Below are 72,089 nucleotides of genomic sequence, written 5' to 3'. Positions count from 1 at the left end.
ATTGGTTTGAGTCATATAATAATGTTATGAAATACAAACAGAGAAAATGAATACAAAAAAAACTTATCTACCACTTGAATCCCCTTTAAAGCAACCCAATTCAGATCACTCGACTGAAAAACAACTTCTCTTTGTTTTTACACTATTTTTGAAACTGGACTCATTTGTCACTTCAGTTTAATTCTGTCTCAGTCTCTCTCCGTTCACAATTTTGTTTTATTTTTATTTTTTTGGAGCACAGCCCAATTGAAGATTAGTGTATGATTGTAACACTGATGATGATGTATTATGATTTAAAGAGAGCTCATTATATTTAATTGTCTGAGGTCTTGTACCCTGATGTAATCATAGTAGTTGTTGTAATATTTTAATTGTATAATTTCTAGGGGACTGGTGTTTTGAAGAAATGGCATAGACGTGGGCGTATGTGCGTGTTTTGGGAGCGAAGGGCATCTATATTTAAATGTTCCTGACAGATTCCTCTTTTCTGTCTCTGTTACAGTTCCACAGATATGTTTCCTTCCTGAAAACAAAAGTGGTACTTCTCTCTCTGTCTCTTTTATAGACAATACAGGGAGGAGGAAGAATTGTGTAAAATTATCAGTAAGGCCCTCAGTGGTTTTGAGGTGGAGTGTCACTCACTCCCTCAGCATGCCTGACCCTTGACCTCTCCTGCATATTCCCAGACAAAAACCGCAGAAAGCTGACTGAGAACTCTGGAATCTCAAGCTGTTCTGAATTTTGAAAATATCACACAACATCAATGCAAAGACAGACAATCAGTTCATACAAACTACAATGTACAAGTCACGAATAATTCTGCCAGGCACTATAAACAAGTGAAACGCTGCTTTATGAACCAGAATTCACAACACACCACCAAATATCCAGACAGAAAATCGTTTTATAGGCGTAACAAGACAAAGAGGAACGTAAACAGTCTCAGTTTTGATTTAATGTTAACTTTGCTTAATATCTGACCCCTGTCATTGGTTAGAGCAACCACTGCATCGACAGTGATAGCAGGTACTGAGTAAAGAAAGTTTAGCATTAAATTAACTGTATTGTCTGTTTTCTACATGTCATCATTTATTACTCATACTCATACTTCACTTTATACAGGTTGGCTGCTAAGTAATTTCTAATGACGTTCACAAGGTTTCATTGTCGAACAAATTGCTTTCTGTTCATCCCCTGCTGTTTACTGACAGCCTGCTGTCAATACTCAAAACAGAAAACAAAGAGAGAGTAGGCGTATGCACACTTCAGCGCGCACAGTCATATAAACATATTACAAACACTAACAGTCAAAATTTGGACACCCTGATCGAATTTTTTTTTTTTTTCCATACTCTAAAAATGTTCAGCAAGTATGCATTAAATTGTTAAAGTGTTACAAAAGATTACTTTGTCATATAAATGCAGTTTTTAACTTTCTATTAAATCAAATAATCCATAAAAATTTGTAACGTTAAGCATATTAAATCAGCATATTAAACTGATTTCCGAACGATCATGTGACACTGAAGATTGGAGTATTGATGCTGAAAATTCAGCTTTGATCCCAGAAATAAATGACATTTTACAATATATTTACATATATTAAAACAGGTCTTTTAAACTGTAATTGTATTTCACAGTATTACTGTTTTTGCTAGTTTTTTGTGTGTGTGTAAACAAAACCTCACAACTCTGAGATATTTGTGCTTCGCAGTTTTCACTTTCTAAAATGTGGAAAACTGTTTAAAAAAAAGAAGAAGTAGGTGTGTCCAACTGTTTGACTGGTAGTGTACATAAATATGAAACAAGCAGCCTGGAAGTATGCCGGCATGCCCACGTATTACCGTACATGACACACGGCCGTAAGATTAAATCAGTGTGTGTGTGTGTGTGTGTGCAAGAGAGCGAAACAGACAGCAGAAAACAGCTCTTTCCTAGACATGAGGTCATAAGAGTGCTAAAGCAAGGTTGGCAAGGACAACAAATTGAAAACGAACCCCTCCCCCATGTTGATTCATATGTGTGTGTGTGTGTGTTGCAGGTTTTTCAGATTTCCACCTGTGGAACACTTTCACCCTCCGGGCACGTAATGCGCACAAACATCGTAAAGCACCGTAAACCCACTCATCATCAGCAGCATCCTCCCAGTGTCGAAATCGCAGCGTTTGTGCGTACAACCAGTGTGCTAAAACATCATTCACTAGCTCATATATCTGAGAATGACAAAACAGATTCATTAGATATCACATGAATTAGAGAATAGAGAATTGTTGAAGAAGAGTTTAAATAAAAAAGAAATGCCTTTCCTTCCAGTATTGATGTACTTCCTATTAAAACAGGATGTTTTGGGGCAGGAATATTGAAGGACTCTTTATTTAAAAAAGCCAATAGTGTGGTTTTTATAGGGCAAACCAGTTTGCATCACCCTGGCTTCCTCAACAAAAAGGATTTTTCCTTTAGCTTTTTGATTACTGCAATAATTCTTACACGTTTTGTTCATCACAATTTTTAAGCCTAAATACATTCTCCGGATGTAAAAAGCCAAACAGACTACACAATAGTCGCAATATCACCACCATTAAGCTTCAACAACTAATTTAACAATCTAACAACTTATTTAAAAACATTTCCTCTGAAAGTCTGAGTTAGAATAGTTTGCAAAAGCATGATTATAAACACAATAAGACTATGAATGTGGACGAGTGACTTTTGATAAAAGTGAAGACGTTAAATGTAGAAAGTGTTTTATTTGACATTATGAGTATTCATCAGTAAGTGCAGGATGAGTCATCAATCTTTTTGGTTTGTTTTCCTGGAACAGAAACGCTAAAGTGTCAGTTAAAATATGATTTCGTCAACACATATGGGTGCACTAGTATATAGATGACCTTAAAGCTAACAGACATGGCTTAAAAGTCAGAAACTCCCATTTGATTTCAAGGGTTGGTGATGATATAGTGTTGTGATTGGCAGGATTAAATAAACATGCCATGTGGAGCGTCATTTGTTGTATATGATCCAGTATGTACCACTCTTATCTGAAAGGGTCGTGATGGATGGGGCCAGCTTGATGGATCCCACGTAGATCGTGCTGGATAATGTTGGATTAGTTCTACAGTAATAAAATATTAATGAGTTTAGTAACTTCAGCCGGCTAAAACTGGATTGTGCGTTCCAAGTTTGTAAACAGCAGCTGAGAGTGAGGTAATGGGATTCAGTTGTGACTTGTGTGAGCAAGTTTTTAAATCATAGAACCAGTTTTGAGTGTTTACCTTTATTATGTTCATTTTCATTTAGTTGCTGGTGCTGACAGAAACAATCCTGTGACAGAAAAGGTCCAAACAGTCGCAGATCTATGGCCAAAAATTTAAAAACATTTACTGTAGGTTTAAATTAAATAAAACATAAGATTAGTATAGGATAAATGTTATGGTGAATTTTGTGTACATTATTAATTTTAATACATTTTATTTTCTAGCAAACATCTGTTCATAGTGTCACAACAAAAGTGTTTCAACAGCATATTCATTGTATTTTTGTATATGTATGTATAATGTGATATTAATATAGCATAAGTGTAATGGGTTTTTTTCAGTATTTTTTTGAATATATATTTTTTATTTTCTAACAAATATCTGCTTATAGTGACACTACAAAATATTTTCAACAAAGTAAAAATGCATAATATTAGTATAATATATATTTTTAATTTCACATAATAACAAATATAAAATAAACGTTTTCAATAACATAATTATTTTGCATGGGTTTTTTGGTCATCTCACGTATACTACAAAAATAAAAAAAATAAAAAACTTATGAAGGAATTTTTAATAACATTGTGTTCCAGTGAAAACATCTAAAAATCCTTAAAGCAACCAATTTATTAAAGAAGCAACACTGCATAAGCTACTAAGACTTGCTTTCAGATTGTACTGTATATGTAATACAACATAGTAAGAGGCAAAAACTAAAAAAAGAAGAAAAACTTTCCTGAAAGGACATCTTTAATTCAGTTTACGGACATCTCAGGGGAAACTGGATCAATAAGAAAATTCTTTCATATTAACATCATTAACTTTTATGGATTTTTTTTAAAGCAAAATATAAATGAAAGTTTTGCACAGTGTGCAAATGTCAGTACACAGCACTCTTTCCACCTCTGAACACCACTGAAGAAGAAACAAGATACCAAGAAACACTGCAAGATATTTCCTAGTCATCCAGCTGCGAGGCTCTCTGAGAGGGACTTGGGCCGTCCTGAGCCCTGGAGGCCCCTCACTGCAGCTGGGTAACCGCAGCGTTCCTCTGTCCCATGTGTCCAGAGAGGTGTGCTGATGTGAACTGACAGCATCCTCCTCACACACACACACACACGCTTTACACATGCCCACGGACGTCCCCGCAGCATCATCACATGACCTCGCCTCAGCGGCCCGAGGATGAAACAACATCCCACCTTGGCATCCAAGAGAACAGTGCTTATTAACACAAAAAGTGAAGAATTTGCTACTGAAAAAAAATGGAGGATACAGCTAACGTAAATAAATTCATAGAATGCTCCATCTTAAAATAATCAAATTTAATTCCCAGATGAGTTGAAAGTGGAGACCCAAACTTTTCATCATTTTAACTTTATGTGGACCCTTTTCACAGACTGTGATGACACATTTCCACACTTATGAACTTTGTAAACCTTGCAGGTTTATATTTTCATTTTGAGAAAACAACATGCATTTATAACACTATAATTTGTATTTTATTACCTTGAATTACTTAAATTACAGAAAATTAGTTCAAGCCTCTCTGTGCTGTTTCTAATACAACGATTGAGGGAGTGACAACAAATTTGACATCTTTCTCTCTTCTGACCAACTTAATCGCTCTATTTTTTCCGCTTTTGGAAAAATCACAGACACGCTACTGTAAATTTTTCTTTTACAGTTGCAAGACAAAAATGATATTTGTTGCAGTTTCCGTTCATCACTAGTTTCACAAACTATGACTGCTTTCCCTCTGAGAACCCCAGAAATGGAAAATGGCTACACTCGAATCCCAGGAAAGACGTTTATTTTCGTGGAATCTCTATTTTAAGGAAGTAAATGCTTGGGATTCCACGAAAAGCAGTTATTTTCATAACATACCTGTTTTTTCTAACTAATCCAGTTAAACTGCAGTGAATCAATCAAACATCACACCTACACAGGTATGAACACTGAACCTGCCAAACAGGCCCATACACCCACTGTTTCCTGCTTAACACACACACACACACACGCAACTTTTATGTACAATTTTTTGAGTGGCACAATATTCTGTGAAGATTTACACAAGAGGAAGTCTTTTGTTTTTACGCTTTAAAGATTTGTTGTGTTATCTTAGCAACACACTAACAGCAGCATTCTACTGAAATGTATCAAAATATGAGTGTTAGCCATTTCTTTCTTACAAAAACGACTCAGAAAAGTGAAATTATTTCTGAAAAATGCTCATTTGAGAATCATTTATTGGCACATGCTATCTGTTAATATTATGCTAGCTATCGTATTAAAACAGTTGTGTGACTTAGGTGCAACTTAAGTGTTCAAATAACACTTGGGACCATTTTTATAGGCATATTAAAGTATTTAGTATACTTTCCTGTTTACTATAAACTTAGTCTATTTAGATATGTCTATATGTGCAGACAATGTGTGTGTGTGTGTGTGTCCCTGTCCCTGTGACATTAGTACTGATTCAGCAGTTGTTTGTGAGTTTGTGAGCTGTCCAGCTTCATCACTGTAACTGTGTGTCATTATCAGTCTATGTCCTGCTTTCTCTTTGTTCTCACTCACAAATTAACAACTGCATTTCCATTTCTCAAATGTAAAATAATGTTAATACTTATTTGTATAAAAATAGAAAATTGAACACCAGCGAACTGAGTTTAATGATACTGATTAAGAATGTAATAAACTGTTTAATTGATGTACAAAAGAATAAAACATTGAGATATTTCAATGAGATATCACTAGATATAGTGTCAAAGATTAAAAAAATTGCTGTTCTGATTAGTGATTTCTTGTTCATTTGAACCTAATATGCTTTAAAGTTTCTAAATCTTTCCATGTTCAAATTTAAAATCTGGTCTTCAGTGTGGTCTTTTGGACCCCACTGTATTTTCAGTTTTTTTAAATGACTTATTATTATTAATATTAGTAGTAGTAGTAGTAGTAGTAGCAGTAGTAGTAGTAATAGTAGTAGTAGTAGTATTTCACAACACAAATAGACTCTCCTTTTATTGTGAGGTTTCACCGAGAGGTTACTTTGAATGTCAAAGAATCAAAATTTTACTTTCATAAATGAAAAACAATATTAGAATGTGCATATTTCTGAACTTGTTGTCACCTGTCCATAACAGACAGTGTGGCTCAAGTCACCCTGATTTCAACCGAGTCACATATGATTCATACTTTCGATGAAAGACTGAATTTAAAAATGAATTCCATTGACTTGTGATTTGGCTTTCAGTTCATATCCTTCTTCATCTTCGTTTCTTTTTAAGACATGTACATTAGAAATTAATAAGAACCTAATGAGGTAAAAGAATGGAAATAAGTTCAGATTCGAACCTGGGTCATTTGGATGAGCACCAAGGCTCAATGTGCCAGGAACACGATCGCTGACACCATCTGCTTGCATTTATTCAGACAAAGCAGGACTAATCTTTATATAATTATAACAAAACACCATTTTATTTTTGTTCCACCATACTTTGCTTGTAATTATTAAATATTTGTTTGTAATTAATCTCCATTACTTAGCAATCTGCAGGTGTGGCTTAACCCAAAAATGAAAAAGCATGTCATTTATTTTCCTCCCGCCCATCAGAGATTAAGCATTAAGCATTTAATCGCTGAACAATTAAATGCGGCATACATGAGCTTACTGTGATTGTTTCTGCAAACCCTCCTAATGAGTATCTGTTGTAAACGGCACGTATAGTCCCCACTCGTCTCAACCCAACCCCATGCAGCCTTTGGCTTTGTCTTGACTTTGTGTACATCACCATCAGATCATTTGTGACTTGACTTGAGCAGCAGGACTTGAGTGTGACATGTGACTTGGCCAATCATGGCTCGGTCGCACCTCGTGTGTCAAACTGAGCTGTCCTTGGTGGAGACGAGACCAACGCACATGATGATGTGACAGCAGAGGCACATGGATGCTTTACCACACAATGCACAACAACGTACAATGGCATTAAAGTGAATAAAATCCTGCATCAGAAAGTAAAGACCAGTTAGAATATGCAAATACGATGAACCGAATACATATTTGATTTGAAAAATATAACACAATTGTCATGGGCACATTCTAGTCAATGGAAGATTTTCAAAATTAAAATTAAAATAAGTCAGAAATTCAAAATATACCCAATAATCAGAGTGACAGAGATTGAAATGGCCAGATGGATACTTGACCCCAAAATCAGCATTATGATCTGAGGATACAGCTTGAAGTCTGTATGTCTGAAGACCCTACAAGCAGTGGTCTAATGAAGGACTGAACATCAATCAAATTCTCTGCTAAGTCTCGTAGATGTCAGGAAGTGTGTGTGTGCGCGTGTGTGTGATTAAAGGCTGAAAGGCCATTGTCTTGTCAGTAATAGGTGTGTCATTTTTAAAATTCCTGAGTCAGTAGAATGGTGACCTCATTATAACACCACACACACATGTGAACGCACACACTTCACAATCACTGGCACTCTCATATACACATGCACACAAATTGTACAAATCTAACTTGCCTGACTTTTTTTATTAATTGGAATTGATTTGAAGGGCCATTATTGAGTGTTTTTCCCTCAAACCATATAAAACACATCGCATGTTGTCCATGCACTTTAATTAAATCAATTAAATCAAATAAACTCTCAATCGGAGGTTCTATAAACCACCCACTATCACACACACACTCGAAGCAGAGCAGAGCCATGCCAGACAGCCACGCCAGCATTAGTCTGGAGCGTGCAGTGAGTGTGCAAGACACACCGAGCCGGAGAAAGGGACTGATAAATTACATTAAACCATGACACATAAATAATAATTGTCACATGCAGAGAAAAAAACACAATCCATCAACTTTCTAAAAGGTGCGGTTTTAAATGAGTCTTCCAAGCCTAAATTTCACCATTTTAGAAAGAATATTAAAAATAACATAGAAAACGTGACAGAAATATGCAGGGAAATTGCAAAATAAGATAACTTGACCGCGTTTCATCTGCGAGCTCTGAAGCTCGTAATTTATTGTATACAAAAATTATTATATACAGTGCCTTCTCCTACTGCACCAAATTTCCTTTTTCTTTGTGATATTTAGCGCAAGTTAATCAGGAAGTGAAGATTTTGTTCACTTCAACTCACTGAATGGAAACGTGCTTTATTCGCAAATGTTTTATGCAATACTCCAATTTTGCGCATAAGTTTAATTCATAACTTTGGATGGAAACATAGCTAATAAGCATTTGATTTCACTGCCATAAAGCTTCTTGACAGTCACTGTCAAGATTGATTGTCACTGCTAAGGATGGAAATGAAGATGATTGAATAAAGGCTTGAATTTGGGTCTGTTCCTCATAATTGGATTCTGAAGATTTGGCCAATTTGGCATCTTAGTTTTGATAAATTATCTTTTTTAATTGGGGAGGTTGAGTTCTGGGAGGTTTCAGGTAGTCTTTTCTTAATATATTTAATATTGTGTTTCAAAAAAAGAGCCTAAATTAAACAACACTGGTATTTTAATTTTTTCCCCCATTAGAGTCAACCTGCAAAATAGATGTATGACACAAAGACTAAGCCGGTATTAATCCATCTGATTTATTATCCTCCCATTCTCTGCTGTATTGTTTCATCTGGTGTTGTCCTTGGAGAATCTATCCGGTAATTTCCACCCTGAGGGCACCTTGAGGTGGAATGGAAACGTGTCTATTTTTGCACACTCCGTAATGTCTCACCCATGTTGGTTCACGTCCTAAAGTTGTTTCCTTACCTCCCTAGGGCGTGCGCGTGGGTGCTGCTCTTCAGCGATCCCACCCACACCACTCTGTTTATCTGACCAAAATAGCCTTTCTAGACTGGAAAAACCCCATCTAAGACACAACATAAACAGTTCCTTAGGAGGAGGGAGGAAATATCCATGCTGAAAATGCCACTGTCTGGCCCGACATGAGGTGAGAATCCAAACTTAAGAAAAGGCAGCGAGGGGTCACAAACACATCCAACAGATGATCCAGAGGTCATCAGAAAGTTTCTGACTGCAAATGTAATTAGTGACGTTTGCGAAGGAAATCTTCACTATATTGCTAATGCTTAGGATTAAAGATTTAAACAACCCCCAAAGCCTCAGTATTAAGAGCTTGTGTGCAATCACAAGTCTTATTGAACAAAGGTGTGATATTGTTTTTTAAAGCAATTGACATATAATTTTGACTACAATTTTATCGATGATAAAAAAAGAGAAAAAATACATTTGCTTTGAAGAAGGGTCCCGAGTCCATATCTAGATAAATAAAATAACTAAGATAAATAAAACTGAAATTAAAATATAGCATGATTATTAAATCACCAAGGCTGAAGAAATTAAATACAGTACTAAATTTTAATATTGTCATTTTATAGTACTGTAAAATAAAAAAACAAAATTAAAATGTAATACTGTAATTATTATTTTTCGTAAATACAATTTTTTATTTTAGAGTTAAAAAACCTATTATTGTTATTACTATTATTAGTCATTTTTATAAATCAAAGTTTAGCCAAACTGTGCAGCAGCATGAACAAAGTCATAATATTAGCACTGTAATGTTAGAGTAACACTGTAAAATTAAAATTTATTTTAATGTGAAATGGTTAAATTTCTTATTTAGTTTATTTATTATTAATAATAAGAATAATGACTGCTGTTATTATATTTGCCTTAAATACATGTTTTAATTTTAATGTGAAATAGCAATATTTTGATTAATATTTTATTAATAATAATCATCTAATTATTATTACCATATATATATATATATATACACACATTTAAAAATACATATTGTTTTATTGTGCAGCCTTTTTTCTTTTTTTCTATATTAATTTTATCACATTTATATTTATCAAAAAAGTCACAAATACATTTTTTCCCTAAAAACTGGATGGACTGTTTTGCATTAGTAAACTACTAGTCAACCACCATAATCGCCCAGAACACCCTAGCAACCACCCAGAACAGCTGTAAGCATAATTATGAATAAACATAAGGCACCATCTATAAGCTGCAGGAATCACTGATTATCATCTATAATTAATAATCGTCATCATAATCACCACACTGCCCCAGAAATGATGTTATGACTGGGATAAAAAGCTGCCATACCTATAATCCTTTCACCTTTTCACCAAGAAAACAAACTGTGTTAATTAACACCCGCTTCCTCTGATTCAATGTGACAAGAATAATATGATTATTGTGTTCCTATTATCACGTTCTGGTTTTACGGTGATGCTTGATGTGAGATTTGTGCTTGCGTTTGTACTGATACTTCACTGCAGATTTGCTTTCATAAGATTTTACATTCACTAACTAGATATTTAAAATATTTTTACAGATGAACCTTTTTAAAGATCCTCTAAAGAACCCGTTTCACTATAAAGAACCTTTTTTTGCAGTGGAAAGATTCCATTAAAGGTTCTTCATGAAACTATCGATCCCAACAGAGAACCCTTATGTTTTTAGGGTGTAGCACAAACAATGCAATGCAAATTATGCACTGAAGTTTAATACTGTTCTAATCCCTAACTCTAAGTATGAGCAATAATAATTATGACTTTTGCCTTGATGATGCAAATAAAACTAATAAGCTATTTACTGAATGTCACCTACTTAAACTCTTAGTCACAAGGTAAAGAAGCAGCTGCCTTGAAAAGTAATGCATGCAATGAATAATATAAACAAAAGCACATCGATCTAAAAGCTTTCAAATACTGCAATACGCTCTTATTTTTCCATCTTGACGACGTATTACTTTACACGTAAATCGTAGAAGACTCCAAGGAACAAAAGGCCACTGTGTGCGCACCCAGTCCAACTCTCTACAGGCCAGCAGTGATAATTAGACACGGACCCAGAGACAGTTAACAGATATTCACACACACAAACATTTACCAAACTGGCTGACCCAGCTCTGCTTCATATAGTAAAAAAAAAAAGCCTAAAACACGCCCGGTTCCCGTCAAAACTATTGAGACAGAGGTGGTGGGGATTGCGAAAATGACTGAGTCACGACATCGCCAAACTAACATTACTGCTCGAGCCAAACGCACCAAGCCTTCAAGGACCTCAATCAGGGAAGACGCCGTATCATTTAAGCGAATGGAAGCAAGGTTGTGTCCGTTCAGCAACATAACAGTACAACACATTAAACAGACTGTTTGTGTCCCTCATAGCCTTGCTTTCATATGTGAACCATTAAATATGGCGTCAACCCTGAATATGTATTCTTAGAGAAGAAAAAAAACGAAAGGGTGCCATTTTTACATTTTTGTTTTACATGCATCAAATGGAAATCTTTGGCTATTGCATGGTGTCTAACATTGTTTCTCTACATGCCTCTACAGTGCATGCATTTTCTCGACATGCAAATTAAGCTAATTTAAGAAAACAAAATGCATTCATTGTCTACGTTAAGGGTTTCAGTAATCAAAATAATAAAATATCAAACATAATAATGTAACAGCACGGCCAGGCTCTCCACCCAGCCAACTATCACGATCTGCATCACCTGAATTCTAACCACGCGCACCTGCACCTCATCATCACCCTCATCAAGAGCACTATAAAGGCACTCACCACAGTCACTTCGCCGTCCGATCTCGTTGATGCTACGTGGACTCCAATCAGCCAAGTCGATACTCGATGAGTATATCCTTACTTACCTTCCTGTTATACTTACCTTCTGCTCTCCGTTCTGCTGTCCTGTTCTGTGTAGATTGCCTTCCACTGTGGTCAGCCTCCGGTCCTCAACGTCTGCCCAGCTCCGAGCGCCTGAAAATCACAAGGGTTGCATTCAGTGCCTCAGCTACTGCCATCACCTACCAATATAAGAAGAGCACTCACCCCTCAACACCAGCGGCACTGTTCTCTGCACTAAGCTTGTCAATAAAGTCACTGGGTTGTTCACTTACCTTTTGTGTCTGACGTCGTCCCTTAACAAATAAAGTGCCTCTTATCAATTGAGACAACATTTATAATATTATAGGCCTATTGCTTTAAAATAAAATAAAACACAATATTGTCTAAAATCATTTATTATATGAGAAAAAAAGTTTTTCCATTTTGTGCATTTTATTCAAAATGTTGGGGTCCGTAAGATTTTTGAAAAAGTCTCTTAAGCTCATGGCTGCATTTATTTAAACAAAATAAAGTAAAACAACAATACTGTGAACTATTTTTACAATTTAAAATAACTGTTTTCTATTTGAATATATTTTAAAATATCATTTATTCCTGTGATGCAAATCTAATTTTCAGCATCATTACGCCAGTCTTCAGTATCCTTCAGAAACCATTCTCATATGTTGATTTACTGCACAGGAAACATTTCTGCTTAATAATGCTTTTTTTACTTTTTGCTGCTTAACATTTTTGTGGAAACTGTGATTCATTCATTTCTTTGATGAACGGAAACGTCAATGAAAAATAACTCTTTTGTAACATTTTAAATATCTTACTGTCACTTTTGATCAGTTTAACACATCCTTTCTGAATAACAGTTTTTTGTTGTTTTTTTTGTAACAGCGTAAAGCTTAAAATAGTTTAATTTTGAGAAGCGTGATCTCACCGTATCTGAACAGCCCATTAATGAAATAAACATCTTGTTTGATACTTCAGGTCGAGAGAGGTGACAGCTAAATTTAAAGCACACAGAAAACAGAGGAAAGATTGGTTTAGACTACATCCTCAGTTTGGGAAAAATAAAATCTACTAGGTTTCTACCACAGGCTCCCCAGAGACTAAAATTGCAAGTTCCAACAAGACAATAGTATCCAACTGGTTAGAAGTAATTACAAGGGTTAACAAAAAGATGGAAGAAATTACCATTTTAAAGGTTGTAAACATCACCCAGCATGCTGTCAGAATTGCTATGTACCCTTCATTAAGGAGGTGGTGGTGACACGCAGACTGACGTAGTGAAGAGTCGGAGGTTTTTTGTGCTGTCTGTCATTCTCTATAAGGCGTATTGCCAGCACTTGTCAGATGCTGTAGGCACATTGTTGGTCACAAACATGGCATGACTGTGCTCCAAACAATTGCTCACTGTCACTGTTGGTTTGTCTTCCAGTCTCAAGGATAAATTATGGAGGGATGAGTCTTGCATCGACTTTAGAAGGAGCACGCAGTGGTCGCTCTCAAACCCGTGTTTGTTAAAGGAAGCGTTCACCCAAAAATAATAATTTGCTGAAAATATATTCACCCTCAGGCCATCCAAGATGTAGATGAGTTTGTTTCTTCATTGGAACAGATTTGGATAAATTTAGCATTACATCACTTGTTCACCAGTGGATCCTCTGCAGTGAATGGGTGCCGTCAGAATGAGAGTCCAAACAGCTGATAAAAACATCACAATAATCTCACCTGTCACCTGTCTCCTCAGAGGGACGCCTAAGTTTACTTCACTATACTAGAAATAAATCCTAATCTAATAATGACCAACTATATATCATTGGAAGGGTCTAAGACGTCAAAGTAGATATTTTACCACTGCTTTTGTTACAAATTATGTAGGAACAGTGACAAAGACTATAGAGTACCCAAGACATGTCACTAGTATTGTTTTGAAAGGGGAAAAATGCAATGCTTAATTGCTTAATATGGCCGCTCTATCGAACAAAGCCGGCCTTCTAAGCAAAAGAGCCAATCGCTAATCGGTAAAGTCAGCACATCACTGCAGCTGCCGTTAGAATTCCCGTTTGCTATAGAAACAGTCAGCGTTCTGAGACATGCACACTGGCTGATCTAGCCTGAAAAATAAGCATTTTATAACATATTTGAGCAAAAGAAACAACATTTATGACACAGTTTTATTTGGTGATTTCAAATATGCAATTTAATAGTTAGCTTAGTGAACAGTTTTGGAGAATGTGATGTTTCCCCATTCAAAGAGATAGGAGCTGCACTTTGGATGCCTGAGAGGCGTTTCAAAGAAGTCCGCCGAATAACATGACTTGCCTTAAAGAGACTTTGACAGTGATAGATTCATTTCTGACAAGAGCGCACCTCAAAAATCTGAAGCACTTTTTCACTGGAGGGAGCATTACTATGGACTCATATTTTGACCAGAAACAACAGTTTAAAGTCAAAAATGCCTTAACAGCTGATTCGTTTCATGTAGCTCTTTGCTTCACAATATATTAATTGATGGACTGGAGTGGTGTGGATTATTGTGATGTTTTAATCAGCTGCTTGGACTCTCATTCTGACGGCACCCATTCACTGCAGAGGACACATTGGTGAGCAAATGTTTTAATGCTACATTTCTCCAAATATGTTCCGATGAAGAAAGAAACTCATCTACATCTACAGGATCCTCCATTAAAAATCTTATCTTAATGGATGTTGAGAGTCTCTGCCAATCTCAGAGGAACATCTTAAAATAATGTCAAGGGAAAGGAGAATTCATTTGAGTAGTGTTATTTTTAAGCACACATCACAGGGTTCTTAAGGATCTCAAGTATAAAAACAGTAAAGTAAGTCTCAAAACATGAGCTTTAAAGCTCCATCAGGTGCACCGAACAAGAAAAAGCTTTCAAAATACCCACATGCTTTAAATCCCCTTGACATTTCCAGAAGTCATCAGATGTTCCACTCTCTTTCCCAAAAGCTCTCGACAAAATCACCGGGCTGAACAGTGTCTTGAGTAAACGCACATGTTGTTTGCTGCATTTGCTCTCAATGCAGTTTTTTGGCAGGCCTCTCACATGGTTTGAATATAAATAATTTACACCTCAGGATCCAATCAGACTTATTTTTTTCCACACATTTTCCCAACGCCAACACATTCCTGAGTCACTCGCACACATGGCTCTATTTTCCAAAATCTGACACCCTGATGTTCTCAGACCCCGCAGCCCGATGAAGAGAGTCAGAGTCAAAATCTTCTCATGATTAAAGGGTGTACAGCTGGTGGTGAGTCACTAAATTGGTCATATGTGATTGTATTTTGGATTGACCACATTTTTCAGTGTCTCTTCATAAAGAGCAGAATGTATTAGTTAAGACATATTTACATAAAAGCACACCCACCACATCGCTCTTCTGTCTGATCAGTGAGAAAAGATGGACATACCAACAGAAAGAAAGATCGATTGCTACCTCAGCTATATTCATAGTGAGAAACAAGTGAAAAAATTAAAAACTAAATAAATAACTAAACTACATATGAACAACAAAGACAAAAAAATTCTAAAAGTTTATGTTTTGAAAACTAAATAGTCTAACTTCATTAAAAATCTTTTGCAATATTGTAGTTTTATATTTTACAAGTAATGCTAATTGACACACACACACACACATACACACACACACACACACATATATATATATGTGTGTGTGTGTGTGTTTGCATTATAATTGAATACAATTATATTTATTGTGTTTTTACATGATATTTTATTACAAGTAATGATACATTTCAGTATGAAATATTAATGAAGTTGATATTACAAGCAATGTTAAATATGCCATATTTACATATATTTAAAGGAAAAAATACAGACACCTAAAGTAAAAGTAGCCACTTATGTGTTTTATAATTAATTATCAAACATACCTAAACATCTGTGCTTCTGCTTTAAAAAGATTTGTAACGGTTTGTGAAATGTGCCACTTTCTCACCTACATGCGCACAAATTCAAAGACACACATACAGGTAATGCTCTGGGTATATTGGAGGGCTAAAGTGCAAGCACACATGAACGGACTAAGCAGTCCAGCTCTGGGGAGGGCCAGTGACTCAGTGCGACTCACATACATTTGCAGACTGAAACAGGAGAATGTTTCTTTTATATGCTCAAATATTCAGACAGTCTTTGAACTGATGAAAGCCGCACAGACAGCATAAACAAAAACACACATTAAAAAATCTAATTCTCTGACTCCTCTGGGAAACCCCGAGGCAGCACAGGCCAAATCCTGCGACACGGCACTGTGTCCGACATGAGAATACTAGTTAACGTTTTAAAGATGATTTCATTGCTGCTAAGGGAAACTTTGAGGGGGGGAATCCTGCTCATCCCCCCGCCCACGTCCTCACCTGGGGGGGATTAAGGGAATTTGGGGAGGTTTGTGGTCTGGGACTTCCAGGCCTGAACATTTACGCAGAGCAGAGCACTGCAGCTCTCCCCCTACACTTCACTGGTAGATAAGCTTGGTTAACCATGCAGCTAGTTGCTCTTTTTACGCAGTTCTAAGATCAGCTTAACTAGCTCAAGCTGCAATTACTTTGCTATAACCGAAAGAACGCAACACTCAGTCAGTTCTGTAATGAAGCCCATGCATGATTCGTGATCAGGATGAGGTCATCGCCATCGCATGGGTCTGATTCCACTGTTAAACCTGAAGGCTCATAAAGCTCTGTTTCCAGTGGCAATAATGCAAAACAAACAATCCCAAGGGAAACGTTTACAACATGCAGCCTCTCGCTCACATCTTGTGGTTGTAAATTGCGATAATTTTTTGCTTCCTTGGGGTAGCGTTGTAAGGTGAGGAATAATGGAAAACTGAGCACTCAGGAAACGGCAGGAAAGCACAGAGAGCAGAATACTCATCATTTTTAACACCCATAAAAGTGAGGAGTTGATGACTAAGCTTTATATAGATTGAATTTTGATTAATCGTGAAAAAGTGTGATCCACTCCACACGGCAGCTTATTCGTGTCAAGAACCGCTCAGCTAGGCATGTAATGTAACAAACCACAGTTAGTTTGGTTTTTAAGTGTTGATTAGAGGATAAAATAAAATGGAAACCTCGAGTGCAATAAGTCACTGGATTGAATAAAATAAAATAAAATAAAATAAAATAAAATAAAATAAAATAAAATAAAATAAAATAAAATAAAATAAAATAAAATAAAATGAAAAAATTAAATTAAACAATTCTTCCTCTTTTGTTCAAGGCAAGAACTGAATCATGTTCTGATTCATTATTCTGAAAAGGAAGTTTACAAGCTTCACAGCTATTGCAGTATATTTATATGTGTGTTTGGCTTAATCGGCTTATGGCACTTTGTTTCTAGACAGACTGGTGCATTTATTGAATAAAAGCCTGATGCTGAGGGAAAAAAAAATATGCATAAACTGAAAAAGAATAAAATGATGTACCCCATAAAGCAATTGAAGCATGGAAAGGAAGAAGAGATCTGGAGCATGGCAGCACGTTGCCAAGACTCTACAGCTGGTGTTCGGGAGCAAGTGCGTCAGAGAGCCTATTCCCAGACGCGCATGTACATGACTGCATACGCACCCTCTTCCACACACTTCTGATCTGCCAGGAGTTAGTGTGGGATTGTTTGTACGCCTCAATGTCAGAGAATCCTGAGAATCCTGAGCCTGTTTGTATTATTTCTGATATTTCCTCCTTAATTTAGTTTTTTTTTTCTTTATTAAATCACAATCCATACGCTCATGTTCACAGGCCTTCTGCCAGTAACCACAGCAACATGAAGACACAGGTGATGTTCAAATTAGAAAGCTAGTTTACCGTTTACTGAATACTGCACAGAATACTGTATAGTAACTGCAATTTTCCTTTGGAGAAGTATGAAATGAAAATTCACCCCATGTATTTTCAAATTGCATGCATTGTGAATAGTACATTTGTGCATATGCTGCCTTTTTTTTAATGTTTTGACCCTGAAAATTTTTCATCAAAATGCCAACTGAACCTTCTGGTGATGTTCTCTCAGCTGATGTATGCAGGACTTCTCCAATCATTTATTCCACTTAAAACCAACCTGGCAAGCTTTAATTCATCAAAATTCGTCAGAAAGCTCTCGGATTTCATCAAAAAAAATTTTGTTCCGAAGATGAACAAAGGTCTTGCGGGTTTAGAGCGACATGAGGGTGAGTAATTAATGACAGAATTTTCATTTTTTTGGGTGAACTATCTAACTATCTATCTAACTATCCCTTTAATTTAGTTTATAAATATTACAATAAATATTATTTTACAATTTTTATCAGATTAAATTTATCAGATTATTTTTAGATTGTAAAAATATCCTAAATCTTGGCTGTCCGATCAAATAATTAGTTGTTAAATTACCAGCTGATATTATTTCTTGTTCATCTTATTGCACTGTAAAAATATATAAAAAAAATAGGGCACAGTGTACTGTATTACTATAAGGGAATTCTCCGTATACATTTTTCACAGGTGTTTTTACCTGTATTTCACTGCATTGCATTGTGTTTAAGAGTAAAATGTCCATAAAATGAATGGATAATGTCCTAATGTCCTTCCTGGTTTTCTGTTGTTCTTTTTTGGAAGATCATTGCATTGGAAAAACTGCATTGCATGCAGAAATATAGCGTATACTGTGCGCAGTATACATACTATATACTACAGAGTGTGCATCACACCATTTGGTCAGTTGCTTATTCCTTTCCTTTTCTCTGACACATATTTCAACAGCCTCTTTTGAGCGCTGATTTGGGAAGTATTTCTGAGGAATGCAAAAGGCATTCTCTCTCTCTTCTGGCCTTCACCACAAAGAAAAAGGAAGTGAAACACAGTCGTCTATACACAAAGGAAACAGTTAAAACCATTTCTGCACAGTCCTCAGAGCATTTCTCTTCCACAAATGACACGACAATCAATATCAGGCTTGAAATGCAATATGGTGCGACTGGAATCCATGCAGGCAAAGATGAGTTTCATCATAGCACTTACCAAAAGATCTAAGGAAATGGAGAATTGTTGTGAAGTACCTATGCTCCTGTTGAACCTATATCTACAAGGCACACAAAGAGCATGTTTCTTCGAATTAATTGAGTTGAGCACCTTAAAGTGGGACAACAAATGGCTGGAAGTATATTTTTAGGACAGAAGTCAAGTCAAGTCTGCTTTATTGTCAATTCTTCCACATGTACGGCACATACATACAGGACAGAAGCAGATTTACAGAAGCCATGAATGGAAATATAATGAAGAATCATCATGATAAAACACTTTTTTCCAGGATGTTTTATTGTTCCAAATTATGTGAGGCTAAGAAGAATTCCAACTAAAAGCCCATTGTTTTAATTAGCAATTACTTTGTTTCTTCCCTTTCCTCCTAACACAAAATATAAAAAGTATATGGCTATATGCAGTGCAAAACCACCTCTGAGTGCAAACAATGTCAATCTGTGAATACAATGTTGGCAGAAGTGCTGGAGAAGGAAGCTGTCTGATTCACGGATTGCTTAACTCATCTCTCATCCTCTATTGACGTCAATTACCACAATTTTTAAAAAACTCTCACCTGTTGAAACATTGAGCCAAATGTGCAAAGTTCACACATCTGCTGTGCAACTATTGGGAACTGTGGTCTTTTCAGAGAATGCATTGAAGAAAACATACTGAGATCATTATTTCCATGACTGAAGATCTGATGGAACGAAAACATATGTATTCATATACCTGTCCTGTGCACCTTTGAAGAGGGTTTATAGTAAGACAGATGTGCGTCAACATCCTTAAAAATACTGCACAAGAAAAACACTGACATAGATTTTTCTCAAATGTCAACGTCAGTCTGCACGTCACTTTCATTATCTGATTTATGATACATTTTCTTTTGATCAACTGTCAGCACAAGTGTCTACACACACACACACACACACACACACACATACACACACACACACACACACACACACACACACACGTAAATTAACATGAGGAAATCAAACAAAGAAAATGTAAGACTCTCGTAACTTATTGCTTTTATAACAATAGCAACAACAATACGATATTCAATAAGATAAAATATTTTATGAAAATATAAATAATCATAAAATGATTAGCAGCAAATAAATAAACTAAATAAATTATAAATAAAAAGAAATTGAAATAAAAAATTATTTAGGATTTATTAATAATAGCTAAACTGTGGTCTGATCTAAATCATAAAATCAAATAATAATAAAAATAAACAAATCATTAAGTAAACAAAAGATTTGACCTGTCAAACTTTGACAATTTAAATTAAGAAATTAAGAAGTTTCTCCTCATAAAGCGCTTAATCATTTTTCTTAAAGGTGACATGTCCTGACTTTTTCTGTGCATCTACCAACTCAGAAAACGTGAAAAAGAGCAACCCAGTGCATTTTATTTTTTTTGGTATGTCTTTCTCTGCAAGCTTGTGAAAAAAAAAAACGAGCCCCTCTGATCTCTGCACGTGACGTGGTAAGGGGATCTTATTATAATATTCCAGCCTCTTCTGCACGTTTCCACCCATGGCACCGCCATTGTGTTTTCTCAAAGCGAGAACCTTGTCCTTGGCTCCACAGATGAGCACAGAACACTGTTTAGAGTCTCAGTCTCAGAGGAGACAAGAGAGGAGTGGATTTATGATTTATTTACTGTGTTTTACGCTGCTGCCACACAGATCTTAAACATGCATTTTCTTTCAGACATAACCCACTGTTTTTGTAACTCATTTGTGTTTTTAACATAAACTTGTGTGTATTTGACAGTTTAAGCACAATAAGACACGAAAGAGAGCGTAATTTATTACTCACGTTATGTGACAGCCGCTTTCTGTGCACTTGCTTCACATGTGTGCGCTCAGAAAACCCTATATCAGAAGTTTAAACTAATATGGTTTAAAACGTTTGATTTCAGCATGAGAGACATGATAATCAAAACCAAACAGATGTTTTTTTAGCAGAGCATCTGAGGTACTAGCTGTAAAGGCACAGCTCTATTCTGGAAAAGACGGCAGGGAGCAGCAGCTCATTTGCATTTAAAGAGACATGCACAAAAACGGTTTCTGCTTCCACTCAAAATAGGCATTTTCAAAATTATATAATCACTTATCTGTGGGGTACTTTGAGCTGAGACTTCACAGACACATTTTGGGGACACCTGAGACTTATATCACATTGTAAAAAGGTGCATAATAGGTCTCCTTTAATTATTCATATACATTAATATAAACGGTCAAAGGTCTGCGTTTAGCAGCAAACAATTTGAGATTCTAACATTACTACTAATACAACAACTAATAGTATCTAATTCATGCACTTCTGGTGGTTCAGTATGTGAATTTTTGGACAATTGCTTCACTGCCGAGGGCCACAGAACTTGCTCATCTCCTGTTGCCATGGTGATGATGACCACTGCACAGAGGTGGACTGATTATAATTGGGCAATTACGCAGGTGCTCATTACAGCTTGTTAAGGCTGGCCCCGCTGATGCAGATTAACGAGACAGATGTTTGGCCGGTTTAATTAGCAGAGGAATAGAGGGCGGATTCCACTGAAAGTGAGCGCCGCTGTATCCCACTCTCTCTGAACGACAGAGCACTTCAGTGAGGACTCTGAAGGGTGCGTTAATGTCTCATGTGTGCATTCGGTCCATCCTACATGAAGCTATATGTCACTGATACTTCACTTTTAATTTTAATTTTACATCAATGACATTGAAGCAAAATGTTTAAAGCTGTGACCAATATTACCTTAAGCCAAGGTGAAATCAAAATCGAATCCATTTAGTTTTATAACCCATATACTGTATCTCACAGAAGTGAGTACACCCCTAACATTTTTGTAAATATTTTATTATATCTTTTCATGTGACAACACTGAAGAAATGACACTCTGCTACAATGTAAAGTAGTGAGTGTACAGCTTGTATACTAGTGCAAATTTGCTGTCCCCTCAAAATAACTCAACACACAGCCATTAATGTCTAAACCGCTGGCCACAAAAGTGAGTACACCCCTAAGTGAAAATGTCCAAATTGGGCCCAAAGTGTCAATATTTTGTGTGGCCACCATTATTTTCCAGCACTGCCTTAAGCCTCAAGCCTCTTGGGCATGGAGTTCACCAGAGCTTCACGGGTTGCCACTGGAGTCCTCTTCCACTCCTCCATGACGACATCACGGAGCTGGTGGATGTTAGAGACCTTGCACTCCTCCACCTTCTGTTTGAGGATGCATCAGGGTTTAGGTCTGATGACATGCTTGGCCAGTCCATCACCTTTACCCTCAGCTTCTTTAGCAAGGCAGTGGTTGTCTTGGAGGTGTGTTTGGGGTGTTTTCATGTTGGAATACTGCCCTGCGGCCCAGTCTCTGCTTCAGTATGTCACAGTACATGTTGGCATTCATGGTTCCCTCAATGAACTGTAGCTCCCCAGTGCAGGCAGCACTCATGCAGCCCCAGACCATGACACTCCCACCACCATGCTCGACTGTAGCCAAGACACACTTGTCTTTGTACTCCTCACCTGGTTGCCGCCACACACACTTGACACCATCTGAACCAAATAAGTTTATCTTGGTCTCATCAGACCACAGGACATGGTTCCAGTAGTCCATGTCCTTAGTCTGCTTGTCTTCAGCAAACTGTTTGCAGGCTTTCTTGTGCATCATCTTTAGAAGAGGTTTCCTTCTGGGACGACAGCCATCCAGACCAATTTGATGCAATTTGAGGCCTGTTGTGAGTGGAACCTGTCCTATTAAACCACTGTTGGGTCTATGCTACCGTGCTGCAGCTCAGTTTCAGGGTCTTGGCAATCTTTTTATAGCCTATGCCATCTTTATGTAGAGCAACAATTCTTTTTTTTCAGATCCTCAAAGAGTTCTTTGCCATGAGGTGCCATGTTGAACTTCCAGTGACCAGTATGAAACAGTGAGAGCGATAACACCAAATTTAACACACCTGCTCCACATTAACACTTGAGACCTTGTAACACTAACGAGTCACATGACACCGGGGAGAGAAAATTGCTAATTGGGCCCAATTTGGACATTTTCACTTAGGGGTGTACTCATTTTCGTGGCCAGCGGTTTAGACATTAATGGCTATGTGTTGAGTTATTTTGAGGGAACAGCAATTTTACACTGTTATACAAGCTGTACACTCACTACTTTACATTGTAGCTAAGTGTCATTTCTTCAGTGTTGTCACATGAAAAGATATAATAAAATATTTACAAAAATGTGAGGGGTGTACTCACTTCTGTGAGATACTGTATATATATATATATATATATATATATATATATATATATATATATATATTAGGGGTGTCAAAATTAATCGTTGCATCGCGATGCAGACAATTCTGCATCTATGCATCTATCATAATCGATTATAGCCTATGACTTCATTCGCATAAGTGCTTGTCACGTGAGTATTAAAAATGCACACTCTATATTAAAATCTGAGCGCTACAAACAAAAGTGGCGGGCTTCATTGCACAGAATATACGCTGTGAGACAAGTGCGCATTGCTTGACAGTGCTTCCACTCGCTGTTATTTTAGTCTTTTTGGAATGCAGTACTTATTAGATGCACGAAACTCACGTACTGACAGACTTTCGTGTGCTCTTTGGGTTTGTTTGTCCTGAAGCTCGCAGCTGCTGTTAAATGCACTTCCATCTACTTTTATGATACGAAATTGATGTAAACACTGTCAGTGTGTTTTCAGAACAGGACAAAACATCTGATATATGGAAAAAGATCTGTGCATTAGTGTGAATGCAGACTATTAAAGCTGCCAATGATCTCATCAGTAGGCCTAATAATCAAATGGGAATAAAAAAAGAAAAACCAATAACTATGATTATCTGTAAACTTTCCATACTTAAAGCACTCTTAGATACTGAGAGTGCTTTTTTGTTTATCACTTGTAATGGTCTTTTCCCCCCTTTATTACTTTATATCTGCTTGTATGTTTTGAAGCTATATTTACTTTTAATTCAGTCAATTATTTAAAAAAGTAGCCTGCTTATATAATTTAGTAAAAGCGCACAAAATAAATTTGATATAATCGTGATGCATTGTGATATCGAACTGAATCGTTGACATGATAATCGAAATCGAATTGAATCGAATTTTAACTCCCTCCCGCTGTTAAAAAGTAACTTTTAAAGTATTTTTAGTAATTTTAAAAAATTAAAGGAATTTTTACTCTGAGTAAATTTTAAATGAGCTACTTTTTACTTTTACTTGAGTAGATTTTTAGACTGGTACTTTTACTTGTACTTAAGTAAAATTTCATTAATGTAATGGTACTTTTACTTGAGTAGAATATTTCCATACTCTTTCCACCTCTGCATTTTGTGGACTTCTTGCTTAGAAAATGCACTTTGATGAAGAAGCTACCCTGATGGATTTGAGAAACTCAAGAGATCACACTCTCAAGAACACGTACAAAAGCGAGGTGACATTTTCTCACCTTATCCTTACAAGTAAAAGCAGACCGATTCCTTATAAGGTGAATGAACTGACTGTTCAATGTGAACAGGGAGAGTGATACAAAAAAGAGCTATTTAACCGTTTGAGTACCGGACAGTTCTGAGTGTCCTGTGGTCTGATTGACTAAAAACTCTCAGCGCTTTCGTCTCTCTTTCTCACTCTGAGAATTGTCACCTCTCTCACGAGACCACCACACACCACACACCCTGATGAGCCACACCTGCTTCTGCAGCTCCTCATCCGAATATGCAAGACAGATTGACATATTTAGTCATCGTTTGTGGTGTGAAAAGGGACATTCAGGCATAACCAAACAGTTTAGCTGGCTTATGTATAACTTTATCAGGATTACATGAGTTAGAAAACACAATTAACCACAATAATAATATAAAAATCTTTTGAATGTCCTAGATGTCCCAGCAATGAGATTAAATAAAGACTTTTACTTAAAACCCTTACTTTCCTTTTAAAAAAAAAACTCATAAGTAAATAAATGAATAATAAATCACAAATTTGTTTCAGGAGATTTAAAAGATGTCTCAGTAAAGTCTTCAACCATTCTTATATTTGACAACATACCAAAGTCTGCAATCAAAATCTCAATATAAACTCAAGCATTTCACATCAAATTTGTCAAGATGAAATTATCTGAGTTATCCACATCCATTTAGTCAACAACCTTCTAATTTTTGTCTATTCATAAGAAATAACTGATAAGTTCCCAAACAAGCAAAATATGGTCATAATGGATCCACGGACACAATACCATTAGGTTTTGTTTGTTTGTTTTTTTTTTCAATTTATTGGAAAAGGGGTTGAAAAATTTAAATCTATTTGGTAATTTTTGTGAGACATGTTCTAAGGATCATTTGTGCCCATTTTTGTGAAAATCAACCACTACTGAGGGAGGAACAGGAGTCCAAACAGTCAGATATACTATTCTTTTGAATTTTAGACACACATCTTTTTAAAAAACAACCATTGTTCCTCTGGGAGATGTAATCAAATGTTGCAATACATTACCGCGTATTTGTTATTTGATTTAAATCGCAATCTATTAAACTTGCAATGTGCTTTTTTACAACCTGACGTAAACTCTGTTGAGATGAAGTACTTAACGTTCGAGCAGCGGATGTTCTTGCACACATTAGCGTGCATGTCATGAGTAAGATCTAGTACCGTGAGGGATACTGAGAAATCAAAAATTAAGTTGTAGAAAGCACAGCAGCCTTGATGCTCACACCCTGATGTTTATCAAGGCTTCTGACAGCTTCAGACATCAGCGTGGAAGAGCAGCAGCCGGGCCAGTTCACACACAGAACGGTGTTTTCAGTTTCTCGACAAAACCCACACACGCACGCATTAACATAACCAAAGGTGACACTGCGTTTTCTTGTTGTTCACACTCACAAATAGTCGGAGAGTACAAGTATGTGTGTGCGTGAATATCAGGAAATTCACAGGGTGAGTAAAATAGACCGATCTGATTACATGGTATTCTGTGTGTACGTGCAGGAATGAATCTCACAAAACCAGACAAGAAAGTGTTAAGATTGTTTTTAACCAACCAATAAACACACCAAATAAAAGAATTAGGAAATTATATTCTGTCTGAAGAAAATTAATCTTACTGCATTTTGTCAATAAGCACATCCCAAATTCGCATTACCGTAATGCAAAAATCTTGTTCTCATTAATTTGAAATAAAACAGTGTTATATTATTTAAGTTGTACAGTTGTATTTGTTGTAATCCCTTAATTTATGCTGATTAAAATAATCAAAAAATTAAATAAATAAACATTAGGGCTTAATTTTCTTCATGCAGTTTTTTTAAACAACCTGGGTATGTTTCGCAAGAATCACCCACATGTAGGACAGGTTATGGGAAGATGCATTGTTGGAACACAAACTGAGCGATCAGACCACACTGAGATGACTAGAGCATCTGCAAACACACCGCTGGGTCACACCAGTATTACCACAGAACTCTCTCAGGGAAACACATACGAACAGGCGACGGCTGCTTTATTAGCAGATGCACAGCGCGGTAATTCTGACACTCAGTGATGAGTAACACATGAGATCAGTACTGACTACTGATCACCTAAATGCTTCTGATATCACATCGGCTTCTCAGTGAAATCATTCTCTGGAAAAGGTGAATATTTACTATAGTTTCATAAGCATGTGTTATTTTTGCATGTTTTGATTTGTCATTGCGGGGAAATAAGGCTTGTTCAGATTCAAGAAAACTAAAGCGTATACGTAACATATTATATACTATGTTTGCATTCAAGTAGACATACACAGTACCATTTTTGGAGATTCATGGGAGAATGGAGCTGACAATAAAAAAAATCTCTTTTTGAGCATCATCAGTGCCAATTTTTGTGAAGATCGAAGAAATGTTTCTCCTAGAAGGAGTAGAGAAAAACTCGGCAGTATGGGGTTGACAAATGACAAAAAACTAAAGGAATATGGGACCTTAATTTTAGGCCAAGACATTCTGAAGTATTTTGTGATTACTTTTGTCATCTGTGTTAATTTTGATGAAGATTAAAGGACAATTAAAGTGGAAAATCGTTGAATAACAACAATCGAAAAAAAGTTTTGTTGAGACTCAAAATGGCAGAAATCGAAACCACTTCTGCATGACTAAAGAATCAGATGATGAAAGAATTATACAAAATAATATCAATACCACTATTTATATATTTTTTTGTCTGTTATGAACTATGTGCATAGTACACCATTTCTCTATTTTGCATTATTTTTTAATCAGTAGATCACTGTGTTATTAGGTCATGCATATCACATTTACTCTCTAACATCTAATTTATGAATGCTCTATCTATTATTTCCATTGCGTAGTATATATATAGCCTGTGTATGTGTGTGCGTGTATCTTCTTTCAAATGCATCACCTAAAAGTGCATGCAGGCTGGCCAACCACACTTCCTCCAGACATCACTCTCTCTCTCTCTATACATCAAACAATCACACATTTACACTCACACTTCTTTGAAACCCATTTGCAGGGAAGTGAGTTAACACTAGTTTCTGGAAATGGCTTTCCCTGTTTTATAATATTGACTGATGAGTCTGCAGGGTCAGAAATCCATACAACACAATCAAACAGGTCATCTGAGCATCTCACTTACAGAACATGAAGATGATAAGTGATAAAACGAGATGTGTCAGAGGGCAGCTTGTTTTTGAGGTGTTATGTCTTCCAGTAATCATGGTCTTCTTTGGATATATATCGTATTTGCTTATTCAATTCCAGTTCCTGCTCAAACTGTGCATATTTTGTCATTATGCTGCCTACGCCGGTTAGCTGGTTTCAGAAAAGAAAAAGAACCCCAAAACCATCTAAAACCAGCCAACAGATAGGCTAGGATCAATTAAGACCAGCAAACCAGGTTTAAGCAGGATCTTTAGGCAAGTAATTCCCACAAAATTTATTTGCATGTAATCTTGAAGATGTGAGGCATTTTGTAGTTGAAATGAAACAATGCAATATTAAACCTTTGCATCCTAAAACACTAAGCAGATTATTAAAGGTGTGTTCTTGTGTTTGTAGTCAGGGCTGTGCTGGAACACACACACACACTTCTGCTAATTTCAAGAGGAAGCACTCCAAAGCTATGAAAAAAAGCCAGACTAATGGCTAATTGGGGTGGTCAAAGAGCACGTTTCTGTTTTTCTTTTCCTTTTTTTCCCCTTTTGTTCCCTTTCTCTTTGGGTGGGTGTAGGATTAGTGAAAAAAAAATCTAGTTGGAACATTGTATGATGCAACATTGTGGTCCTAAATAAAGACCAATGTGCTTCTGTCAATGTGCATGGGGATGGAAAGAATATAAAACATTCCAACAAAAGTGTGCATGCATTCATATGCATGTCTGCCCTACAATTTACAGTTACCAACAGCGTTTAAGTGAAACTTCGCCAACAGCGCACCACCGCAGAGGGAAATCACCAACACCTCAGAGAGCGAAATATATTTCAAGACACTTTACCTTGCAGTGTCAGATGCAATGGCTGCCACTCAGAAAATCCTCTACAGCTATTATTGCAATAATTCAGAAGCAATGCTGTCTGGAAACATTCAAAGCCTTTTGTCTGACGTCATTTTATTGTACCTAAAACACCTTTATCGTCAACTGAAACAAAAGTCATGCCATTATGAAGACCTTTGTTAAGATTTTCGAACATTTGGTGTGAGCCAAGCCTGGGGGTGTCTTTGTGTCACAGAAAGAGAAAATTAAGGGAACCCAAACAGTGACTGTGCTTTCAATAGTATGAATAGTCTCTCACATGAGTGTGATGTGATTTGCTTAGGTGTGTGTGGGATGTTACTCACAATAAACACTCACTGATACACTCTGATCTCACATCATCAGAAAATTGTATCACTTTTCATGACCTGTTGGTGGCTTGTAATCATTCCTGAGTGCCTGGTCAAACAATGCTTGACCTCTGACCTTTCAAAAATGGTGGAAATCAATCGCATTAATAAATAGAGACAAAAGATCTATAAACTGAACCTTTATGAAACTGGGTGGAGCAGCATTTCCTGATAATTGTTTTTTGGCAAAGCTCCCTATAATTCTCAGAATCTAAGCCAATAAATGGTGCAGTGCAGCCTGGAATTCATTCGTAACAAGTTCTGGCATGCTACAGCAATTCAGATCATTTATCACAGACGACATTTTCTTCAAAGATCAAATGAATTTTTAGAAGATGCTAAATTAAGAACAATAAAACTGAAAGAATACATAATTATCTTCAATAGATTACCTATGAACCACGACAACCAACATTAAGTTAATCAATTAATCAAACCAACATTAATTAAATGCTTTCAGTTTTCAAATACAGGCCTTCATGCAGTTAATACCATGAGCGCAGACATATTCGTACGCAAAATACATAAGCTAAAATCTGTTTCTGTGCCAGAATGCTGGCCTTTAGAACTCAAATTTTTTGACAAAAATTGTTGCTTTTATTCATATATTTATTTTGACATTGCCCTTTTTGGAAAGTAGAAAAGCTTTTGGACTTAAGGTACTCACCCTCAATTCTCTCCAAAACCACATGACGTTTTCATCGTTTCATCACCTAAAACACATACAGTGGGGCAAATAAGTATTTGATACACTTCCGATTTTTCAAGTTTTCCCACTTACAAAGAATGGAGAGATCTGTCATTTTCATCGTAGGTACACCTCAACTGTGAGAGACAGAATATAGAAAAAAAAAAAAATCACATTGTATGATTTTTAAATAATTAACTTCCATTTTATTGCATGAAATAAGTGATGAAATAAATGAGTGATCCCATTGGCTCAACGAACTTTTAATGGGTATTATTTTTAATGCCTGATTAAAATTCATGCAAAATTGCGTTTCGATTTATGTAGTTCAAACTTCGTTATAATGACCATTAATGTCTTTTAAATGACATGTTTCATCCTTACTTTTTTTTTTTTTGTTAGCTCACGTCCTAGCATAGCATACAGCTACTCCATTAGCCTGTTAGGTTAACTTATACACCACACATTTGCACTTACCGTGCATATTAACAATGCAACAGTAACGTAAGTGTAAAATGTCCAAATATTTCAGTTATTACAACTATGCAATATATATATATATATATATAAAACACGTTTTATTTTTACATATATTTCAGTTGCTTGTGCAGAACCGTGTTATTATTGTATTATATACAGTACTACATTATTGTTTTGTGTAAAACGAATATTAAATTAATTATACATAACATAGTATACCGGTCACAACACGCACTCTGGAGAAGGGAACGAAGAGGTGAGGAACTTCTTTCAAATATAAGATTTTAATGACCAAACTCAGGAATCGCTGGAGATATAGAGTGCACACTGAATGACGATACCAGACCAGACACAGGGAAAAGCAGGGCTTATAAAGAGCAGACTAAACTAGATAATTAACAACACAGGGCTGGGGACTAATTAACTGATGAAGACATGAAACGAGGACCTGGACGGGAAGACCAATTATGGGCATGGAAACACAGGGAGCACGTGGAAACACAAGACACAGGGAAACAAAGTCTGATAGTATGTCACAGCATTCTTTGCCTTCAATTATGTTTATACCATTGAGCACAGTAAGTGAATAATTCAATGAACACAGCCTTGATGAGCAAAATAAATTTCTTTAAAAAAAGCATTAAAAATCTTACTCATCCCAAACTTTTGAGCGGTAGTGTATATTGTATTATTCAAAAAGCAGTATATAGCAAGTAATGTTATATAAATGTAAAAAAAAAGAAAAAAGGAAATAACAATGAAAGATTATCTTATATAAATACATTAATATGTTGTCCCCTGATGAAATGATATCGAAACAAGACTATAAACAAGTTCCAAATAGGAGGTTAATTTGAAAATAAGAATTAAATTCCAGTGACATTTTATTCATTAATTGGCCAATTACTGTTTCCATATCACTTCTATCAGAAAACAGGTATCAAATATGGAAACATAGATCTTATGGTAATTTAAAACACATACATAATCTGTATTAATCAAAACTTTTCCTTCTTTGTGTTTGGGAAAGATTTTAGCTGATATTTTTTTGATATACCCAGCAGATTATAAACATTACCTGGAAATCCTGTCAGCAAATTTGTATTAGATGGGATAGACTTGCTCCTCCAGTTTCACTTCAAGGTGGTGTACACTGGAATGCCACCCCCAACCAAAAAAATCACATGCCTTCTGCTGGAACATGTTGTGATTCCACGAGGAGTGGAACTGGCAAACCCGAACAATGCAGATTATCAACCATCATTACAGGAGCACCATAGCACTGCAAGTGCTCCAGCTCACTAATAAGGTGCATATAGGTCCCAAAGATGCTTTGATCCACCTGTGATGCCCACCATCCACTACAACAATGGGCTCAGACTGGACAAAGGATACACAAAAAAGAGGCGATGCAATGGCTTTGGTTCACAGTTCAATAATAATATACCTGCCCACTTGACGGCAAAAGGGAACTTGCAGAGCTCTCAAGCAAGAAAGAAAATAATGTTACTGACTGCACATAGCACAGTTAACATTAAATAATGAGTTAGTGTCTTTTGTAGTAGTAGCTGTTGTACTATTTTATGTACTGTGCTATATGAGTTAATAACAATAACAACTGTAATTTATGTGATCATAATCTGATTAATAGTGGGATTATTACTGTATTATTTTCTTTGAAAACAACTTTTTTTTTGTTTTTTTAAATAATATACAATTAGTTGCAGTACATTAACTACTTGGAAGCGAAACCATATATAACATCATAATTACTTAAAGTAATTAAAAATAATAAGCATAATCATATATTACATGAACTAGGTGGTTTGATGAAACTACCAGAGCTGGGTATGGCTGCCGATGGAAAAAGCTACTGTCAAAATAAATAAATAAAGTGTTTGTGTGTGTGTGTGTGTGTGTGTGTGTGTGTGTGTGTGTGTATATATACATACTCATACATATGTATATATATAAAATCCATTTTTGGAGGTAGGTTTGTTTTATTACTAACTCTCTTCTTGTTATCCCACAATCTTCTGAATTTGTGGGGTAAACGGGTCGTACTCATCACAACTGAATTATTATTATGATTTTTATCAACTCTGCATCTACAATATTGAATGAATGATGTGCATTATTGTGTTTTTTTCTTTTTTTCCGTTTTTATTTAATGTATGAATGTAAACTAATTATATATTGTATTATAATTATACAATAATATAATATTTTGTATATGTAACTTATATAGTTTGGCTGTCAATGTTTGTATCATTCATCAGCTGGAAAAAAATCGTTCTGAAAATGATTCCAACGATATCGTTTCTCTGTGCCTTTATCGTTATAGCTGTGGTGTGGACTGTTTTTTTAACTATATCTTTATCGTTATCTTCAGTGTTGTAATAGGCTAGGTTACAGATTACAAGTTACCCTACTTAAAATGTAATAAGTAGTGTAACTTTTCAATTACTTTATTAAAGTAATGTAGTTACATTACATTACATTTGATTACTTTTCTAAATTTCTAATGTTTTCAACTGTTAATCATATTACAAACATAAACCAGGCAGGATTAAGCTTACATTAGTACTCAACAGTCAACACTGATTCCTGTCAGACTTTCGAAATCCTTCATCACTTAAGATTAAAATATTTTCATTTTAAAGGAGACATTGGATGCTAAATTCACTTTTACATGGTGTTTGCAACAATGTATCTTAACAGTATGTGGGCACAACCACCCTACAATGATAAAATTCATTCACTGCTTTTTTTTTTTTTAAATCCCCCCAAAAACCTAAACAGTCTCAATTATCAAGCCATTTTGATTTTCTGAGCAGTATGAGGTCTTATTTGCTCAAGTGCCACCCACAACCTCTGAAGTACTGTCCAGTATTAGCATAATTTCGCCCTCGGCCAGTTGTACAAAGTCCATCATTCTCTCCGCGCTCAAACAGTTGCGCCGATATCTTGTAAGCAATGCACGTTTTTTGTAGTTTTGTGATGTAGAACAACATAACAGTGTTAATTTTCTCCTGACATCAGAGCCACTGAGGACGTCGCAATAGGGTCTGGCTGCAGGCTTGCACTCTCAGACACCTGGGCTGCGTTCAGGCCCGACAAAACGATGCAAAACGTTTATTAAACGGAAACGGTGGTGTGTTGCAAATATCATTATTGCTGATCACTGTTGTTGTGGTATGATATTGTAATATTTACTATTATATAATCAGAGGAGCATAGAAAAGTTTATGAAAATGTCACTCCACAATACAATAGCAAAATATATAAATATGTATAGTATTTTAATGTTTCATCAATCAGTGTCTAGCACACCTTCTTAAGGAAAGTATATGAGCCAGAAACATTGCAATTACTACATATTTAGACACACTTAAAGAAGTTCCAGATCTATACTTGTGGTCTTATTATTTCAGTTATTTTGCCTTTAATGTAAATAAACATGTGCAAACAATATGTACTTGTGAATTTATTTTAAGGTTAATTGCATTTACTTATAAATTCACCATCATCATGTTGATATGCTATGTTACTATACAACTCTTATGACAAACGTGTCTTCTAATATCTTCAATTGTTGCATATACCGAGCTGCAGCGGACACATTTGTAAACGACTTCACTTGGACCCATTGTGCGAGCTTTCTTTAATACAGCGTGGTTTCTATACATGTTGCTGCTGATTGGGCTGACATTTTTGACACACCCACCAAACAAGAGAAAACATATCTCAAACCCTGTTGCACACCGTTTCCAGCAAACATGTCGTTCAACCCAGAAACTGTAGCAAAACGTTGGGCACCGGTCTGAGCTTGAACGTGCCCCTGCGCTTCTGCTAGTGATGTCACTTGCAGTCTTTTATTTTATTCTTTTTTTTATTGAATCACTCAACATTTTACAACATAAGCCAGGTGGTGAAGATGAGAAGAAATAAACTAAATTACAATGTAACTTACACTTTTCGCTACCTGCGACGTCACTTGCATTCGACACGAATCGTGTGTGTTTCCAACGGAGACAAGACGCTGTGGTGGTTAAACGATTAAAACTAATTTAGTACCATAACTCACAGTTATGGTACTAAACTGTGGCACAGTTAAACTATGGTTAAACTGTGGCTTCACTCGTGCTTTCTAAATATTTCCCCTCCTCATTGTCGTCCATATGCCCCCTGTCTGTCTTCACGTGCCCTCGAGTGGCAGGGCGGTGCGGCTCGGCCTTTTCCTGCCAATCTCATTTATCCCTTTGACATCCGCGTGCCTTGTACTAAAGGTCTCCGACTGCTACGAGGCTCCTCTGCACATCACCTGCAGCTATGTGGCTGTTCCTGCGCAGTCACAGAGTGCCGATTAGCAGAGCGTTCATTAGCGCGATTAGCCGCGGACACAACACACCCCACGGCACAGTAGGATAATGAGGGCCTGGGTGGTGAAAAGAGGGGGTGCTTGATTTTTAAATGCTAATAGCCATCCGTTAGCACTAACAACCTAGCTAACTCAAAAGTTTCTTTATATGACGCCGTTCTTCCATTCGTACAAGCGTAATATGCTTGTGAAGGACTTTTACATTGTTCTCCTTGCCCGTGGGGACACAAAGAGTCATTCTTACCTGACTCATGACCCCTACAGGGCTCTCACGGATCAGTGCTGATGCTAACGATAACCTTGCCCAAGAAGATGGAGAGATGTTATCCGATGGCTTGTTAAGTGCTCGACAGGGGACAGTCCTGGTTTTTGGTGTCCTCTCAAGTTGGTCACATACTATCCATGTTAAATTGAAGTAATACTGTTTGAATGCACTCTATAACAGGTCTTGTACAAGTGTCAGGATTGTTTTCCACACAATTTTGATAATTCCAGAAAGTTACAAAGCAGTAATTTCCATATGCGCATCTTAACTATATCATGTGGGTGAAAACACTGAATATGAGTAAAAATTAATCACGTTAGTACATTTTCAACAATTAAACTTGCACATACACAAAACACACTTTGTGCTAAAAATGAGCCAAAAATGCTAAATAATAAGCCTAATTACAGTTAAGAGCAAAGATTCATTTACAAAAGATCAAACAGAGAATAACACTGGAAAGTTTAACAGTTATTTTTCATGTACAGTATATTGTAAAAAATAGTAAATACAGGTTTATTTATAATATATTCTGATGTTTATTTTTGTTAAGTCGTAATTTTGTTGCAATACAATACTGTTCTGAAATATTTGCAATGGTTATTTCATATTTTTCACACTGTGATTTTGGAGACAGTTTGGCTCACACATATCATGATAATTATTTATTATGGAACTCACAACAATTTATAAACCAAAACATACAAACATTTATTATCCAGTTTTTTTTTATATTCATATTTAATTATGTTTTGAGTGATTTTGAACTAGAATGTGCCTAGATCCCTTAGAACTAGAAGTGTGTATCAAGTGTGTAATTGCACGAGCCATTTTGTGAGTCTCCGTGTGTGTTCAGAGCTTTCATTTTCATTATGCCATACAACAACATTTCACATCCATGTCTATCAAACTTCCGAAAGGACAAAAAAAGAAAGCCCCAGTCTGAGCAAATCATGCATAATATTTCAAGTCTTCTGAAGTTGTACATTTATGCATTTGGCAGATGCTTTTATCTAAAGAAACTTGCACCGAAGGTCTATTTTATCATTCATTCATGCATTCCCCAGGAATCGAACCCAGGACCTTGGCACTGTTAGTGCCATGCTCTTCTATTTAATCTATAGGACCTTTACATGATTCAGAATATAGCGCACGAGTCACTACTTTTAATTATGTTTTTTGGGACTTGACAACCATGGTTACTCAGAAGAGCTCAGAAGTGACCTTTCACGAACCACAAATATAAAAACATTAGGGGAATCGCCACAAGCATAACGTGTTTTTTATGCAGCTTCAAAGTACCTGTGAAAAGCAGCTGTTTTAGAAACCGAGAGTAGAAGCATCTGGTACAGACTTCTAGAATGAGTGTTTGGAAATCTTGCCGCCAAATTAGAACTTATGACTCTCCCTTTTACCTCTGGAACATTCCATCTGCTCTGGCATCACTGGTGTGCAGTGATGTGCTAATAGCTGGTGAACATATTTAAGTGTTCCCTCTCTTGACTGAGCCACAGGCTGCATGTTCACCAGCTTGACTGATATGACCACAGGCACACCGCTGCCACCCTCTCTCTCGTTTCATCCGCTTTTCTCTTTCACCCCATGCCGTACCTTCCCCACTGCCATAAACTACAACCTGTCAACCCAGACAAAAATGACACTTAAATTGTTTACATGAGGTATGAATGAATATTTGTGTATGAACCTCCAGTAAGTGTGATGAAAAGATAAGAGAATTATCTGTTTTTATATATATTTTTTAAGGGGAAGTACTGTTCTACAACCAGTTTCCAACTTCTCATGAGTGTCTGCCTTCAAAGAAAACAGAACTCTTCCGTGTAATTCACTTTGATCTGGACTTGGTGTGATGAAACTGACAGACATCTGACGTCAGGCGAGTGGGATCAATTGATATCGAAAGCGGTTTGATGGGAAAACATACTGGGGAATGCATATAAACATCAATGAATATGGCCTATGACCACCTTCCTGTTCTATAGCAGTAAGTAAGTGGACCAATGATAAACAAATGATGTGGCTAAAAGGTCAAATACAGGTTTAAACCTTTTTTGACCTTTAGTAATGGTGATCCAATGGCTTGTAGAAACATGTATGAAAAATCTAAACGGTTATAAAAAAAAAACAATAGTAAAGCTATTATAATTATAATATTATAATACAATCTATACTATGTGATATAGTAAATTCTCAAAAAGAATGATACCTAGAATAGGAATTGAACTTTGTGGTGGTGGAATGAAGAGAGAGGAAGCCAACTTCCTGTGTAGCCATTTTGATTTAAAGATATCAAAGAAGGAGGTGGAAGCCACTGTTCTCTGTGCACATACCACATGGTTACGGTTGGATATCTTTTTCTTGTCTTTTTTTTTCTCTAGCCTCACACTTTCACTATGACTGGCTCATTCATGAACAAACATACGAGGCCTTATTTTGAAATGAAAAAGACTTACTCATTATTATGGTAGACAATGGAATCATAATATGAGTTGCTTGGCTGTATCAATTATGATGATGCAAACAATAGGTCTATCTACTGAAACTGTACTTTTAAATTAGGTGCATTTAAGCCATGCACACCTATAAATGTAGCATATGAATTTTTTATTTCTTGACAAAAGAACCCGTGACCATGGTGTTATAGCATCATGCTTTGAGACTCCTAAAGAATGACCTCAACCCTGATCTCAACTGATGACACAAATAAAAGTCCACACACAGGTCATTGTCAGTGAATCATTGTCACTCAGAAAAACTATTCAGAGGACAAGAGAAGCACTGCTAGTGAACAGAATAATTTTTCTGAAATTTTTCTTATAATTGTATATTTTCCTGCCATTGTATGAGTGCATTCACCAAGCTCTGGTACGTTATTGCAACAACAACAACAAAAGGTCAAACAAATATGTATATATATTTGTATATACCTAGTTGTTGTTTTTTAAATTGATTTTCTATTATGGGTGAAGTATGTCTAATACAGTGGGTACGGAAAGTATTCAGACCCCCTTAAATTTTTCACTCTTTGTTATATTGCAGCCATTTGCTAAAATATTTAAGTTCATTTTTTTTCCTCATTAACACAGCACCCCATATTGACAGAAAAACACAGAATTGTTGACATTTTTGCAGATTTATTAAAAAAGAAAAACTGAAATATCACATGGTCCTAAGTATTCAGACCCTTTGCTGTGACACTCATATATTTAACTCAGGTGCTGTCCATTTCTTCTGATCACCCTTGAGATGGTTCTACACCTTCATTTGAGTCCAGCTGTGTTTGATTATACTGACTGGATTTGATTAGGAAAGCCACACACCTGTCTATATAAGACCTTACAGCTCACAGTGCATGTCAGAGCAAATGAGAATCATGAGGTCAAAGGAACTGCCTGAAGAGCTCAGAGACAGAATTGTGGCAAGGCACAGATCTGGTCAAGGTTACAAAAAAAATTCTGCTGCACTTAAGGTTCCTAAGAGCACAGTGGCCTCCATAATCCTTAAATGGATGACGTTTGGGACGACCAGAACCCTTCTTAGAGCTGGCCGTCCGGCCAAACTGAGCTGTCGGGGGAGAAGAGCCTTGGTGAGAGAGGTAAAGAAGAACCCAAAGATCACTGTGGCTGACCTCCAGAGATGCAGTCGGGAGATGGGAGAAAGTTGTAGAAAGTCAACCATCACTGCAGCCCTCCACCAGTTGGGGCTTTATGGCAGAGTGGCCCGACGGAAGCCTCTCCTCAGTGCAAGACACATGAAAGCCCGCATGGAGTTTTGCTAAAAAACACCTGAAGATTCTCTGGTCTGATGAGACCAAGATAGAACTTTTTGGCCTTAATTCTAAGCGGTATGTGTGGAGAAAACCAGGCACTGCTCATCACCTGTCCAATACAGTCCCAACAGTGAAGCATGGTGGTGGCAGCATCATGCTGTGGGGGTGTTTTTCAGCTGCAGGGACAGGACGACTGGTTGCAATCGAAGGAAAGATTAATGCGGCCAAGTACAGGGATATCCTGGACGAAAACCTTCTCCAGAGTGCTCAGGACCTCAGACTGGGCCGAAGGTTTACCTTCCAACAAGACAATGACCCCAAGCACACAGCTAAAATAACGAAGGAGTGGCTTCACAACAACTCCGTGACTGTTCTTGAATGGCCCAGCCAGAGCCCTGACTTAAACCCAATTGAGCATCTCTGGAGAGACCTAAAAATGGCTGTCCACCAACGTTTACCATCCAACCTGACAGAACTGGAGAGGATCTGCAAGGAGGAATGGCAGAGGATCCCCAAATCCAGGAGTGAAAAACTTGTTTTTCACTCCTGGATCTAATACAGCCATGAGTCTTTCCCAAAAAGACTCATGGCTGTATTAGATCAAAAGGGTGCTTCTACTAAATACTGAGCAAAGGGTCTGAATACTTAGGACCATGTCATTTCAGTTTTTCTTTTTTAATAAATTTGCAAAAATGTTAACAATTCTGTGTTTTTCTGTCAATATGGGGTGCTGTGTGTACATTAATGAGGAAAAAAAATTAACTTAAATGATTTTAGCAAATGGCTGCAATATAACAAAGATTGAAAAATTGAAGGGGGTCTGAATACTTTCCGTACCCACTGTATATGTTTTCAGTTTATCTAATATTTATTGATAGAAAATTGCAGAATCACAATCAGCTTTTTTATACTGCATCTAGACATATATTTTGGTAACAGGATTGTAAAGATTGTATACACAAGTGTTAAAAACGGTTATGCCTATAACTTAATATTTTATCTTATAATACAGACCTCCTGATGCTGGCGATTCAACAAGGCTAAGCAACCTTTTTCTCTAACCATTTGCTGAAAAAAAGCCTGTTTATTAACACATTTCAGGGATTTTTCTAAATGCAGGGATAGAGTAAGTTGAGTATTAGTCTTGACAGGAGTGTGGTATACCTGAAGATATAGGTGAAAGGTTCTGCACTGCTGCCGAATGGCGAAACATGGGTTTGCACCTGGCTTTAAGCCCAGTCGGTGATGATTCAGACTTATTAACATATTGAGGAGACAGACAGCAGTGGCTTTCTTTTAGTGATAAACAGGTGTTCGTATGTGGTCGTGTGAACGTCTTCCCACACCACAGGTGTGAAGCGGCATTGTGTCCTGACCTGGTATATACTATAACTTCCCTAAATGTCTAAATGTATGAGAGAACAGGACTGTATTGAAGTTTAGTTCACATTAACTTGTCATATTAAAACTGGGCTTTCAACCTCACACTCTTTCGACAGCATGTTGTGTACGTGCTGCCTTTCTATCTGTTTTCTCAAGTGTACTCCCCCTCCTCCACCTCTCCATGTGCAGAGGCGTTTCCTCTGGAATCAGGCCGACATGGGAGAGGTTTCCCGGTCGCTCACTAAGGAGGGACTACTGTGTAGTCTTGCAACTGGTCTTGCCCTTATATGGGACGGATATCAGTTGCCAAATCATGAGTCAGTTTATTTCTGATCAATACAGAGGTATGGTTACAGCTTATACTACTTATTTAATAGCTAAGTCTATCTGTGGGATCAGACTCTTAAAGCCCAATAAAAAGATCTACTATTACTCATGCTTTGGTTATTATATGACTCAGTAAGTAAAAGTACTCAAATGCAAAATGGCTAAAATCTGCATAATATATGATCTGAATTAATTTGGACCTTACTGGATGATGTGGTGACCCTGACACATTCATCTGGGTTAAAATTATCCAATCCCCTCTTGCCATCCTGTACTTACTTAAATCGCCAGTTTAGATGTGCCACCTAAACTAGAGGAATAAATTTAGAGCTTGACATCTAAAATCATTTCCACTTTCTTTGTGTGTAAAAGAGCTGCTTAAACATTAAGTGTAAACTTATTTAGACTTTATGACTTTATTTCGAAAAAAAAATATATAGGTACAATAAAAACTAATTAACAAAACAGGACAATATAATACAATACAAAATAATTTTAACTTATACATGTCCGAAAACGAGAAGCATAAGCGTATCCCTTCTCCACTCATCATCACATTAACTTCATAATTCTGTCATCTCAAACTTGCCTTAATTATTTACAATTCACTATATAGAAAACAAAATAAAGACAATAATCTGTAAGATATCCTAAAGACAGTTACTAGTCAAAAGCTTATACCATGAATTCTTTAACGCCGTGTTTTTCCTCAAGACCACAAGAGAGTTTCTGTTTACTTGGCCATGGGAAACTTTTCTACAAAAAAAAAATTGCCTATGTAACTATTGCGGCCAGTTCTTGCGTCTCGTCTGTGGAAACAAAAATAGGAGCCCAGCCTTCCTTCCTTCTCTCGCCTCCAGCGTTGTTTTCAATCTCAGCAGCGGTTCCCGGTAACGACGTCACCGCTCATCTGACAGCTCGAAGAGCGGAACGAACTCTCGTCCAATCAGCGGCCGCGCTTCTCCGAGCCACGCCTCCGGAAGGCTGAGTATAAAACCCTTCGAGGCGCACTTTCTCGTGAGATCGAGTGCGCACCGAGACTGAAGACTCCGCGTACGACTGTTTGTAAATAACTGTCCCGGAACGCAACTTTTTGGACATCAGCTGTCAAGGAAAACATCTGTCGACTTGGTACAGTAAAGTTGTTCAAACTATTTTGGAAGTTTCTTTTCTCTCTTTGACATCTTTTTTGACATCTTCATGTAATATTACGGAGAGAACAAGATTTGCGGACAGTAAAGTGTACAGTCAACTCAAAAGCCTCCAACCTAATTGCTATTCACATGTCAACAAAAATGGAGCAACCGTTTTATCATGACGACTCGTTTCTTTCTGCTTATGGTCATCCAGACGCTGCCCTGCACGACTACAAGCTCCTAAAGCAGAACATGAGCGTGGGCTTCGCCGAACCTTACCGGAACCTCAAGTCTCTGCGCTCCGAAAGCGACTTCTACACCGGAGACGTGGGCTCTCTGAAACTCGCCTCTCCGGAGCTCGAGAGACTCATCATCCAGAACGGTAACGGTGTCATCACATCACCCACTCCGGGGCAGTATCTGTACAGCCGGGGCATCACAGAAGAGCAGGAGGGCTTCGCGGACGGCTTCGTAAAAGCGCTGGACGAGCTCCACAAAATGAACCAGTTGCCCCCGCCGAATGTCTCCATCGGAGTCGGTGGCGTGTCATCCTGCTCGGCCGCGTCGTCGGTCTTCGGCGCTTCCCTGCCACCGGAGAGCCCCGTGTACACCACCCTGAACAGCTGCAATCCCAACACTAACCTCACACCTGCATCCAACTACCCGACAGCCACCATCAGCTACCTGCCTCACCATCATCACCACCACCAACAGTACCACCATCACCACCAAGCCACGACGCACCCTCATCACTTCCAGCACTCGCTCCATCCGCACCGGCTTGTCGCGCTCAAAGAGGAGCCACAGACCGTTCCCGATCTGCAGAGCAGCGACGGCTCTCCTCCCATGTCTCCCATCGACATGGAGGACCAGGAGCGCATCAAAACGGAGCGTAAGAGGCTCCGCAACCGGCTGGCGGCCACCAAGTGCCGGAAACGGAAGCTGGAGCGCATCTCCAGGCTGGAGGACAAAGTCAAGATTCTCAAGACGGATAACGCCGGACTGTCCAACACCGCGTCCCTACTGAGGGAACAAGTTGCCCAGCTCAAGCAGAAAGTCATGACCCATGTGAGCAGCGGGTGCCAGCTGATGCTGACGCCCAAGATCAAGTCGTTTTAGTGCGAACTGCACGGACACAGACACTGGCCAAATGGGAAACACTGGAAGCGCAGATAATGTTTGTGATGTTTTGATGCAAATGATCCTATTGCAGCACTGAGTACGAGCGTTGTATATTTCTTAAGTGTTTTCTTGTAGAAAACTAAACTTGTTTTCAAAAGCATCTTCAAGGTAGATGAATGGACAGTGAATGCACAGGGGAAACCTTTAAATTGGTTTTGTTTTTGAGTGCTGCCCAATGAAAACATTCCAGTAAGTTATTGATGTTGTGAGTCGGGTTGATCCAGACCTGTATCTCTGTTTGTTTATATATATTTTTTTTATATATATATTTAAGTAAAAGCGTTGAAAATTGTTCCACTGTTTGGGTTGTTCATTTCTGGCTCACTTTGTGCGGCTTTAAATTACGTTGAAGACGTGCCCACGTTGGCTTCTTTTTCCTGCTGACGCAAAGCCCATATATGGGCTGTTTTGGCGCACGTACGTCACTGAGGTAGACTTGCGGGAATCCCCGCCCACGCTACCGGTCAGGAAGTCCGCGAGCTTTCGGGTCTGACGTTCGAATGAATTAAGCGCGTGTGAATGAGAGAGAATTTAGCAACGCGGGGTTTTCCCCGCGCTCAGAAACCTTCCCAAAACAGTTTCAACGAAAATAAAACTAGAGATTAAAAATACGAACACGCACCGGCATTTTCCAGGTACTTTGCAAAATGTCGCAAACAGAAAAACAGATCGCAGTAAATAACATCTAGACTTTTAAACCAGAAGTGCCCGCAGTGACCTTTTTTCCCCAGTGATTCCCGGAAAATAAAGCGTAGTTTCGATTAACTGTCCAGTAGGCTACCAAAACCACACAGACCCATGCACTATAAGACCTGTATGACCTGTTTTTCTAACAGCTTTTTCTTTCACAAGTTGCCAGTTTTCTTAATTTTAGTCAGCCCCAAAAGTTCTTATATATTCGTCAAACTGAATATAAACACAGCTCATTCTACTTGGGCATAGATCGTCCAGATGGTGACTTTATTAGATATTAGGATTAAACCCATATAACTCAAGTCAGGACAAAATTCTACCCAAATAAGCACGTCTGATTCAAATACATTTACGCATTTAGCAGACGCTTTTATCCAAAGCGACTTACATTGCATTCATGTTACAGTTTTTACATTTTTATCAGCTCTAAATAGCCTAAATAAAATCAATACAATTTTACATTTTGTTTGATGTCAATTATATTTTTAACACATTAAATATATAATAAAATACGTTCAAAAGGACCTTTTCAGTAGCCTATATAAAAAGACACATATTATCAACAAAAATATGTTTTAAAAACATTTTTCCAACGTTCTCATTAGTATGAAAACGTATTTCTCTGAACAGTTATAATAATTCTTGCTTATACAGTACACACACCAGAACATTCTATTTTATCATTGTGCAAACATTGGAATGTTACTTTTGAATGTTCTCTGAACATTCTGAAACTATAACATTCGAAAAACGTTACACAAACGTTCAACTAAAACGTTCCGTGAATAAAGTATAAATAATGTTTTGAGAACGTTATTAAAGAACTATGAATGACGTTATGGAAGAACGTTTGTTCAGATGTTTTAGAGAACCTTGCCAAAACGTTCTCTTGTTACCCGGTTGATATCAATCATTTGATGTAGAAAATATAACACCATGATAACAGTTCAGCAACAAAATTCACTAGCTACTTGTTATTGAACTAGTTCCAGATTATCAAATATCATCGAGTGCTTAACGTTCAGTGTCAAATGCCTTGGTTTTTTGAGTGTTTTATCACCAGATTGCCACTAACCCTGACAGCAGCAGCACATACATTTGGGAGAGTACGTTATTTAGATCTCTGCTGTGAATACAAGCTCTGCTTAATTAACATTAAAACTTCCCTTGAAATCACTTATATAGGCCTACCTCTGAACAAGTTCCTCCTGAGCTATTTTTTCTCAAATGTAATGAAATACTGCCATCTGCCGGTCTGATTTGTCCAAATTTAAGACATGTAACGGGTGTCATTTTATTACTGCGCATGCGCACATCAATCAATTGCATCCTTTTTCTCATACTGAACATCATTTAATGTATTTGCATTACTGCAAGGGGTAGGTTTAGGGTTGAGGTAGGTGTAGACGTTAATAAAACAAATCTAATAGGTAGAAAAATAATTTATTGTTGGTTTCCAGCCGTAGCTGTATCCCTTCTAGCCACAACCGCGAATAACACGTAATTACTGTATTTGCATTACTGAAAGAGTAAGTTCAGGGTTGTGGTAGGTGTAGACGTTAATAAACCATAATTTGACAGGTAGCATTTTTCGTTGTCGAATTGAACTACCTACTGTTTTCATGGGAGGTAGCAAAATCTATTCGAGCTCTACCAAAAGCATAATGACCATAACGGAGTTATATTTATTTGAAACTGAACTAAATTAAAACCCTAAAAATACTTAATTCACTTTTCGTTTAGTTTAACTATAATACTAACTGAATATTCTAAATAAAAAAGGCATATTTAAATAAACAGATAACAAAAATGCTAAAATAAAATGACTAAAACTGTAAAATTAAATGTTCTAAAAAATATCTAATTTAAATATGAATATATTATTGATACACTTTTATAACGCAGGTCCACTATCAAAGGCTTGCCTGTTCAATAAAACTGGTTTACATACAGTTGCAAAACGCTGGATTTACAAGCAGAGATGTATTATCGCAAAATTATTTTTAGTAAAATTATTTTTACAAATAATATTTAGTAAAAACCTATGTAATATATGAGCAAGTTGTTTGCATGCGCCTTATTGAGTTGTTAAAACTTTTCTGGATGGATGAACCTATTGTCAGAGTCAAAACTACATGTTGGTAAAAATAAGAGAACTGCACCATCACACAATAACAGCCCGTTTATTTCACAGATATTGATGATCACCAGATTGTTAAACAACTTGAGACAATTCAAAATGAATCAAATGTTCACTGAGTACTAAATATGTAATACCGATTAATTAGAGCTTAAAACAAACTACAGACATTTCAGTGCATGGGAGATGCTGACTGCAACAGCTTCTTCAGACAATGAAAAGGAAAAGAAATCTGTCTAACAAGTGTATTTAAACTGCAAAGAGTTTGTTACGTTGGCTTAGACAACTTTTCAAGAACTCTCAGGCTAAGGTTAAGTGCGTCCCACTGAACGGGAGCACGATCCGGGAAATACAGCAGGACTGTTACTGCTTGGAGAAGAACTCCTTGCTCTTCTGCACATCTGGAACAATAGTGTCACTTCCAGGTTTCCATCCAGCAGGACAAACTACGGAGAACAGACAGACACCTTATTATAAACCTCTGTGGAGACTGACACTGAATAGTTTGGCATCACCCTCAGTGAACTTTTCTTGGTCATACATACGCTAACAGCAAAGGTCTGGGGTGGGTACAGTTGTTAATGTTTTTAAAAGAAGTCTCTTCTGCTCGCCAAGGCTGCATTTATTTGATAAAAAAAGTGCAATAATATTGTGAAATATTACTATTTAAAATGACAATTTTCTATTTAAATATTCTAAAATGTAATTTATTCCTGTGATCAAAGCTGAATTTTCAGCATCATTACTCCAGTCTTCAGTATCACATGATCCTTCAGAAATCATTCTATTATGCTGATTTGCTGCTCAAGAAACATTTTTGTGGAAATACATGATACATATTTTAGGATTCTATAATAAAAAGTAAAAAAAAAAAAAAAAAAAAAAGAATAATAAAAAGAAATAGAAGCAGTGACAATTATACATTATATATAATTGGAAATTACTTTACAGTCATTTGAAATTTCATGCATCCTTGCTGAATGGAAATAACAAAAAAAAAACACAAATCTTGATGACCCTAAACTGAAGGATGAGTCGATTGTTTTCTGTGGTAAATCAAACAAGATGTCACATGGAACAGCTCTGCCGTGCAAAGGCAAAAGACCGTAACTTCGATTTTTGTCGAAAATGAGTTATTGATATTTTTGGGACATTCAAGACATCCTTTATCGTGTACATAAGTATCTTGAGTCAATTTCGTTGTTTTTCCGAGAAAATAATGGGTGGTCTCAAACGTAACTTCAAGAAGCCACGGAGAAACCAAGGCAGAACACCGTATAACACCAGTAACGGCTCTTTCGCTTTGTTTGGAACGCTCAAATTGAGTTACGGCGTTCTGACTGTTTAACTGCGCATCAAAATGAAGTTACGGTGCCAACTTGGGAGTTATACGGTGTTCTGCCTTTTTTACGATTCATTAAAGTCTGCCGCATTTTAATTACAGTGTAGACAAACGAATTAGATCGCGATCTACCAAACCCTCCATATAACAAAGCACTGTAAAGACTAGACACCTTGGCAGCAATACATAATCGTAAATAACCATGCTTTAAAGATTTTTTTTTTCCTTTTTGTATGCAGATCATTCACCAGGCTGTCACTTCTAGTTGGATGCGTGTGTACTTGAATGCCGTAGCATGTAGAATGATCAATCATAAAAACAATAGCCTAACAGTTCGCAATTAAATCCATATCCTACCTTTTCTTGTAACCTGATAAAATCAATCCATAGCGCTGAACGTCATCAGAGATGTTGACTGAGCATGCACAGTCATTCTTTTAGGTTAGGCCATTTCATTCAAGTCAATATAAGCAATTATGCTATGTCTAGCATTCTTTTACGTTACTGAGCATAGCAAATAAATTGGTTGCAAAACGGTATCCACTCACGTTTAACTTTTAGTCTGCTTGTTACGGTCCAAAAAAATAAATTAATTAATAGTCACATTACTATATGCAATAGCCTATATGAGATCATGATCACTAGATTTTATACAGGTGTTACTATAAAGATTTTGTAAATGTGATCTGCTACAAAATATTGATAATGTGGAAGTTACTGTCTTTTGCCTTGGCGTGACTTCTCACTTTTTGCAGACAATGCAAGGGCAGAGTACATTAACTTCAAAATAGGGGTAAAAATAAAGTTTAAGCTCACAATTTTTCAATGTAGATAATTTTCATTACTAAAACATCTAATTGCCAAATTTCCAGTGTCCTACTTATAATTAATTTGGCTGGACAAGTAAAGCATTTTAAGTCATTTTTCTCAGTTTCACACTCTAGCGAGTTAAGGTCTTTTGCCTTTGTAGGGCAGAGCTGTTATGCGAGTATTGAGTAATTACTCCACACCTCTGCATATAGACAGTCCCTCTCGCATTACATATCCTGTGATCACTTGTGATCAGATTTCACATTTACGCACATTACTACATGATAAAGCGCAAAAAGTCACCATCTCAAATACACATGAATTTAATCGCGCTTCAAACATGATGTTTCTATATAAAAGATAGTACAAGTATGGGCTTAAAACCCTCATTTTGGAGGTACAGTATAACATTGTGTTCTGCAAGTAAACTGCTCTTCATTGGCATCAGGACACATGGGTGTTTACACTACAAATACAATGTGGTCACATGTTTTTGACTTCCTCCAAATGTGGTTTGAGTGATCGGATCACAAAACATTTTAGAGCATGTTTACACATGCTGCCCACTTAAGATAAACAGGACATTCAGAAAGAGCCCAGTCTCACTCACCTTCTCCATATTTGTCGGTGTGCTGGAAGGCCTGCACCAGTCTCAGCGTCTCATCCACTGAGCGGCCCACCGGCAGGTCATTGATGGTGATCTGCCTCAAGATGCCTTTATCGTCAATCACAAACAGACCTCTGTGGGAGCAGGACAAGAGACAGAAAAGGCAACGTTTGTAAGGCAACTTGCTCAGTGTACAATAAAATCCGTATGACTGCTCTTAAATTTGTTTTCAACATTAAATGAATGTTTTATCTGCAAATCAAGTTCAGTGAATTCATTGAATACTGTTGATTACTACTAAAAAGTCAACAAGTCCTTTAAAGTAAATAAATAATTAAAATCCCCACTTTACTTAAAAGATGAGTTTTATTTAGACAAATTTGCAACTCATATACACACTGTATATATTATTTATATTTTTTTTATTTTGCAAAAACCTATGGGGCTTGTGTCAATAAGAATTTTTAAAAGAAATTAACATTTTAATCAACGAGGATGTATTAAATTGATTAAAAGTGGCAGTGAAGACATTTATAAGGTTAAGAGTTTTGACATTATCAAAAAAAAAAAACTTTATATAATATAGCACTGTGTCAAATGCTGAAGTTTGAACCTAGAACATTAATTCAAAATCAATGACTGAACATTTGATATAGAATCCAAGGTGCAATAAAATCTGCTTAAAGTTCATTTCTTCTCATAGTTCCTGTACCCTGCCCATGCTGCAGTACACGTGGATGTTATCGAGCACCCTTGATCATTATCTCCTGCTGCAATCGTGCGCTGCCTGCAAGAGGGGGTAAGTAGTTGTAGTTTAACTGAACCAGTGCAAACACGATCACATCATCACAGACCTGTAGGCAATGCCATCATCCTCTTTCAGGACGCCGTAATCACGGCAGATGGACTTAGTCAGGTCAGCCATCAGCGGGATGTTCATGGAGCCGAGGCCACCCTGCTTCCTGGGTGTGTTGATCCTATCGGGAACAAGCCAACAGTCATATCACAACAGGAATTTAACTTATAAAGTGTATAGTCTAATAGACATGGTTATCCCTCATGGCTATTTCATATTTAATTATTTTCATTATTTTCCAGCAAGATGCTGAACAGAGATATAGACTGTTAATGTGATAAAAATTATTATTTTTTTTAATTATGGTAAATTTTATATACACATACATTACATACACTTATTTAGAAAAAACTTAACTAAATTTAAATTACTTTTTTTTCTTAAATAAATCTGGGTTTTTAAAACATAGAAAGCATTTCTTTACTTATTTTTCATCCCTCTTAGAAAGTTCTGGATTTTTAAAACCTAAAAAGTGTTCTTTTTACTTTATTATTTCTATTCTTAGAAACATCTGGGTTTTCAAAAAAAATTTAAAAATAATTATTATACTATTTTTGTTTTTGTAGAAACTATTAACCTTAAACATTTATTAATAGTAGTATTAAGTGTAAATAATAATGATCTCTAAATAAAAGGTCACTGTTACTTCAAGTGGCAGTTTCTAGAACTAACAAAGCGCTACACCCTTCCTTTATCTGTGTCCCTCTAACACACTATAGTGGTTCTTATCAAAGCCAGGCTGGTTAGGAGAACACAGAACATAACCACTAACTGGGTGAAGCCATAGAGAGCCTGCTAAGAATCACGTTCACAAGCGAGAGAAAACCAACATTGACATCTAACGTAGAGTGTCAATGACAACTGGCACTACTGCTCTATAATAAATTACTTTTGATAATGAAGGCACAAGATAATTTACAGTAAAGTAGCCAGTTTAGCCCTTTAGATGTGGAATATGTAGGAATAAAAGCAGGATCCTCACCTTAGGGTTGGGTACCAAACTCTGAACTTTTAAGGATATGGACCGAATTGCGTCGGTACTACAGAGTACCGATTCACATTAAATCATTCAGTAGCAAATTTCGGTACTTGAGAACGCATCTGGGCGCATATGAGAGAGAGAGAGAGAGAGAGAGAGAGAGAGAGAGAGAGAGGGAGAGAGGGAGACAGAGAGAGAGACAGAGAGAGAGACAGAGAGAGAGACAGAGAGAGAGACAGAGAGAGAGACAGAGAGAGAGACAGAGAGAGAGACAGAGAGAGAGACAGAGAGAGAGACAGAGACAGAGAGAGAGAGACCCTGTGACATGATGTCACCCCTGCAACTCTTTAAAACGCAACACACAGGGCAAACCGAAATGTTCTGAAGTGTGCTTACATTTCTAGGGTCATATGGTTTCCACGAAAACGAGGACAGGATGGAGGAGTCCATTCATAAAAACGGAATTTACTCTATAGCGCGGAATGCAACTGAATTCATCAATTTTTGGATGAATAAAAGACGGTCTGTCACTTAATTCGAATCGCGATATGAACTAGTGTATGTGAATATTAAAACGCAAAAAGACGGTTTAAATATGAATTCTTCATGTTCCGCTAGCCTTGGTATGTATTAGGGATGTAACGATTACCGGTTTGACGATAAATCATGATAAAAATTCCCCACGGTTAGTATTACCGTTTCATATTTTAATTATCATTAAAACCGTATTCGATTACCGCGATCTGAACAACTCACGATAAATAAATACTGTCCAGCATACAGCAGAGTGTTAAGTAACAGTCTCACGTGCGCACGGCAGCAAAGTAGTATAAAAGGAATATTCACACAATTTTTCTACCATATTTTAATTTTAACAGTAAACCAAAAAATAAAAGGGTTTCATTTTCATTTGATTAAAAATAAATAAATGTTTCATGCCTTCATTTGATTATCAGAAAAAAAATAAAACAAGTAGGGCCCTATTGTTCAAAATGTTGAAATTGAGAGTTTTGGACTTATTTTTTTCACTGAAATAAATGTTTTTGTTGTTACACGGAGAGTAAAGTACCGAAAAAAGGCACGATACCGGTTCAAATGTGAACGGTACACAACCCTACTCACCATGCCAGATGGCTGAAATGAGAGTCGGTGGAGCCAGCGATGACCTCGCAGCCGATTTTACGAAACTCAGCAGCCCGTTCGCTGAACGCGATGATCTCGGTAGGACACACGAAGGTGAAATCAAGTGGATAGAAGAACAACACGACATACTTCCCTAAAGGAGAAATGGAGGGGAAATAAAGATGAAGTGAAAACAGGTTACACCTGTAACCCAGTTTAGTGGGTTTGATGGCTAGTATCATGATGCAATGGAAAGCAAAAGTAGGTTAGAATGACATTTAAAATACTCTCGCCCTAATCTACAAAACAGTGTGTGGAGCGTCTGATGCTCACCTCTGTAGTCAGAGAGCTGAACGTCTTTAAACTGTCCGTCTACCACAGCTGTGGCCTTGAACTGAGGAGCAGGCTGACCGATCTTAGCGTTTCCAGAAGACATCTTGAAGATTGCTCGTCACTGCTGCCCAAACAAAAATCCAAGAACATCAAGAATATTATTACTGCTACTTACACCACACATTTAATTACAAATTAAAGACTTTTTTTAATTGCAGTAAATGTTTTTTGACCAAAAAAAAGCTTTTTTTGGTACCAGGACAGCAAAAAAAAAAAAAAAAAAAAAAAGGAAAAAACAGGCATGTGTAAAGCTGTTAGAATTGACTTTCGTTATTCCAAACCTGTGTGAATTTCTTCCTTCTGATGAGCATAAAATGATATTTTGAAGGTCGGTAACCAAACAGTTGCCGGACTCAATTGCAAAGTCATTGGGAACCAGAAATTGCTTGGTTATCAACATTCTTCAAAATAATTTCAGCAGATGAAAGAAATTCACATGTTAAGCACGAGTAAATGATGACAGAAGTTTCATTTTTGGCTGATGTAAAAACTCAAGTCATTTACCAAATTATATTTGCCTCAAAATATTAGTTCTGAAATGTGAACAGGAAGCTGAACTTCTAATCTAACAAAAAAATGAGCAACACAAGTAACTTTTCGTGTTTGAACCAGAGTATCAGTCAATAATAAATGCAAAAGCTTTGCTGTGGATCACACACTGCAGGTCACATGATAGGCTTCTGATTCAAGAAGTGGTTCAGTCTAAATACAGCCTTTTACCCAAGTCTTTATCTCAGTTCAAGTACAGACCAAATACAAGAGCATTGTATTTTGTACAAGAGCACTGCAAACTTACATTTCACTGCTGGTTATACTCTGTATAACTGTGTATGTGAGGAATAAAAACCTTGAATCTTGTAGTCATTTGTGCCCTTAAAAGAGTGACTTATATAAGTGCACTTGGCTCAGAAGTCGACTTATATGGCCCTGATAGCGCCTGTCAGCTCAGTATCTCTGCTAAAAGCTGATAGTATCCACCCCTAGAAAATACAACAATGGTCAACGACCCTCCGAGACTTTGCACCTGAAAACTGCAGGAAAAAGTTGAAAATGGGCTGGAGAAGGCCGAGACAAGTGCGCTAACTTAATTATCTCCCTAATTGGTAAGACGCAGGTTGACTTGTAATATACAGTGTCTGGAAACATGCAAAAGACGAAATGCTTATTAATGCATATTAAAAAGACTTCAAAACGTCTAATATAGTCAGAAAGTCATTTAGCTGCTTAGCCACGAGAGCTAAGCCTGACCAGTCGAGAGATAACTTACTGCATAAAAGCAGCACTGCGTGAATCATAACATTTGAAATAACTAATACTCACAGTCTGACACAATAAATACATTTTAATGCGTTAAGATATGTCAAACAGATGCTAAAATATGATGCAATCTGCAGGAGAACTGCGCCGGCGTTTTCCACGCGCTCTTTTGTTCAGTAATAATCGGCAAAAATATGCAAGCATTTGTGCATGTAAAGACTTTACGCAAAAACAGAAATATAAACGCATGAAAAAAATACCTGTTCTGTATGTTGAAGCAAAACTTGACTCTCTCTTGATGCACGAGCACAGGAAACCCCAGTCGCGCGACCTGCTGCACCGTAAAGAGGGAGGATCCACGCGCACCGCCTCACTTTATGCATTTGGTTTACAATTTCAAGCCATATATTTTGCATCTTATAACAGATTCCAGTTTGGATAAGACAGAGCAACAATTCAGAAAACAGTGTATTTAGATGCACATTATGTCTAGTATTTTTGGTTTTGGCCTATTAACATACGTGTCAGAAAATTAAGAATACATTTAAAAAATTATTCATTATTTTTAGCCAGATTTTACATGCACAAAAACCATATGCATAGTGTTTTGCAATACTAACCTCGCGTTATACTTAATCACAATTCACCACTCTTAACCTCTATTTATAATTTATTGCTCACCTCCATTTTTGTCTTTTACATTTCTGCACTCGCGTGAATGCAAATAAACACTGAATTAGAAGATAAAATCGGGAAAATAACCAAACGTCCCCTGAACTCCATTTCCCAGAAACCCCTGCGACAGAGACTTGTGGAGGCACATATTTAAACGCGTTCGCTGCATGGTTTTAGACATTAGCTGTGTTTTTAAATATGTTTCAGTATGTGTCGTTTCTATCCAGTAATAAATACTTGTTGTCCTTCCAGTATTGTCGGTCAAAGGTCACGCTGTCCTGTCACACTCGCGCCAATTCTGTATTTCCGGTTGAGGTGCGCTGCAAACACACAGGCTCGTGCAAGTTTGTTTACGCAGCAACATTTACACACTTTATTAGTTAAGCACATCGTTCTATGATGCTTTTGAATACCCTGTCAGTTAGTTAGTTAGTTAAGCCTCATGTTTACTCCATTCATTGTTCGTACTATTTTGACTGTAAATTATTTGTATGATCTCGTATTATTGATTGATTTCAGTATCAGATGCGGGAGGAAATGCGTTGTGGGTCATTTCTGTTAAAAGACGTTGTTCTGACGGAACACCATACCCATCAGAATGGCATACCTTCGGTTAATGTTAAATTTAAGCATACTAAGATTACAAGCGGTAAGTGTTGGTGTAATATATTGCATATTATATACACATTACCTAATTGCATGCCTTGTACAATCACAAGAGATGTTGACAGACGTTTTCAATATATTATTTTTAGCAAGTGGGGTCGTAAAGTCGTGTTAAAACGTTAAATCTGGTGTTAACTCGAGGTTCTAGCGTTTGGCGCCATCTGACCGAGATTAAACACATCGACTAATGTGTTGCTTTTAAATGATTAATGCTTATTTTTCTGCTAACTGTAGTTTAACCATGGAAAATAAGTGGGAGGAAATTTTCAATTACCTTTTAAAGGGTTCATACCCTGCAGAACTAAATAAAGGGCAGAAGCAAAGCCATAAGGAAATACTCCTCTTAATTCAGGATTCACGGTCAGTATTTACATCAAAATACATCTTACTGACAGGAATATGCACGTGTTCATATTTTGTATTATTTATTATTGGTAATGTCAATATTCCTTAAAGATGGAGAACTACTCTTTGGCAGTGACAGAAGAGTCATAAAGACAAAGGAGGAGGCTATGAATTTATTTAAAGAATTTCATGCCTCACCTATTGGAGGACATACAGGAACCTTAAAGGTGCCATAGAATGCATTGATACAGTATTTTAAATTGTTCTCTGATATCTACACAGAAGGTATGTGGCTTAGGTAAGGGCAAAAATTTTTTGTTTTAGATCAACAGCACACTTTGTCAGCTGCTCTCTATTGAGAGGAGTGTTACGGCTGCTTACCATCCCCAAACAAATGGGCTTGATGAGAAAACCAATGATAACATCAAACGGTAAGTATTCATTATTCTTGAATTTATTTTCAGGGTTTTGTTTATTTGGTAGCTCTTCTGATCATTATTACCAGAGTGTATTGAAAGTTGGTAGTTTCTGTCTTGAAAAACATCAATTTAGAAATAATTCTAAAAATTATTTTTCTAGGGCACTTAAAAAGCTTGTTAATGATCAGCAAGATGACTGGGACCGGTACCTAGATGCAAGTCTTTTTTCGCTGAGATCCAAAATACAAACCACAACAAAATTCTCACCATTTCTTTTAATGTATGGGAGAGAAGCTAGATTTCCATCACAAGTGCCTGTTGAACTGCCGGTAGGTTTTTTTCTGTCTTTTTCTTGAAAATGGCTTTCTGTTAGGGCCAAGCATCAAGTGACCAAACATTTTAAAAGATAGGCTTAGATAATATAGCTTAAACCAGTATGATTTGAGGTTGCATAGCATATTACCCCAAAAGGTGCCACTGCTCCTCTTTTACCTTGCTCAGGTTTTCTGAATACCCCAACCACAATATCTTTTCCTGTAACTCCCAGATCCCACATATATCCAATAGATGCAGTAGTAATAGATAAATGCAGATATATTGCCCATGAAGATCAGCTTTATTGGAAACATGTTTAATATTTTATTGTACATTAATTTTGTAAGTACCTCATTGTGAAAAACACAATCTTCAGCAGGACGGCTCTAGTTGTGGAGTCTTAATTTTGATGGTATGGATATTATTGATATATGTAATTGGGGTGAATGTGTGTTACTTTACACCTACACTGGCTCTTTGTAGTTTGCAGAGCTCAATCTCCAAGGTCGAAGTATCTGTGTTGCTCAAACAGATACAGAGGTCTCAGCCGCAAGAGTCAAAATTGCAGCAACTCTTCTGGAATACAAAGGTATCCATTAATTATCCTTATTACATGGCTTGGCTGAATTCCAATGTAGAATTTCTTAATAACAGACCGCTGCGAAGTATAACAGACCGTTGCCATGAAAAACAGCGCGTTGCTATGGACGCAGCAGGATTCTAACCGTAGAGACGGAACTGACTATTTTCTTTAGCGGAAGCAATACAATCGTTTTTAAAACAAACTCCTTTTTAAATCAATATTTTGTGTCAGATTATTGATTTATTTGGTAGGTAGCCATGTAATAAGCGGGATAATGTATAGCGAGGCGGTTGTTATAGCAAATACAACACCTTCAGGCTGATTCAAGATGTAGCAGTAAGAAGAAATGTATTTCTTATTGCTAGTACAGCTGAAAAAGTTTGTAACAATTCTTCAATGCTTCATTGATTATATATTGCACTTCTAAAGTGATTTTTTTTTTATTTTGTCTTTAAAGGTGCAGTGTGACATATGCTCAAGATGGACGCACAAGGAGTGTACCCCTGCAACCCTTGCCTCAGAGCATTTCAAGTGTAAAAAGTGTGTTAAATGCATAATGTTTGCTTCAAACTGTCAAAGTTCTATGTTGTACATATTGTACAATATGTACCCATTTGAAATTTGTATTAAAATATTTTTCAACCAGTCTATAAATAATGTTTTTATAATTTATTTTCTTTTAGTAAGATACACAGCAATAGGTTATGAAGGTATGCTGGTAAGTGTGAAAACTAACAAAAAAGGATACCCCAACACTTAATTTTCTATGAAGCAAGACCTATCGAAACAGGGGCTATCAAAACAGCATACCCCTTTATAAACTGTATTTTTATTAAACCAGGGGCTATCAAAACAGCAAACCCCTTTATAAACTGTATTTTTATTAAACCAGGGGCTATCAAAACAGCATACCCCTTTATAAACTGTATTTTTATTAAACCAGGGGCTATCAAAACAGCAAACCCCTTTATAAACTGTATTTCTATTAAACCAGGGGCTATCAAAACAGCAAACCCCTTTATAAACTGTATTTCTATTAAACCAGGGGCTATCAAAACAGCAAACCCCTTTATAAACTGTATTTCTATTAAACCAGGGGCTATCAAAACAGCATACCCCTTTATAAACTGTATTTCTATTAAACCAGGGGCTATCAAAACAGCATACCCCTTTATAAACTGTATTTCTATTAAACCAGGGGCTATCAAAACAGCAAACCCCTTTATAAACTGTATTTCTATTAAACCAGGGGCTATCAAAACAGCATACCCCTTTATAAACTGTATTTCTATTAAACCAGGGGCTATCAAAACAGCATACCCCTTTATAAACTGTATTTTTATTAAACCAGGGGCTATCAAAACAGCATACCCCTTTATAAACTGTATTTTTATTAAACCAGGGGCTATCAAAACAGCATACCCCTTTATAAACTGTATTTTTATTAAACCAGGGGCTATCAAAACAGCAAACCCCTTTATAAACTGTATTTCTATTAAACCAGGGGCTATCAAAACAGCATACCCCTTTATAAACTGTATTTCTATTAAACCAGGGGCTATCAAAACAGCATACCCCTTTATAAACTGTATTTCTATTAAACCAGGGGCTATCAAAACAGCATACCCCTTTATAAACTGTATTTTTATTAAACCAGGGGCTATCAAAACAGCAAACCCCTTTATAAACTGTATTTCTATTAAACCAGGGGCTATCAAAACAGCATACCCCTTTATAAACTGTATTTTTATTAAACCAGGGGCTATCAAAACAGCATACCCCTTTATAAACTGTATTTTTATTAAACCAGGGGCTATCAAAACAGCATACCCCTTTATAAACTGTATTTTTATTAAACCAGGGGCTATCAAAACAGCATACCCCTTTATAAACTGTATTTTTATTAAACCAGGGGCTATCAAAACAGCAAACCCCTTTATAAATTGTATTTTGATTAAATCGCACGTGCATGTTCTGTTCAAGAATCGCTCTTATGAGTCGGATCTTTTCAAAGAATCGGTTGGAGAGGTTCATAAAAGAGGACTAAATGAATCGTTTTCGAATCGGCCAGATAGTTTCTCGAATAATACAATTTTCAGACTCACTTCTTTCAAGCACGACCGATTTGTGTTTGTAAAAAACTAAAAGGCTAAGAGCGACATAATAGTGGGCGTCTGAAGTGAAAGTAAGCTTTTATGGGTCGAAATATAAATTAAATGAAACATGTAGGCCTAATTATAAAGTTTTATCAAAGCGTTGGTTTTAATAAACTGCATTTTAGTGCAAAGAGCAAAAACTTCTCATTCAAAAAATTTAAATTTGTTGTTGTTAAATTAGCTACATTTGATTCTGTTTTATATTATATTCAGGTAGGCACAAAAACATTATGTCATGATGAACAAGTGGTTTTTGTGTGCCTCTTTGAAACTGCGGATTATCCAGCAAAAACAGGACAAGTTGTTTAACAGAGTCACATTTAAAAAGTAAAAACGAGAGGACACGTTAGTTTGATCAGTGTTTATTATCCGCAATAAAAGATAATGTTTTATATTCAGAATGCAGTAGACCTACTGAACAATTCAAGAGAAGCCTGAAGAAAAGTGCCACTGTAGGCTATTCTTTGAAGAACCTTGCCATGGTCCAATATAATCATTCAGTATTATGGTAAAGTCACCATACAATCACTGCCCATAATACTGTCAAGAGATTTTGTAAGGATATAGGCCTAGGACTAGGAATAAGGCAATCATGTTTTTTGCAACAATTAAAATGATAATAGTGATGAAATAGAGACACACAATAATTATAGGATATGTGTAGCCACAAAGAAATCCACTGATGGCAAGGAACCAAATGCAGGGTCTTGTCCCTACCCCACTTCAGACAAATAACATAACCATTTCATATTTTCATTACTTTTGTGTAGACATTGTTGTCCAAACATATAGACACTAACTCATGATCTTTGGTTTATGTTTAATCGCCTCCTTTGTAACATCTGATATTCTGACACTAAAGACCAATTACATCAAATTTTGAGGAATTTAAAGACAAAGGTTAATATATAAGGCAGACTAGTCTATGACTGACCCATAATGAAGCACCTAAACCAGTCGATTTGGAGTTGTTGTGTGGTAGATGATCCCCTTTAAACTAACCAGAGAGCAGCTTAATTGATTCTCTAATTAAGCACTGCATGCCCAATACATTGTCCACATAAAGATGATTATTTGTTTTAGTTAAGTTGGTCTGGGATCAGGAAAAAGGGACATCGTCTACCAATGCTGAATACCAGAGTGTAAGTGAATTAATTAACAAATTCAACGCCGTCTTGTTCATCAGGCTTGATGCAGTATTTGCGGTCGTATACTAGACGTGAGCCTCCCATTGGGGTGAAGCCGCTCTGAGACGGCACCTTGTTGGTTCCCATCTGCAGAGACACGGTTGTAGTGTCCACCGGGTCTAGATTCACGTTCTTTTCTGTCACCTGTCTCGCCGTGCCAAGAGCAAACATTCCAGCCTAGAGCAAGACAAAGTTAATATATTAAACGTATTAAAATTGCAACAGTTTTGGCATTTTTAGGGCATTCTTCAACTTTCTAGAACTGCCCAGCGTTCTTCAGTATTTTTCAATAGCACGGAGGTGAATTAATGGTCTAAGTGTTCTACTGTCATCAGTAATCAAGCCACACATGCATCCATTTTGCTATTATGAGTGTTGACATATAAATAATAATCAGAGGAGGACATGAACAGAGTGCTCATCTCATAATTACGGTGATTTTGGCATTAATGCAGCATGTGGCCTCACCATGCTGGCACATTTATTGGTGCCCATTTGGAGGTTTATAGTGGATCGATCAGCTGGTTTCTCCATGCGTATATTGGGATCATAGAGATGGCGCCTGGTTCCATAGGAGGTCATGCCCTTTTGGCTTGCAAATTTGTTGGAGCCCATCTGTGAATTCACATGAAATGTATTATAAATACTACTGTTCAAATGTTTAGGGTCAGATTTTTTTTCTTTTGAAATAAAATCATATTTTTATTCAGCAAGGACACATTAAATTGATCAAAAGTAACAGTAAACATGTTTGTAATGTTACAAAAATGTTCTGTTTCCAATAAATGTATCAGTTTTCACAAAAAAATACATAAAAATAAAAAATGAAGCACCACAACTTTTCAACATAATAATATTAAGTGTTTCTTGAACAGCAAATCAGCATTTTAGAAAGATTTCTAAAGGATCATGTGACACTGAAGACTGATGCTGAAAATTAAGCTTTGCATGACAGGAATAAATTATATTTTAAAATATATTTAGATAGAAAACAGTTATTTTTTAATATTACTGCATTTACTTCTTTCAAAACACTAAACTAATTCTAATCTCACACTTTTAAACAGCAGTATTGTTTTTTTTTAAATTGTCAAAGTGTGGCTAGAAACAGAGATTGTGTTTTACATTCAAATCAAATGCAAGTGTAATTCAAAGTAGTTCATTTACATACTCTCGATCTTTGTTTAGACTCATTTCCATATCTGTATAAATGCATGTCATGTTTTTCTGTTTTCGTGTTGCATTGACATTTCTCATTGATGTATCTTATGTCAAGTGTTTGGCATGTGACCTGCTGGCTGATAATGCTATCCCCTGCTTTCATCTTGTCAGAATTGAATTTCCTTTGTTTTTTTGCTGCATACTTCACACCGATGTCACTTTTTGTGCAGAAGCCTTTAGTCTTGGCCTGGTTGGAGAGAGAACACAGAAAAAGGACATAACAGAAAATACATATCTTTGGTTGTATTCACAGGTTGTTCAAGCTGCATATTAAAGAGTTTTATCAGCTTTTCTCACCACTCCAGCCAATGTGATGAGGGTACACTGGACCTGGGTGTGGTTCATTTCCTCAAAAAGGTCATTGGCCTCAAAGATGTCATGTGGTTTCAGGCCGTATTCACCGATGCTTCGAATAAAGTGAGTGATGTTCTCTAACTAAAAGTTTGAAGGAATAGGAATGAAGTTAGGAAAGGATACATCCCTATATTTCTCCAAAATGTGTTTTGTGTCTTAGATACCACCATGCCATGTTCAGAAATACAGTATTTGTAGGTCAAGGCCACGGTTGAGGTACTTTAAACAGACTGGAGTTAATGAAGTAAAATAGTCCATTCATTAGAAGAGTTTGACTCTTGTGCTGCATTCCTTGTTCATGTAAACCATTTTTAATTGCATGTTTGTTTTATCTTCTGTAACTATTTACACTTTAAATCAATAACCACTTTGACAGTGCCAAAAAAAAGCCAGTCTGCATCAGTCTTTTAATCAAGTGGTTAAATCCTAACAGCGTTTAGAGCTAAATTTTGTAGACATCTACATTCTCTGCATTTCTCAGCACATACCATTGCATCCAGTACATGCACTAATGCCATTTTGTGTATAACAAACATATGGCATTCTTAAAATGGCAAAAATGTGGCTGATAGTTTCCATTTCAAAACATTACAGTGACGTCCAAGTCGTAACATTTACGCATTTAGCAGACGCTTTTATGCAAAGCGACTTACATTGCATTCAAGTTACAGTTTTTACATTTTATCAGCTCTTGCTTTCCCTGGGAATCAAACCCATGACCTTGGCGTTGCTAGCGCCATGCTCTACTATTTGAGCTACAGGAAGGCTACTATGCTACTACGGAAGGTAACCACTATGCACACTTGGAATGGCATGAGTGATGCCTCAAAATTCAAACATTGCTGATAGCCTACTACCTTGTGCCAGTTCAGGGTTGAATGATTGACCTTTGGAACGGATCCAGGTTGCAGTTTGTTGATCAGCCTAGTGAACAAAAACACAGTATAAGAACAATTGCACCGAACTCAAAAATATGGTGATAATTGTCCCTTAATAAACTTTAACTGGTTGTTCGGTAAAATACCAAGTTCCTTGTGTAAAGGGAAGTGGTGTGTGGCCAAGTATGGTGACCCATTGTGCTCTGCATTTAACCCATCCAAGTGTACACAGAGTAATAAACATACACCCGGATGTTGCTGGGGGTTCAGTGCCTTGCGGTCTCACCTCAGTCGTGGTATTGAGGGTGGAGAGACTGTTTGGTTATTTACTCCCCCACCTACAATCCCTGCCGGACCTGAGACTCAAACCCACGATCTTCAGGTTACAAGTCCAACTCTCTATCCATTAGACCACGACTGCCCCTAAAGTAATGTTTTTATTTCTGAATGAACCTTTGCTGGTTAAATGGTTATAAACTGTCTTTCATTGGTGAAACTCACTCGCACAGGATCACTCCATCCTTCAGTCCCTCCATGAAGTTGTCAGGGACTGTTCGACCTGTGACCTCATGGATCCACATCCTCAGGGCCTCCTCTGTCTGAGGGTCATACTTCTGTGCCAGCTGTGATGCAAAAAGTTTTTTCACATAATTTACTTTGTTGTATACTAACATAAAATTTTTCTAACATTATGCATGCAAGGTGTTTGCTGTTTTCTAATGAGGAATGCATTGTTGGAATTCCATTGGGACGCAGAATTGCCATAGGGCAAAACTGTTAGGTAAAGTTTCTAAACAACAACATCTATTTTACTTTCATATGCAGTCAGGGCTTTATTGCATTTGTATTATAAAGTGCACGTACCTTGTTCCTGACATCAGCGGAGAGTCCAAATGTGGGTCCTTTGCTGAACTGGGTGCTCATGGTCTCTCGAGTCGAGGCCTGTTGATGCTCCTGTGATCTGTATGTATCTGCTCTCTGAGCTGCGGCCCAGGAGTTCTGCTCTGATCTCTCTCCATCTTTTAAATGCCCCTCTGTCTGTTTGTTATACTGTACAAGTCTGTCCCTCATTGGCTGAGGCCTCTTGGCCACCTGACCAATCATGAGCATGAATGTACTGCTGGCATACACGGGTCAAATGATCTCTAAAGGAATAGTTTAACAAAAATGAAAATTCCAAACAACATACGTTTTCTTCTCTGCATTTGGTTTAAATCAAAAGAGCAAAAGTAATAATAGTAAATTATTACTAGTGTTATAGTAAAGGTAATAATAACTTAAGCAGGGAGATGATGGTGGATGGAGAGAGAGAGAGACAGAAGGAATTTGAACACTTTATTTGGTCATGATGGTCCTAAAGCTGTCATGTGTTTGTAGACATATTTATAACAGAAAGAATCCAAAGTGAATTCTGAAATAAGTTCATCACATTAGTGAGTTTCTGTGTCTGTATATGGAAAAGGAGGAGGATGAAAAAGACTATATATACTGTATTTTCTTTTGAATTTGGTGGGCTATATTGCTTGCTTTTATAATATATTTACCAATAAAGGAAATGTAGGAAACACTGGATGGATGGATGGATGGATGGATGACAAATAGCGATGAATGTATAAATAGGTGGATGGATGGACGGATGGATGGATAGATGGATGGATGGATGGATGGACAGATGACAAATAGCGATGGATGTATAGATAGGTGGACGGATGGATGGATGAATGGATGACAAATAGTGATGGTTTGGATGGATGGATATAGATAGATAGATAGATAGATAGATAGATAGATAGATAGATAGATAGATAGATAGATAGATAGATAGATAGATAGATAGATAGATAGATAGATAGATAGATAGGTGGACGGATGGATAGATGGATGGACTGACGGACAGACAAATGGATGGATTAAAAAATGAAATGAACAAAGTAGTGGCTCGCTCACACTATTTTAAGGAATCCACTTGTCAATCTCAAGTTTGGCGAGAAATGTTTAAAACCGTTTTAGGGGATGAGCCAAGAATAGAGTGGCCATAAAACAAATTAGTGCTGCATTTCAAAGATTACATTCCAAATAACATTAAGGGAATAGTTCACCCAAAAAGACATTAACTGATGGACTGGAGTGGTGTGGATTATTTGCTGATTATTGTGATGTTTTTATCAGTTGTTTAGACTCTCATTCTGACGGCACCCATTCACTGCAGAGGATCCACTGGTGAGCAAGTGATGTAATGATAAATTCTCAAAATATGTAAATCTCTACATTTCTCTAAATTTGACCCTTTTTAAGGTTTTCGAGCTCCTAACTTCTACAAGCGAGTTGAAAAATGTTACCATTTGTCCCTGTAACAACCGTAATTATCCACCAGATGGCGGCATGACAAACTTTTGCAACTAGACTCAAGGATGTTGATAACATGTGCCATTCATGCTTTTAGAGGGAATATTTAGGAGATTATGTCAAACAGCTGGGGCGGTTCTAGGATTTCATCTTTAGGGGGGTTTAGCCCTCAGAGAGACAATTAGATACAATGATACAAATGACCTAAATAAACAGTAGCCTATTTTACTGTGCTTATGAAAACTTTATTACTGTATGAAGACATTAGACACAATTACCTATTAAAGTTACAGAAGTTACTTGGTGAGTGATTCTCATGTTTTTCTTTTGTTGTTTGATTAACATTATTAGCCTAATATAAGAAATGCATGGATCAGTTATACAGATAACTGAACTAAATTAAACATGCAGTGTCAATGAGGTCAGATGACGGCAACATTGCATACTACCATTGACATAATGCATAGTTGCATCCCATTTGAGTTTTAATGAACAGCAGGCAGTACAGAGTATGCTCTGTATTTAGTAGCAGGTTAGCGTTCTTTATAAAATATGTAAAAGCACTAAAAATCAAAGTCCCTGAACTTTAGGTCAGATCTGTGCCATGCATATATCACAGTTATTAAGCATGAACAGTATTTTCCAGATGAAGTAAGCAATGAATCATTGACACTGGATGAGTTGAACAGTTCACACCACTGGGGTTCACCTGTGGACTCCTAAACGGTCTGTGACAACAAAAGCGCATCCAGTACAGTTAATTTCTTCAGATTTTAACTTTTTAAACCACTACAGGGTTTCATACCTACACCATCCTGTAACATATGGTTATAATCAGCAGAAGATAGGGATGAATAATGGTAAAATATTGCGTAATCCTGCTGTGGCTGCAGGTTTAAACCAATGTCAGAATGTTGCCCATGCAGCAGTTCCAAGAATCCAGACTTGACATTAAACTTTACCAGGTACTTGTCAAAGTCTGAAACTTTGATTTACTTATCCAAAAACATTTTTTTAACAATAGACAAAGCTAATGGCACGAGGCATCAGGAATCTAAAGTCAACTGTATAGTGATCCAGATATTCTGCACAATTTGGGCTACATAACCTTGACTGCCATGTGGGAAACGAGACATAGTTTCCAGCCCAGATTAATGTTCCTCTGCTATGATTCTTCTTGACAGAGGCCAAGGGTCACTATGATTTTAATACAGTCCTCTTAGACCAAAAAATTAAAAAATACAAATTTGCACAGAGCGGCAAAGAAGCCAGTTTGGATTTGCACAGTGAATTTTCAGCATCATTACTCCAGTCTTCAGTGTTACATGATCCTTCAGAAATCATTCATGATTTTTCAGAATTTTCAGAATTTTTTAAGATAAACAGAAATTTAACAAATATTCTTATTTGAAATAGAATATTTTGCAACATTATAAATATCTTTACGGTCACTTCTGATCAATTTATTTCCTTGCTATAAATAAAAGTATTCATTTTTTAAAATCTTATATTGACCTCAACGTTTTAAATTCAAATAGCCTATAAATATATTTTATAAATGTATTAAATTTATTAGAATTATTATTATAATGGTTAAAAACCATTGTCTTTCTGAATTAAAAATTAAAAATTCTAAAAATTTATACCCCAAACCAACTCACTCATATTCAATTATTTGTCATATGTCATGCATACGCATTTCATATTTCATTTATAAAGTATCTGTCGCAGATTGCAAACTGTAGCAAAACAAAGAACAATGAGACGAGGATAAACTCAAAATAAACAGTCTTTTAATGATCCACAATCCAACAGGGGTAACACAAGGCAGGGAGAACACATAGGAACACAACATCGACATTAATACCAGACACTAGACACAGGAAAACACAAGGCTTAAATACACTGAACTAAACAAGATAACAAATAAAACACAGGTGGAAAAAAATTAACTAAATGGGGACAGGAACAGGAAAGTAACCAAATACACGAGGTCAAACTATAGGTCAAAGGGAGCACGCAGAGACAAAAAAACCACACACTGACAGTCCTTGGGCATGACAGTATCTAGATGTCTAAGAAAATTTGTGAAAAAAGCTTATATTTTGCATCTTTTCCCTATAGAAATTATATGGTGTAAGTAATCAGTATAACAGTTGGAGTATTGAAAATTAAACACTGATTTCTTGTTTGGTATGCCCTCCATGTGTTTTAATGACAGCACTGGAGCTGAAATGAGCAAAACCTGATAATCATGTTCTCCAGAAGTTCACCAGAGGATCTTGAGCTTTAGTGGAAGCAAGAACATCTGACCATCTGTACGAGAAGTGTCACTGCTTATAAATATTGCAGAAAGTATTTCTTCTTTATTGTATGGTTTTTCATTGTTTTGCATTGTTTGAAATCCTCAAACTCTGCTTATTTCGTGGATTAAATTGAAAAAAGGCTTTCAGACTTTTGGACTCCACTGTATGTGTGTTGTCATCATCTTAACATATACTCCTTTAGGGAACCTCATCCAGAATGAGCTACAGTTTACATTTGGCAATCATAACATTCCGAGTACAGTGAGCTGTGTCATAATGTGGGACATGTGACCCTGTTCAATACTTTATTGTCCGCACAATTCAATGAATGTCTTTCCTTTCAGCATGTTTTCAATTATTCTGTCTCATGGAAGCATTTCATGAAAAGTATTAAAAAAATGCAGTTGTACTAATTTCAAATAGACGATTTCCAGTAACAACAAGGCCACTGTATTCATCTGAAAATGTTCAAGGAGCCAAAAGCTGAATTCATACCAACTGGCTTCACTCATACAGAAACGAAGGACCATAAACGGCCAGATGTGCTTATTACTGCTTAATAAATCAGTGTCATATAAGATCCCACTCACAGGCTGAGCGTCCCAAACGCTGTTAAGATCTGAATATTGTCATTTGAGTTTGAAATATGAAGGACTGCAAATCAGCTATACCTTCACAATAACAAAAGCCCAGCTAAGAGGGAACATTCTTAGAACGTTCTAGCAATGTTCTCTCAATGTTATGAACAAATGTTCTTCCAGTATCAATATTCATAAAACATTAGGACAAAATTTTTATTACTACATTAATGAAACTTTTTTTAACGCTTTAGTTGGACATTCGTGTAACATTTTTCACTACTTGTTCCAAAAATTCTGAGAATGTTCCCATAAGGTTTTCAAAATTATAAAATGGTACGTTCCCTTAACAAGAATTTTTTTTTTTAAATATTTGATAAAAAAAACTGCATGTTTAAAGAACATTCAGAAATAATGTTTTAAATGAATGGGAACATTATCAAAACGTTCTTAAAACTTCTTAGAGCTCAGTGAGAGTATGTGAAAGCATATTTTATGTTGCTATCCCACATGATTTGAATCTTATCTGATAGTTGCTTCTTCATTTACTCACACCGCCCCCATCCCTCCAGACCTCACATAAAACCATCAATATATTATTACCTGTTCCACCAGCTCCGTATTGATCTGTTGCCTCCATCTCCTCTCATCTATTGCCAGACAGAGCTATGCATCTATTCTGTCCAGCCGTGGTGAAGACGACAGTAAAACCCTCCCTGACAGTACAATTTCATTGATTTCTGTTCTGGGATCCTCTGCGCTGTGCATGAGTGTGTTCTGGATATTAAGTGGCCGTTAGACGTCGCAGAATATATGGCATCATAACAGTTTATCTTCATGTATATGTATCGAGATACTTGGATTCAGATTTAATGCGACAGATCTGATAGATGAACGTTGCATTTGTCACTTTGGCAATAACAAGTGTGTGTGTGATGAATAGCTGACCTAAAATCCTGATTCTGATTTTAAAATGAGGTATTTGATTATTTTATTGCATGGATTACATCTGTTGTATATTTCGGTGTGTTCAGTCTTTCAAATAATCTGTAGTGCAGTTAAAAGGTCGACATTTGACTGTTTTTCTTATAAGCCTTAATGTTTTTCTTAATTTTTTCCTTCTGACTTGGCTTCATGTTGAATTGAATGTAGGTCATATACAAGCAGTTAGATTTATGAATGAATTAAATGAATTACACTAAAATCAAAACCGACTCACTTGATATTCAAACCAAGCCTCCCAAAAGTTCAAAATGACAAATAAGAAGTGAGGCTGTGTTTCAGCATTTTTAATCTTTGAGCTTTTTTATATTGAAACTTTGTCAAAGTCATTCCTATAATCTGGACGAAACCATGTAAATGTGGCTTATGGCGTCACCTACTGGTCAAAACATCTTATATAAACAAGTTTACAATAATATATATATGGTTTTTGTACTAATCCCCACTGACATGTTATGCAGTGTTATTTCGGTACTTATATGACTTTATATATTTATATTTCCAGTTTTTCTATTCATTTTAATCAGTTTGTTTATGTTTTTAAATTCCAATTTTTATACATTTTTATTTCAGCTTTATTTCAATGAACAAAAACAATACTTTTAGTTTTATTTAACAATAACAACACTGATGCTTTGACCAAATCAGTTAACTATAAAGCATTTATGACATTGGTGTATTATTCGGTTTTTTAAAGTTTGCATGCATGTACACATTTAGAAAATAAAATGTACAAAAGCTACAAAGCCTAGGAAACAAAGGTACATATCTGTACCCTATTTACCCCCAAATGGCACATATTAGTACTTTAAGTGTATATAAAACCTTTTTTTTTCTTTTTCTGAGAGGCTCTTATGATAAAAACATCTACACTTCCTAATGTGTGATTCGCTTTGGATAAAAGTGTCTGCTGTAAATAACTGTAGATCTTTTCGTATGTGAGTTCTTGTTGTGGATGTACAGTATTTATCTGATGAAGTTGTAAAATGCACTATTAAAGCAACATAAAACAGAGACTGAGGGAAATATGCATTTTAAATGTGAGTCCTTTACACACCCTAGGGAGGAGGTCCAAAAGTGACTATCCTGTTACCTTTTCTTGATCAGAGCAAAGCAGGTGGGTTTAAATTTGAGACTGTCGCAGCAGCACACATACAGAAACGCACATTCACGAGGCTGAACCCAACCGTGCAACACCTGGCAGGGCTGGAGTTGAGAATTCACAGCACCATCTATTTACCACGGAGGAGGGACGTCAAATGCTAATCAGGTTTTGTTTGAAGCGGTCGAGTTTCTGAGCCGGCGAGCATTTAAAGCAACACTCCATTGTGCTTCAAGCCAAAACTCATTGGTATCTATTACTTACACTCCTTCTACATAGTCATTATCTGCTCTGTGATGGTTATGAGCACTGAACGTTACTTTTCTGTCTTATTTGACCCACAATGAACGCAAATGTTTTAAAAACCACCACTTTTGCTAGTTTACGTGCTGCCAACCTCAAACAAAACTGTAAATATCTTTTTTACTAGTAATTTGTTAGCCTTTTGCCAACATTTTGTTTCCTAGCAGTCTGATATAAACACAGTAGCATTGTTGGCCGATAATCTGATTGTATTTTTGTGGTTTTCATAAGTGCTTCCTGGTTTCGTGTGTAATATGCATCAGACGGTCAACTAATGGGCGGTGCGTTTGTGTGCCGTCTGAAGTTGAGACCACTATGACTTAAGTGTATGATGGCAAACAGCTTCAACATCTGAAAACAGGCGTTGGAATGGAAAGAGAGGATGGAAAAGTCTAACTTTGGCTCTTCTCATGTCCATCATGTCATTTCACTGTGGTGATGAACTCATATGACGCATGAGACATTACTGGATTATATACAGGTACATTCATGAATAAGCTGTCTGAACATTCACTTATTCACAGAGAAATTATGATCTAGGCCTACTACAAAAAATCCATTCAGACAGCTTAAAATGCATTTACAAAAATATGATTTTAATTTCTTATTTACTTATTTACTACCATTCAGCTGAGATTTTTTAAATTGTTTTTCAAAGAAGTCTCTTTTGCTCACCAGGGCTGTATTTATTTAATTCAAAAAATACAGTAAAATCAATAATATTTCGAAATATTTTTAGAATTTAAAACAACTGTTTTCTATTTGAAAATATTTTAAACTGTAATTTATTACTGTGATGCAAAGTGTGGTTTGTGTAAGGTGAGGGGTGTAAAGTGCAGGATGTGTGTTAAGAGGGGTTAACGGGCAGACCGATAAGATACAGCTGGCCAGCGAGGGGTACCGCTGTTTAATTCAGAAAAACACACACAGACTGACCACAGTACAGGGGATTGTGCGTCTTTAGGGAACTGAACTACTCACTCATGACCGCAGAAACCTCCGGAGCCCATATTGTCCCTGCCTGCTCGCTTTTTAATGAATCTGAGTAGTCTGCCTGCTTTTCTCCTGTTATCAGCCGTGCCATGGCTTTCAAGCCAAAAAAAGCTTTTGATATAAGGTCAGAGGTCACAGAAAGCATACAGAAGCTTCTCCACCCCTGGTTTTGGGTCACTTCACATCAACAGCGCATTTGCAACAGAATCAGCGGACAGCGTGTCTGGTTGGAATCTCTATTGGCGCCCACTTGCATGGGTTCAGTTTAATCACTTTTCCGTCATAGTTCAGTCGGTAATGGAAAGTCATTAGTCGTCTCATGTAGCCAGACTTAACTATTTGTAAAAGTCTTGTCGACTTTGCAGCTGATTCCAGCCAGAATATGCAATATGCACACAATAATCACGCAGGCATGATAATGCATTCTAAAAGACATAAAGCAAAGTATTGTACACCATACACTACTCAAAAATCTGAGGTCCGTCCTTTTTTTTTTTAAATGAATACTTTGTGACAGTAAACACATTATATACATTTCTTTTGAACTTTGTATTCATCAAAGAATCCTGAAAAATCACAGTTTCCATAAAAATATTATGCAGCACATCTGTTTTCAGCACTGAAAATGTTAGAGCAGCAATTCTTCATATCAGAATGATTTCTGAAGGATCATGTGGATCAAGGATCATGATGCTGAAAATTCAGCTTTGCATCACAGGAATAAATTGCCTGTGATTTTTAAAATGTACTCAAGATAAAAAAGCTATTTTAAATAGTAATAGTATTTAACTTTTTTTCCCTAATCAAATAAATGCCGCCCAGTGAGCATTTTGTAAGAGACTTACAAAAGTCTTACAGAGGCCAAACTTTAAACGGCTGTGTATATTCTGTTAGTCATATAGGATCTCACACAAGCAACAGGCATCAAGGAGCCAAATAAGCACCACCCATGGGTTTGACTGGTGCACCCTCTCATTACCAAACTCACGAAACACTAACAAGGGTCTCCTGAAGCAGACTTCAAACAGAAAATAAGTGTATTGCTAAAAGAGAAGTAATATAATGCAAAATAGAACCTTTTCTGGACCATCAAAGTTCTAAATTCTATTCCAGAATTTGATCATAATGTAGCAGACAGCTTTATTGGGTGTGGGAAAGGAAAGGCCAACCCTCCCACTTACAGTACAGATCTTGGAAACACTTTGTGCTTTTGTCAGAAACAGCTACTTCAGATCTGTTATGTGCCAGATCCACCAAACTGCTACAGTAAATGGATCATTTGGTTATGAGAGGTATCTGGAAAAATATTGCACATAGGATTTTATTCCTTTGAAATACAACTTGAAGCCAACATTTCTCATTTTTGTTCAGTTTAATTTGAAGTACTGAAATATCTTATACTAAATAAACTAAAAATAATAAATTTAATAAAACTATAGACATTAAAAAAATTTAAAATGCACAACAAAATTACCATAAATTTAACTAAAATTAAAGCTAAACAGAACATATTAAAATATAATCTAATTCAAAATAACAAAATTATAGTAGTAGTATGCCAACAATACTAAAATGACACTGATTATTACAGAAATCACATTTCAAGCTAGTAGTTACTTAAACTTTTTGTACATATTTGTAGTTACTAAAACACTAGTAATGAAGTCGATTGAAGTTGAGCTATCATGTTGTTCTGTCCAGCGGTGAGAGAGATTATAAAGTGAACGAATCTCGACTGACGGGCAGTTCTCATCAGCACTGAAAAAGGGGTCAAAGGTCAGTAGTAGGTCCTTTATCAGAGAAACAGGCACACGTGCTGATCTATGGCCTGCTTCCCTGGCCAAACTAAAGTCTGTATCATTACAACAGAAATCCAAGATCTCTGAAGATGCTGATATTTTGAAATTCTAAAGTTCCCTAGCAACCACCTAT

The 72,089-nt window shown here is 36.7% G+C and overlaps 3 protein-coding genes across 6 annotated transcripts; 1 reads left to right on the top strand and 2 right to left on the bottom strand.

Annotated features, from left to right (window-relative positions):
* The first annotated feature begins 41,230 nt into the window (after positions 1 to 41,230).
* Positions 41,231 to 42,823, top strand: LOC306873406 (transcription factor JunB-like). Of its 2 annotated transcripts, XM_079422673.1 has the most exons (2): positions 41,231 to 41,342; positions 41,562 to 42,823. In XM_079422673.1, the coding sequence occupies exon 2, from the start codon at positions 41,600 to 41,602 to the stop codon at positions 42,464 to 42,466; it is 867 nt and encodes a 288-aa protein (XP_079278799.1). In that variant the 5' UTR covers positions 41,231 to 41,342; positions 41,562 to 41,599; the 3' UTR covers positions 42,467 to 42,823. The 2 variants fall into 2 exon arrangements, with proteins under 2 accessions (XP_079278799.1, XP_079278798.1); XM_079422672.1 differs by having other exon boundaries at positions 41,237 to 42,823.
* A 2,563-nt stretch (positions 42,824 to 45,386) lies between these two features.
* Positions 45,387 to 53,659, bottom strand: LOC306873823 (peroxiredoxin-1-like). 3 transcript variants are annotated; one of them, XM_079423315.1, is made up of 7 exons: positions 53,410 to 53,659; positions 52,989 to 53,144; positions 51,412 to 51,535; positions 51,079 to 51,232; positions 48,976 to 49,098; positions 48,125 to 48,255; positions 45,387 to 45,808 (listed from the first exon to the last, which is right to left on the bottom strand). In XM_079423315.1, exons 3-7 carry the CDS (start codon positions 51,512 to 51,514, stop codon positions 45,726 to 45,728), a joined length of 594 nt encoding a protein of 197 aa, XP_079279441.1. In that variant the 5' UTR covers positions 51,515 to 51,535; positions 52,989 to 53,144; positions 53,410 to 53,659; the 3' UTR covers positions 45,387 to 45,725. The 3 variants fall into 3 exon arrangements, with proteins under 3 accessions (XP_079279441.1, XP_079279443.1, XP_079279442.1); XM_079423317.1 differs by having other exon boundaries at positions 51,412 to 51,532; positions 53,410 to 53,631; XM_079423316.1 differs by lacking the exons at positions 52,989 to 53,144; positions 53,410 to 53,659 and adding an exon at positions 52,319 to 52,502.
* Positions 53,660 to 59,038: 5,379 nt separating this feature from the next.
* LOC306873759 (calponin-1-like) lies at positions 59,039 to 62,451 on the bottom strand (the record flags this gene model as incomplete). The annotated part of the gene is made up of 7 exons (XM_079423241.1): positions 59,039 to 59,251; positions 59,543 to 59,689; positions 60,366 to 60,482; positions 60,593 to 60,730; positions 61,507 to 61,573; positions 62,029 to 62,150; positions 62,392 to 62,451. The coding sequence occupies 7 exons, from the start codon at positions 62,449 to 62,451 to the stop codon at positions 59,039 to 59,041; spliced, it is 864 nt and encodes a 287-aa protein (XP_079279367.1).
* Between the last annotated feature and the right edge of the window lie 9,638 nt (positions 62,452 to 72,089).

Source organism: Barbus barbus (genome assembly GCF_936440315.1).
Source record: "Barbus barbus genome assembly, chromosome: 8".
In the NCBI taxonomy this organism is placed as follows: Eukaryota; Metazoa; Chordata; class Actinopteri; order Cypriniformes; family Cyprinidae; genus Barbus; species Barbus barbus.
The sequence above is the reverse complement of the archived record's forward strand: the minus strand, read 5'-3'. Positions and strand labels throughout refer to the sequence as shown.

Bases quoted from the DNA above. Each gene is read 5' to 3' on its own strand.
- LOC306873406 (XM_079422672.1), top strand. From the start codon at position 41,495: ATGTCAACAAAAATGGAGCAACCGTTTTATCATGACGACTCGTTTCTT.
- LOC306873823 (XM_079423315.1), bottom strand. From the start codon at position 51,514: ATGTCTTCTGGAAACGCTAAGATCGGTCAGCCTGCTCCTCAGTTCAAG. The intron at 49,099-51,078 runs GTGAGTAGGGTT...TGTTCCCGATAG, and splicing joins CATTTCAGCCATCTGGCATG to GATCAACACACCCAGGAAGC. The intron at 45,809-48,124 runs GTGAGTGAGACT...TGTTCTCCGTAG, and splicing joins CACCGACAAATATGGAGAAG to TTTGTCCTGCTGGATGGAAA.